At 39.2% G+C, this 61,035-nt stretch overlaps 1 protein-coding gene across 1 annotated transcript; it reads right to left on the minus strand.

The window, feature by feature from the left end:
* Window positions 1-6,769: 6,769 nt before the first annotated feature.
* On the minus strand, window positions 6,770-39,876 carry TSPAN13 (tetraspanin 13; the record flags this gene model as incomplete). The annotated part of the gene is made up of 6 exons (XM_079711296.1): window positions 6,770-6,844; window positions 14,050-14,163; window positions 15,476-15,589; window positions 16,452-16,532; window positions 17,506-17,673; window positions 39,814-39,876. The coding sequence occupies 6 exons, from the start codon at window positions 39,874-39,876 to the stop codon at window positions 6,770-6,772; spliced, it is 615 nt and encodes a 204-aa protein (XP_079567422.1).
* Window positions 39,877-61,035: the final 21,159 nt, after the last annotated feature.

Below are 61,035 nucleotides of genomic sequence, written 5' to 3' on the forward strand. Positions count from 1 at the left end.
CCGTCTTCTTCACCCAAATGTGACCTGCTGGGTAAAGAGCAAAGGGCACTGACATCATGTCCACGGGGTAGAGATCAGAGGTTACTACTTATCTTTGGAAGAGGTGAGAGAGGAGGTGCCATCAGATAGGGGAGCACTTTAACTACTTTTAACTCTTTATTCTGCTGACAAAAATTAGAACCATGTATTAATTACTTCACTACATATTTAATCTCACATTCATTGTTAGATAAAATTCCTTTATCACCCAAACCCCACTGCCTTCTTTGGCCCCTGAATGGCTGCGACGGTCTGTGCAATGCTTTGCCTATTGGTTATCTATTGCTTGTCTTAATTAACTTTTTTTGTTTGTTTGTTTGTTTGGATACAGCCTTTTCTGAATAGATTCTTTGGCATTATTAACTTTCCCAGTTAATACTTTTTAAAGTACTTTTCTCTCACACAGTACTGTCAAAGAGCTCTGCAACAGAAACCTATGTTGTTCATTTAATGACATATAAATCCTCAGCAAAAATATCATCAGAGGGATTGGGTGCCCTCCTTGTAAGTAGGTAAGCTACATGTATTTAAAAAGGTAAAATATCCCATTTAGAAAGCTCTCTGAGGGTTAACTGGAGGAAAAAAACAGTTTCCACGTGTATAAACAAATATTTTGAATGACAACTTCTAAGTTATTCAGGTTGCCTTTATTGTACAGCAAAATAGTTTTTTTTTTAATTGGGCTGATGTGAAATAAGATTAAGTCCTTAAAATTTATTGAATGCCAGGCTATTTGAGCCACCCATATACTTTTTAAAATATAAATACATCTCTGAGAAATCAAATGTCAAGGCTGCAAGGAAAATGAGTCTCCCTTAGAAAAGTGACAGAGCAATAGTCATTAAAAAAAAAAAATTGATCAACTTTGACCCAGTCTCCTCTACTTCTGAGAATTTGTCCTAAGAAAATCATTCAAGAGAAACTGTTCTGTGAAGATGCCAATGGCAACATTATTTAAATATACCCAGAGAAAGGGGCCACCTCCAAATCTAATGATTACATAATTAACACAAAGTGCACTATGTTGTCATCTATAAGTTATAAACATCACAGAGAAACAAAAAGGGTAAGTGAAAAAGAATTTAAGAATTTCTATGCTATAATTGCAACTATAGAACATGTGTACTTAACAAAGGTTAGAAAGAGAAGTTGCAAACATAAAAATGGTTGTTTTAAGCTCATGGAAATGTTAACAATGCCTGCTCTTTCTACCAAACCCTTTACTGCAATCTCACAAAATTTCCTTTGTGTTTAAATAAATTTAAGTGAGAGCATATCTTGAGAGAGAAATGGAAGAATGCCTTAAGACTAGAGTATTATTTTGAACAGCTGAATTAAAATGTTGGTAACCTAGGGGGGATGTAAAACGGTACAGCCACTATGAAAAAAATATAATCGTTCCTCAAACAATAAATACAGAATTACCATACAATCTGATAATTCCACTTCTGAGTAGGTACCCAAAAAGATATCTGTATACTCACATTCACAGCACCATTGTTCACAATAGCTGGGAGGTAGAAGCAAACCAAATAGCCACTGATGGATGAATGTGTAAACAAAATGTGCTTTACATAGAATGGGATATTCCGTAGCCTTTAAAAGAAGGAAATTCTGACATATGGATGAACATGGAGGACATTATGCTAAGTGAAATAAACCAGTCACAAAAGGACAAATACTGTCTGATTTCACTAAGATGAGGTATCTAGAGCAGTCAAGTTCATACAGATAAAGTGGAATGGTAGTTGCCAGCAGCTGAGGGGAGGGAGGAATGAGGGGGTTACTGTTTAACAGATACAAAGTTTCAGTTTGGGAAGATGAAAAAGTTCTAGAAATGGATGGTGGCGACAGTTGTGCAACAATGTGAATGTACTTAATAACACTGAACTACGCACTTAAGACGGTTAAAATGATAAATTTTACGTTATGTATATGTTACCACCTTAAATTTTTTTTTATCAGTTTTATCTGAGGGTAGGAGGGAGAGGACTAACTTTGAAAAAAAAGTTAGTAACAAAAATTATCTGTAAAAGTCATTTACGTAGATGATCAACATACCTGACTAAACCTTCATTACCTGTTTTAGAACTGTGGTCTTCTTCAAACGATCACCTACAACCAGCTATCTCTGCTCTGGTTTTTTGCTTGTTCGATGCCTTCAGTAATCCTAAGTAGGTACTGAGGTCCTCATATTTAGTAATCACTGTTGAGAATGGGAGCTGGAGGGAGAAGAGAAAGAGCTCGAAAGCAAGCACGGAACTTTCCAGCACCCCACCAATGAGGCAGACTTCAAAGTCCAGATGAAGTCAGCCTAACTTATTAAGAGGCCACCTGTCAAGTTGTGACCGCATCGACCTGTCAAAAGCAAGATCCCAAAAGTAAGCAGAAATGGTTTCACCCTCCAAGTGATGTCAAAGTCCGTTCTTCGACATATATTTTCACTCACAGGGAACTCCCCCAAGCCCTTCTTTGAAAATGAATTCCAAAAGCTGAGTTTCCTCAGCAGAGGAGAGGACCAGAGAAGCAGCCTGGCACATGGTATAGGGGGGCTGCTCTTCCCCTTTCCCATTGTTTCAAGAGTCATTTCAGGGCTTCCCTGGTGGCGCAGTGGTTGGGAGTCCGTCTGCCAATGCAGGGGACACGGGTTCGTGCCCCGGTCCGGGAAGATCCCACATCCCACATCCCACATGCCGCAGAGCGGCTGGGCACGTGAGCCATGGCCGCTGAGCCTGCGTGTCCGGAGCCTGTGCTCCGCAACGGGAGAGGCCACAACAGTGAGAGGCCTGCGTACCGCAAAAAAAAAAAAAAAAAAAAAAAAAAAAGAGTCATTTCAACGACTACAATTGTGATCATGACATTCCAGATAAACTTCAACATGAAAAGCTGTGGTCTCTTTTCTCTTTCCCTTTCTCCCTCCCTCTCCCTCTGGAGTCAGGTGGGGGTGTGGGGTGAAGGGCACTGCCCCTTTAAAATTGTTTAGAAAACATTCATTGAAAACCCACCTTGTAATTGCATCTGACATAGAGAGCCTGGTGTAAAAGTTAACTGCTAGATCCAAACATACCAAGTGCAGAACAACTTTACACAAATCCCTTCACTTATCCAGAAACCTGGACAACTTGGTGTTTAACCTTACTGTCATCTGCAATAAAACAACTGACATGTGAATGATCCTATTTGTATAATCATGATGCCCAAAAGTGGTTTTCCCTTAGAAAATACTATGTAAAAACATGATTCTAACTTCCTCAGTACCAGCTAAATGGTGAAACAGTTTCATATATTTAGTCAGTGCATTTTCAAAAGGATGAAAAAACTTAAACAGGGTTAAACAAATATTTAGAAAAGCTGTGGGAGGAGGGTTTTGGCTGAAGAAACTAAGAACTAAAAGCCACTCTTCTGGTTTCTTTTTCTTCTGAAAGGTTCCATTCAGCAGCATATTACTTAAGTTGAACATGCATAACTGGTTTTCACAAACTCACTGTCGCTTAGATAACACAGTAGCTGAAATGAATTTAAGCTATATGAGCTTGGATTTCTAGAATTTATAACCTAACTTTTTTTCCCCCTTTGTATTAGCCTTATATTTTCTAAAATTTCAACATTAACATCAAGGCTGACTGGGTGAATGTTCTGAGAAACATTTCTCTAAATGAAATAAGTCCACAGAGAATGAAAGAATTTTTTTAAATAGGTTTTTTGTTTGTCTGCTTTTTAATAAATGCTAGGTTTAGAAGAAAGAAGCTCTGGAGTCTTGAGTTGGCCTTACGGACATTTGTTACCACTCCAGGACAGACCCTGATTTGAAACATACCCTCCTCTGAGGTCACAAAATGTGTTTGTGGCAACATTTTGTGCACAAGAGGCAGTGGCCCTCCTGTCATCCTGGGATCAGCCTGACCTCGGCAGGCTCAACAGCAGCCATTCGGAACTCGGGACAGTATTCAGACTTTAGTAGTCCTAAAGATTCTTGCTTCTCAGTCCCTGGTCTGTAACTAGGGTGACCTAAATAAGGCCATTGCAATTAGAGCACAAACCAAGGCTATGGGTTGGTTCTCTCTGGAACAGCCCTTCCCACATAAAGTCATTCACACCAAGAAAAGTATTCTAGGGCTTCCCTGGTGGCACAGTGGTTGAGAATCTGCCAGCCAATGCAGGGGACACGGGTTCGGGGCCTGGTCTAGGAAGATCCCACATGCCACATGCCACGGAGCAGCTAGGCCCTTGAGCCACAACTACTGAGCCTGAGCGTCCGGAGCCTGTGCTCCACAACAAGAGAGGCCGCGATAGTGAGAGGTCCGCGCACCGTGATGAAGAGTGGTCCCCGCTTGCTGCAACTAGAGAAAGCCCTCGCACAGAAACGAAGACCCAACACAGCCAAAAAATAAATAAATTAATTAATTTAAAAAAAAAAAAGAGAGAGAGAGAGAAAGAAATCCAGGACACTAGTGGCTAGAGACAGAGCAGGTGCTTTACTTAAAAAAAAAAAAGAAAAAGAAAGAAAAGTATTCTAGTAGGAGATTCCAGAACTTCATGGAAACTTCAAAATGCAACAAAGCAAACAGGGAAAATACAAAATGCCTTAAAGGAAGACGGAATCCAAAAATCTCACTTCTTTCATGTGTCACTTACAATCTCATCTTACGGTACAAGTGGCAACCCTTTTACGGTCGCCCAGAGCTCAATATGAAATTGAAGGAGAGCAGAATACACCACCCCACAATATGCCTCTTCAGCATTAAGATTATTTTGAGTTGATTATTTTTGAGAAATAACAGACAGGAGAAGCTCTGAAAACAGAGTAGAAATTTACTCTTCTGTAAGGTAAATTTACACTTAAATCTCCATTTGTAAAGGTGTCTCCTTCTCTGTACCAGGAAGAAAAGGATGATTCCAAATCACAAGAAACTCTTTTATCAATGGCACTGGCTTAAAACTGCTAACAAATCTTATCCTTATTTACTGTGTCTTTCCTAGTAACCTCCCATAAGTGGCTTCCTGATAGCCCCCCTCCCATACACACACACCTTTCTTTTGCCTTTAGCTGAAGATGGTATTTAAGATGATGGCTTGAGCCATCTCGAGGAGTTAATCAGTTTTTCTGGATATTTCCTATGTATACATGAGGTATACATGTTAATAAATTTCTGTTGTTTCTCTTGTTATCTGTCATTTACTACACGGGGTCTCAGCCAAGAACTCAGAAGAACAGAGAAAGAATTATTTTTCTTCCCCTACAACAGCATGGGAATTGTACCAAGGGAATTTAGTTTTCTTGAAAGATGAGCCAGTCTTCCAGAGGCATGTAAGTGACCCACCCTCAAAATGCTCTAAAATTCTATAGATTAACTATTTATCCTCTTCCTTGGTCTAAAAGCCATCAAAACAATTACTAATGAAATACCATATACTTCATAAAATATAAGACAGGAAATTAGTAATTTTCAGTAACAGGAAAGAACTTACATATTTTCCCCCCCAAAATGAGCGACTTCTCTTTTAAAAAACAATTTTTGCTATGGAGAAATTATTAGACACTGAAACATTTCAAGAAAAGATTCTGGGATGACTACTGGTGCTGGAAGTTAATTCCACGGCTGGATTATACACTGAAATAGCAACACTCAGCTCTAGGTCAGTCAAAGGGAACCCAAAGCAAAAAAGAGAAGCATTCCACTTCACTTAATTCATTTATCAAACCTTCCATTACTTTCTTTTAATTCAAACATTCATAGATGAGGAAAGGTTTCCATACTTAATTTTTTAACATAATATACAGAACCACAATACTATTTAAATTCCAAATTATGGGAGATCACATTCAAATACACTTGGATTTGATGAGTTGCTGTGACAATACAGAGAAATTTCACAGAAAAGGTATTTAGAATTTGTAAGATAGTGAAATATCTTTTTGCTATGTGGGCCAATGCATTAATAGTAACTTGATTAAAAAGGCTGTCTTTTGGACTTCAAATTATTATAAAAGAATATCAAGATTATATAGATATACTTTCTGAATTTCTCAAACTCACTTCATTTTGAAGGCTGAAGGCAAATGTTACACATTAGAACATTCATGAAACCATTTCTCCTTTGCACTTACCTGTAAAAATCAAAAACTAAACCACACTTTCCTAAAGACCTAGCTATTTCTAGAGTACATGAGTATAATCAGAAAGACTACTAGAACTAAATTATCACTTTTATGTTAACAATTTTCAGCACAACATCTTTCCTAAAAGGACAAAATAACTGGGGAATTTAGATTTCCCTTACTGAACTTAACAGAATAGAATCTCATACGTTCTGGCTTTAATAAACTTCAACTCTTTTTTCCAGTGGGAACTATCTACACAGCACAGTGCCACATACAATTAATTATTCCAGTGAGATGTACATTTAGATTCACAATATGATCAACAGAATAGTGCCATACAAAGTTTTTCTGCAGGTAAAAATGCTAAGAAAGGCCACAGTGGACAGTGCCAGACACTGTGAAAAACAGTAGCTTACAAGGTACCACTGAGGTTCAGAGGAGACCACAAGTTTCAGATTTTTTCAGCAATGGAAAAAGAAGAACATTTAGAGAAACATAAAAATATATAATTCACTGTCAATTATGCAATTTTTCATATACTGTTTCCTTAAACAGGCAAATTAGCATAACTTAAAGTTAGAGGAAATGTACAAGATCAGAATATGAAAGATTTTTCTTGTTTTCTCATCAAAGGAACGCACTAGGATTAGCACGAGGATCTTTCTGGTTCCTGTATCTGTAGGTCAGCCAAACACCCAGGATCTGGAACGGGAAAAAGAAAAGAAGAAAGAGAAAGTAACAGTTGTGTGTATTTATTCAGTTTATCAGCAAAATAATCTGGAACCTCTGACGCACTTTGTATTATTTGTTCAAAGAGGAAGAGATTTCTTTTTAAAATGTAGTATGGGGCTTCCCTGGTGGCCCAGTGGTTGAAAGTCCGTCTGCTGATGCAGGGGACGCGGGTTCGTGCCCTGGTCCGGGAAGATCCCACATGCCGCGGAGCGGCTGGGCCCGTGAGCCATGGCCGCTGATCCTGCATGTCCAGAGCCTGTGCTCCACAATGGGGGAGGCCACAACAGTGAGAGGCCAGCGTACCGCAAAAAAAAAAAAAAAAAAAATGTAGTATGTAACCCAAATTAGAGGTCCTAAGAAAAAGTAATAGGAACATTGTGGTAGGCTGAATAATGGCCTTCCAAGGTTGTCCACACCATTATCCCCAGAATCTGCAAATATGCAACCTTACGTGGTTACAGGGACATTGCAGACATGACTGAGTTAAAGCTCATGAGACAGGGAGATTATCTGGGTGGGCTCTGTGACGTAATCACAGGAGTCCTTAAAAGAGGGAAGCAGGAAGGACAAAAATCAGAGATACAGCCAAAAGGTGATGTCATGACAGAAGCACTGGGAAGCAGATTCAGAGAGAGAAGATGCAACACTGCTGGCTTTGAAGATGAAGAAAAGTCAAGCCAAAATCGAGCCAAGGGGTGCAGGCAGCCTCTAGAAGCTAGAAAAGGCAAGAAAACAGGTTTCCTCTAGAGCCTCCAGAATGAGTCTCCATTTTAAGCTTCTGACCTCCAGAAGTATAAGACGATAAATTTGTGTTGCTTTAAGCTACTACATTTGTGATTACTTGTTAGAGTGGCAATAGGAAAGTGATACAAGTTAGGTATTAAGACTGAATTGTCTTAATAGCTAAAATATCATAGATTTTGCTAATTCAGAAACAGAGTTTGGCAAAAATTAAGCAATAACAAAAATCCTACAATAAATACATTTTCCAACACAGATCATAAAAAATGTCATAATTCCTACCTCTTCAAGGGAGGGGGACGTATAATTTTAGAAAAGTAATAAGTAGTTATCATGCCATTTCTCACACCACTTTCACTAACGAGTTAACCAATATAACCTGCCATTTTTTTAAATTGAGAAATGTGTTCATTCTGGTTCTGCTACCTCACAGTTGATTTATTTAAAATAATCAAAAATTCTTAGACTGAATAAGATGCAAAATTTTAATGGAACAAAATGAATTTCAAATTATATTTCCCATTTCAGATCTGTGCCAACTTTTAATCTAAATTTTGTTCACTTCACTTCATAATTACTCATTAGCTCTTGAAACTACGTGTAAAGAGTTGTGGTAAATCTAAAATTTTCTCCATTTACCACAATACTAATTTCTGAGTTACTATAAAACTCATGACTGGCAATGTTTATTATAACATGTAAGGGCTGATGGAACTATGCTTTGTGTTGAATCAAGGAAACATAAGTCTAATTTAAGGAAGTGGAAAGTCTGGTTTGGTGTCTGTATGACGGGGGTTAGGGGGAAGGAATTTACTTAAACCTATGAAGAGTACTTTGTGACTGGCTCTATTCTTCACTTTTCACAAATTCATATAATTTGACCAAAAACCCTATATGATAGGAACTGTCATTATCCTCATTTTACCAGTGAGGGAACTGAGGCATCAAGAGGTTAAATAACTGGATAATAGCTACACAGGTCATGAGTGCCAGAACCAGGATTCAAATCTTGGATCCAAGCTCTTAATTACGTATGTTGTCTTATATGAGAATCTGATGTGTTACAGGCCATTCTCAAGCTAACAACATTCCACCTACTGTTTCAGCCATGCTTGTTATTACAGTACTGAAATACTTACACACCTGTTATCGAGCAGCTACTTCTCTGACACCTCTCAGCCTGCCTGAGCATCATTTCCCTGACCCTGCCTCAGAAATACCAGCACACAGGGAACTTCTGGTTAGAATTTTTGAGTTTGTTAAATATTTTTATAATCACCCCAGAATACATGCCGATGGTGTAAGTTACAGTTCTTAGGGGAAACAAAGCTATCGGGTAAATAAAATACTCATAATCTAGAGTCACGTTTTACCAGAATTCCTCCAATTAAGCTGTGATGAAACGAAACAACCTCTTCTTGTGCCCCATTGCTGGACCACTATCTCCTCACACCCAGAGAGAGCATGAAAAGGTCATGCCCAAAATGCAAAAAGATTAAAGTTAGATAATTACTGGATTTTTAGCTTACAAAGGTGCTCATGATTTAAAGATTTTCAAGGATAACTTTGACCCGATCATAAACTCTGCTGACTCTAGAACCTACACCCAGGATGCAAGAGATCACCAGAGTACAGTTCTATGAAATGTCTACACAGCGTGCAAAAAGCATGTCCTTTGTTATTTATATTTACTAAATATAGAAAGGCAGAAGGTAATATGACAAAATATTAATGATGATTTCTGAGGAGGTAATTTTAGTTAGTAGATACATTTACTCTTTCAGCTTCATAATTGTCTGTATTTTCTAAGTTTTCTACAAAGCACATGTACTAAGTGTTATAACTTTTTGGGGGGATTCTAAATCAATGTTTCTTTGATGGTTTAAATTTACTTTCATGTATTACAAATAGTTCAAATGAAATCTTTCTATTTCATCTATGACAGGAAATCATCAGCTAGTTAGTCTCATCCCTTCAAACTCTGAGAATCGCTGATTCTGTGAAATATTGAATAAAATAAAAATTTAAAAAGTGAGAGAGCCTATAAAATAGTCATTATCCAAAAAATATCAGGTTGGACAAATTACTGTTAAAATCTCTAGCTAGTGGCTTCCCTGGTGGTGCAGTGACTGAGCGTCCGCCTGCTGATGCAGGGGACACGGGTTTGTGCCCCGGTCCGGGAGGATCCCACATGCCGCGGAGCGGCTAGGCCCGTGAGCCATGGCCGCTGAGCCTGCGCATCCGGAGCCTGTGCTCCACAACGAGAAAGGCCACAACAGTGAGAGGCCCGCGTACCACACACACACACAAAAAAATCTCTAGCTAGGTTTCAAAAGGACATGGTGTATAAATTCAGAGCAGGACTCCATGAAAGAACACCTTAGAAATCTAAGACCCATGAGTTTATATTCTTCAATAATTAATATTTTAGAAGACAGCGGGGGCTGGGAGGGATGAATAGGTAGAGCAGAGAGAGCATTTTTAGGGTAGTGAACATACTCTGTATGATACCATAATGATGGAGATATTTGTCCAAACTCATAGACTGTACAACACCAAAAGTGAACCCTAATGTAGGTTATGGACTTTGTGTGTTATTATGTGCCAATGTAGTTTCATCAGCTGTGACAAATGCACCATCCGGTGAGTCATGGTGACAGCAGGGAGGCTATGCTTGTGTGGGTGCAGGGAGATACTGGAAATCTCTGGACCTTCCTCTCAATTTGGCTGTGAACTTAAAACTGCTCTAAAAATAAATAAATAACCTCCTTTTAAAATAATATATGCATAGCTGAAGGCAGTGTGATCTGATGAGAAGAAAATGGAGCTGCTCAAAAGAACTGAATTCTCAAAATAAATCCCAGATATAAAAAAAAAAACCATGTGGCGAAATTCTGATCATTACTGACTCTGGCTAATGGAGTGCATGGAGATTGCTCATTCTGGTTTTTTCCCACCTATATTTTTAAATTTTTATGACAAATTTTTTTTACTTTTAAATCCATGTTTTATTTTAAAAGAAAGAAAGGAAAAATGCACAGGATTGTTTTCAAATGGTATATGAATTTTCTTGAATCAATGCCATGACCAACCCAGAAGTAAGATGGCTCCTTCCTGAGAAAAAGTGAAGTGAAAATATGCTTAGAGTAGGAAGGGATGTCAGTGAAAACTTCTTTTGAAAAGTGAATACTAATGAGAATTTCTGGGAGGAATTCCAGTGGTTAGGACTCTGCGCTTCCACTGCAGGGGGCCCAGGTTCAATCCCTGGTCGGGGAACTAAGATCCCGCAAATGTGGTGAGGCCAAAAAAAAAAAAAAAGTGAACACTAAGCTTGGTCTTTATCTCCAGTTTGATAATAACAGCCAAGTATGGATTTTTCATTCTCAAAGGGAGAAAAAGAAATTGAATTAGAATATACAATATACACAAACATCTATGTATATATGTATATATAATATGCTGTCTTAATCATACATTTTATACATATATATGTAATGTACACATTATATACACAAATTCAATACATGTCACACACACACAATCAAAATGAGAAGATCTAATGTGTAACGTGGTGACTACAGTTGATAAGTGTATTGTACAATTGTACTGTACAATACAATATTGTACAAAATACTGTATTGTACTGTACAATCTACTCTCTTGCTAAGAGAATAGAACTTAAATATTTTCACCAAAAAAAAAAAGGTAAATATTTGAGGTGATGGATGTGTTAATTAACTTGATAGGGGGAATCCTTTCACAATGTATATGTATATCAAATCATCATGATATACACTTTAAATATCTTACAATTTTATTTGTCAATTATACCTCAATAAACAAAAAATATATTTTTTTGTATTTTTATATTTAATTATACAGAGAGAAATAAATTTCTAGGCCCAAGATGAAGCTGCTCTTATCTAGGGTGCCACATCAGCAAACCAAAACTTGGGTAACCTTTGTGTCCCTGTAAATGCTCCTCTTGACCGGAAGTGCAATATATTCAGTCAGCCAATCCTCAAAGGCCAAGCCAACTCTGGGCCTTCTCACCCCAAACAAGATTGACTATGTGGCCCCAGCCAATCAGATATTTTCTATTATTCCCTTCCTTATTCTTTATCCTATAAAAGCTCCTTGCCTTCGGCCTTATTTTGCAGTTCTCTGAAAGAAGACTGTCCATGAAGTGTTAAAATTTGTTTGTATCACCTAAACTGCTTTCTTTAATCATTTTTAACATATATAATCAAAATGAGAAAGGGCCTCCTAAACATAAAAATCAACTGGATAAACCATATAGGCAAAAAGCAATAAACTGAACCACATAAAAAGTAAAACCTATAAATTTTATTCAAAAATCATGAAAAACTTAACTAAATGCAAAAGAAATTGAAAGCAGGACAAAGAAGCCAAGTAGAGTGAGTGATGAGAGGAGGAGGGAGCCAGGAAGGGAACGGAGGAAAAAAAAGGTGAGTGGGCAACTTTCTGGGGTGCCTGGGTTTCTAAAAGCACCCAGTGAGCCCCAGCCTTGAGGTTTCTTTTCTAAACACCTTCTAGGCCCTGAGGCCCATCTCCTATTCTTTTACAAAATTCCCCTTTTTTGCATAGACTGAGTTACAGGCTATCCAAACGTCCTTGATCAGGACAGAAAGTAGGTGGGCAATTCACAAAAGATGTAATACCAGTGGTCCAAAAACACATGAATACATGAATATTTTCAAATTCACTAGTCACATTTCCAAAAGAGCAAACAGAACTGTAATACTATTTTTACCTATCAAATTGGCAAATATTTTGTAAGATAAAAATATCGAGAATTAGTGCTTGAACCAAAAGTTGGTAGAATCTCCCCCAAAAGGCAATTTGGCAATATTTATCAAACTCTTTTAAAATGCCCATATACTGAATGTGTCATATTTTACTTCCAGAGGTATACTCTAAAGAAAAACTAGGGAATATAGATTAAAAATATATATACAAGGAAGTTGACCATGAAATTACTTATTATAGGGACATACTGATGGGGAAATCAAATGTGCAAGAAATTAAATGACACGGTAAACTTCAAATATATAAAACACTTAAGATTTTTCTGATTTCCTTTTAAAGATAAATGCTCATTCTTACAATAGCCTACCATATACTTCCACAGTTATATGTACAATCTTACTTAATAGCATTATTCTACACATGCTGTTCTTTGTTTAAAACAGGTGTGACATGGGCAATTAACACAGCCATCACAGGGGTCCCATCAACTTTTTTTAAGGGGGTATAATATGGGGACTTGTACATCAATAATTTACTCATGTCTACAAAATGACAGCTAACACACACAGCACTTGCCATATGTCAGGCATTTTTCTAAATATTACAAGTTTTTACATATACTAACTCCTTTAAGCATCAAAACAACTCTATGAAATAGGAGCTTTCCATTATTATCCCTGTTTGCAAAGCCGAAGAAACAGCAGCACAGAAAGATTAAGGAACTTGCCCAAGGTCACACAGTTAATAAAGCAGGAGAACTAGGTTTCCAACCCAGACAGTGCATTTTCTAACTATTTGCTCTTGTCTAATAAACTCTAATTTCACCAGCTCATTATTGACAAACATGAGCTGGCCCAAAGGTTTGCTGTTATAAACAATAAACATTCTCGTGTATTCATTTTACATAGTTATACAATTATCTCCATGAAATAAAGCACTGCAGGTAGAATTGATGAGTTAAAGAAAAAAGTTTTAATTTAAATACATATTGCCAATTCAGATGCATCAAAAATGTCCAGAGTTATTGAGTGTTTAATAAAGACAATGAGGAATTAGCATTCCTCAAAAATTATCAAAATAATATGTGTGTGGTTTTGCTTAGACATTTATATAAATGTATTAATATAGTAAATATATTAATATAACATAAATATATGTTATATAGGTAAGAAATTAATAACAATGATTACCTACAGGTTTTAGAAGGCTAGGAACAAAGGGGAGTGGGGATAGGGTTGGAAGGCAACTTTTCAAAGCATACCTATATATAAATGTGTGTATATTACACATTACTATATATATTAATATATATATTAAACAATGTGAATGTCTTACCTATTCCAAAATTATATATAAAATTATAATTTATCATACAACTCTAGAAACAGAAGAGACCCAAGAGATAACCCAGTCTAATATCTTCATTCAATTTTACATAATTTAATGATCAAGCACTTCACCATGTATAAACTTAGTGCTAGATCTGTGAGGTCTGATTTCAAGCCACAGCTCCTCCTATTACAGTACTAGCTCCCAGTGAAAACATCCATTGATATATTCCAAAAGTTAAGTGCCATGCTAAGGTAAAATGCCATGCCCTCTTGCCCTATAAAATAGGAATCTCTATGACAAAGAACGGAAGATATTGAGTTATTTGTACATACCTCTGTAAAACTGAAGAAGAGGCCAATGCCGCCAACAAATCTCAAAACTTCTCCTGCATATTTTCCTATTATTGGAGCACAGGGTGAGCACTGGTGGCTGCTCTTCGCACAGCTCTGTATCAATTTTCAAAAAAGAACTTTTATTTCAAAGTACATTTATAATGAGCAGATTAAAAAAAATACCCACATAAAAATTACTGTCTGGAATATCATATCCAACTTGGAGCCATGGTTCTTTAGTAGTGTCCAAAATCGTAAGATGGCTCCGAAGATTCCCACCCCCAGGGTACCTGCCCTGAATAACCACCCCTTGAGAGTGGATGGGATTTGTGAATATGATGGATTGTCACTCCCATGTTTATGTTGCATTACATAAGACACTGTCTTAATAAAATGAAGAGATTTTCACACTGACTTTGATACCACGTTGTGAGATGGCTGTATAGTTAAGACCTGACCAGCATCTAGGAACTTAGAGACACCAGAAAGAAAATGGGACTTCAGTCCTACAACTACCAGAAGCTGAATTCGACCAACAATAGCTTGGTAGAAGACCCCAAACCTGAGATGAGATTGTAGCCCTGGCCAATACCTTGACTTCATTCTGGTGAGATCCTGATGAGCAGAGGACCTAGCTAAGCTATACGCAGGCTCCTGACTTAGGGAAACTAAGACAATGAACGGGTGTTGTTTTAACCACTAAAATTGTGATAATGTATTATATAGCAATAGAAAACTAATAACCCACAAAAGAGGACACAACGAGGGGATGTCCAGCTCAGGGCTCAGCGAGGGGCTAATAGGAGTTTCCCCAAAATATAAACACATGTAAACTTCCCAAGAGAGCCAAGCTCCAAGCTCCAAGTCCATCCCCATACAGGACTGGGTTGGACTTGGGAGGTCAGTGGTCTGGCCTGGGGCAACAGGATGGCTCTAATTAATCTATCGCTAGCTCAGCTCCCAGAGAGAAAGGTCATGAAGTTGTGATGGGGAAGAAGGGAGAGAGGAAAGAGGGTGGTTCCTTGTGTCCTCCACCCTGGGGATGTTTAGCTGGTTGAGAAGCCCAATTTAGTACAGACCACTCCCCTCCTACCACCCTGATAGGCTTCCAAACCAAGATATTTACTTGCTGGTCTGCTGTTATTTCTCTTTCACAACTTGCTCTAGGAGGATTTGACTGGGAAGGAATTAGGGGCAAAGAACCAAAAGCATCCGTGTCTGGCTGGGCCCTGGAATATTCAGTATCCTCAGGATGGATATTTGAGAACAGACAATTGATACAATAGTATACACGGAATGTAATGCTGGTATATAAGAAACACTTTAAAAGTACAATTCAGCATCAGAAAGTCCACTTCTTCCATGTTAACCATTATTCATCTGTATGCAATACATCTCCAAAAAACATTTTATACTTTGTACTTACAGCCAGACAGGTGTCATTTGGGTTAAAACTTCGGAACCCACAGCAGTTTAAATTTCTCTGGATGTCATTTCGAGCACTTGCTGTATTGTTCCAACCAACTTCCAAAAGTTGACCCTAGAAAACGCATTTAAACATACATTAAAATGTGTCATCCCTGGGACTTCCCTGGAGGTCCAGTGGTTAAGACTTTGCCTTCCAAGGCAGGGGGTGCAGGTTCAATCCCTGGTCGGGGAGCTAAGATCCCACATGCCTCGTGGCCAAAAAAACAAAACATAAAACAGAAGCAATATTTTAACAAATTCAATAAAGACTTTAAAAATGGTCCACATCAAAAAAAATCTTTTAAAAAAAAAGTGTCATCCCTGCATAAAATGTATAAAGCTGGAGCCTGCAACTCTTAAAACTGAGTGCATCTAATATAATACTCTTTATAAGAGCATAAAACTTTTCAAAGGGTTACACTTCAACCTGTAACAAAAAGAAGGCATGATTTCTATCCCAAAAATAAAAAGTCTTCACGTTCACATGTGATTTAAAAGAAGCACTTAGATCAAAGGCCTAGTTTTCAGAGTGTAGCAAGACAAATTTTCCATTGCCCCAAAAGAGAGACCCATATTCTTCAAACAAATTAGAGTTTGAAGAGAATAATTGCCAGAATGAAACCACAAACATTCCGGAGCAAATGTTTCATTGCATAATAATAGGGAAAGACTGGGTGAATATCCATTAGCAGGAGCACTTTTTACCCAGTGAGGGCAAAATCCTACTTCAAGGATGCAGAAAATAGCAACACGTGGTGTTTTAGGGCTCTAAGCAGCCCCACTAAAGCCATGAGGAACAAAAGACTTCAGCTATGTAGAGTGAAATGGCATTCTGAACAAGAAGAAATTATTTTATATTCCAATCATTCCTCCCCCTTTCTTCCTACATGTACTATGTGGTATAATAAAGTAGAAAGAAAAAAATCTTTGCTTACCTGTTGCTCCTGGTTCAGGGCTAAGCAAGCACATGATACGGAAAACTGGACAATAAATACAAGTAAGAGAATAATCATGTACTGAGAATCAAAGTTAAGGATATTTCTGGAAATTCTTAAAGTAACATAAAACAGAGTTACTGACAACTTCACAACTCCCTAGAAGGAAGTCACCCAGAAAACAGAACAAATGGCACTTAGAGAAAGTGCAAGAAGAATACATGTAATTTTTATTTTGATAATACACTGTAGATATAATTATATAGAAAAATACTAACGACAATAATTATTTAAATGCTGATCTATTATAGAGAAAAGACTTGAGGTTGCCAAGGGGGAGGGGAGTGGGGAGGGATGGATTGGGAGTTTGGGATTAGCAGATGCAAACCGTTATACAAAGGATGGATAAACAACAAGGGCCTACTGTATAGCACGGGGAACTATATTCAATATCCTGTGATAAACCATAATGGAAAAGAATATGAAAAGAATATATATGTATAACTGAGTCACTTTGCTATACAGCAGAAATTAAACACAACATTGTAAATCAACTATACTTCAATAAACTATTAAAAATAAATAAAAGCTGATCTATTATAATTTCATTTAGATTAAAATAAAAATTCTTACATAGATAAAAGAGGAAATAAGTAGAGATAAATGTATGTAAGCTTTCTTAATATCAACTCTTAAAAAAAATCATTGTGAAATTCTCAACCAAATATTAATGACTTGGAAAGAACATAGAAGTCACTGAATCAGTTCAATGTAACTCTGAATTTGCAACACATAAATAGGATGATACTGAACTTGCAGAATACATTCGTCATGATGTGAAAAGGAGAGAGAATATGTAAACATACAATAACTTAACCCTAAGAAATATTCCTAATGTTGGTTGGACAAATACACATAATGCTTGCCAGGAGTTGCTCTCTGGCAATTAATTTCCTAATGGTTATTTTAAACTAGTTGTAGTTATCACAGGAGTAATCAGTAAGATAAGAGCAAACCCAAGTGGGGTATAAATCCCACCTGTAAAAAAGGATACAAAAAAAAGCAACACCTGATGGTGCTTCACGGCTCCGATCAGCCCCACTAATGCAATCAGGAACAAGAAGATGCCCACTGCGATGACCACACCGACCACCCGGAGACTGGAAATCAGCCCGAAGCCGATGCCCCACGCTGCAATTCCAATTAGCAGGAGACTAACCAACTGCAAATACAACCACAAAGGGCAGTGATGGGGGGAGGGAGGGGGAGGGAGAAGAAAGAGGGGAAAAGCGTCAATTTATGTGTTAATATCAAGAACATTTTTCAGGCACCTACTTAGTATCTTACAAATGATTGCTAACACTCAAAACTAGAATACACACATGATCTCACAGATAGTATTGTCTTAACAAGTTATATTAATCCTTGGCCATGTTTTTAAAACACAAACAATAATCTATAAAATTATTATGGAGCCTCAGAGGCCATCTGTCTTACTAAACCTAAACGATTTCTACTTAAGCTTTTGAAATAATAGCGTATGTAAAACTTTTAGACACCAACACATCTCAGTCCGACATACAGGTTTCTTCACGTGGAAATCACATATCTTTCCTTCAAAGGCCCGGACTGGGGCTTCCCTGGTGGCTCAGTGATTGAGAGTCCGCCTGCCAATGCAGGGGACACGGGTTTGTGCCCCGGACAGGGAGGATCCCACATGCCGCGGAGCGGCTGGGCCCGTGAGCCATGGCTGCTGAGCCTGCGCATCCGGAGCCTGTGCTCCACAATGGGAGAGGCCGCAGCAGTGAGAGGCCTGCGTACCGCTAAAAAAAAAAAAAAAAAAAAAAGCCCCGGACTGTAACCTTCTCTGTGCTGCCTTCCTAGTCCCCAGCAAACTAAATGCATCTCTCCACTCTCTGAGCAATCTCTGTTCTTCAAATATGGTTCCACTGTTCCCTTCAACACATTAACATTCTGTTTCCAAGCCTGTCTCTCCTAGGAGTCTCGGAGCAACTTAGAGACCCCATCTTTTCACTTCTCTTTATCCCCAGAACCTATCACCTATCCCCAGAACCTCACCTTTGGAACAGTCAAAATATCTCACAGTATTGTTGATGAAATGAATTGCTTTAGATATCATTGGCTATTCTGTGAGAATTCAAACACAGAGAGAGACTATTAAAACTTTTAGGATGAAAAGAGTACAAGAGATTTTAGGTACTCAGAGTAAAAATGGCATTCTGAGCAAGAAGAAATTATTTTACATCCCAATCATTTAATTTATGTTCTTTTCAAACAAAATCAAGTGTAAGAGGTAAAACACATGCTTCAATCAGTCATTACCTGTAAAACTCAAAGTTACAGTTACTTCTTTAAAATAACACTTAAATAGCATGCCAAATAAAGATTATAATCAACTGATAGAAGATACAGCTTAAATAGGTATGGGGGTGGTGGCCGGGGTGGAGGGTGGAACAGGAAAGAGACAGTATCTTCAAGTCAATTGAGAGTCAGCCATTTCCTGGAGCACGTTGACAGCTTAATACCTTGTTGGGAGGAATCAAAGTATGTAAAATAAACTTTCTAGCACCACTTCAAGGCCTAATAAACTTTGTTTTGAGATACAAAATAAATCATCACTCACTCAAATGGTTCTTTACTCAAATGTGTAATTTTTTATAAGTGTAATCATTGTTTATCAGACACAATTTTTAAATGCCTTGGTATGTAAAACTTCTTATATGTATAGACGTACAAGTAAAATGGCTAAATATGGACAAATACAGCAGCTATTTGTATTTTTATCCATTTATCATAAAGTAGCAAAACTTAAGAATGAAAGCAACTATCTGTAGTGCGATAGGAACAAGTTATGGAGTTATATGGACTTGATGTTCTCCATTGAATTAGTACACAGAGGAAGTTTTTCTTTTTAGAGGGAGAAGAAGAGGAAAAACTTCTCACAAATACTGCTACCCAGAAATTAGTCCTCCTCATTTTCTCAACTGCTTCTTCTCAGCAGACCCATTTGCTTCTGTCTGATTTTTATCAACTCACAGTCTTCTCACAACTTCAAACAATCTTGGATTGAGAAAAAGTCCTTGGGCCCATCACAAATGAGATTATTTCTGACTTTGTTATACCCGAATATAACACATTTCCTTTCACGAGGTGTAAAAGGCAGAAGCCTGAAGGAGGTGTCAAGGAAGGCGAGGAAGATAATGCCGGAGGGGCCTCACCTCAGTGAGGAGAGAGAGAGATGCTTAGCATACTCAACAAACACTGAAGATGGTCCACAGCCTCAACACATCAGAGGAACTTGCTGTATCGGTCAGGGTTCTCCAGAGAAACAGAACCAGTAGGATATATATTGAGAGACAGTGAGAGAGAGAGAGGAGATTTGTTTTTGTTTTCAGTGTTTTGGTTTTTTTTTTGGTTTTTTTGTGATACGCGGGACTCTCACTGTTGTCGCCTCCCCCGTTGCGGAGCACAGGCTCCGGACGCGCAGGCTCAGCGGCCACGGCTCACGGGCCCCGCCGCTCCGCGGCATGTGGGATCTTCCCGGACCAGGGCACGAACCCGCGTCCCCTGCATCGGCAGGCGGACTCTCAACCACTGCACCACCAGGGAAGCCCGAGAGAGGAGATTTATTTGAAGGAACTGGCTGATGTAATTGTGGGGTCCACCAAGTCCAGAATGTGTAGGACGGATGACAGGTTGTAAATTCTGACACGATTTCAGTGATGCAGTCTTGAGGCAGAATTCCTTCTCCTTTAGGAAACGTAGTCTTTGTCCTTAATGCTTTCATATTTCATATCATACACGAGGCCCATAATTACTTAAACTCAACTGAGTGTAAATGTTAATCACAACTAAAAAATACCTTCAGAGCAACATCTAGACTGATGCTTGAAAAAGCATCTTGGCATCACAGCCCAGCCAAGGTGACATATAAAATTAACTAACACTTGCCAGCTTCAAGTCCTGGGTGTGATGACTATTTATAACTTAATTAAATTCAGGGGCAGGACATTTACTCTGTATTTCTTTGAGTCTTAGGGCCAAAAAGATCAGAAGCGTGAATAATATGACACATAAAATTCTTCTAACCCATAGTTTTAAAGAATCCTTTGGAAACTGTACCAAATCCTTAACAACATTAATGAAATTCTTACCACGAGTTAAATATTCATCAACAAATGGTTGGTGCCCACTACACATGGAAGCCAGAGACAAGCTACCCCTAAATACTGAAATTTAATTCATATAATTTTCATGTGGAACAAAATATGTTCCTTTGATTTTTTTTTCAACCATTTAAAAATGTAAAACCACTCTTAGTTGGCAGGCTGTACAATAATAGGCAATGGAATGGATGTGGCCCATGGGCTGCAGCTTGCTGACTTTCATTCTAGAATTCAATGTAGGAGAGAATGAAAAACTACACTGGGACAAATCATTTCTATGTCAGAGATTTTTACAAAGTGGGTCAGAGTAGAGAACAATAATCAAAAATATCCAGATAAACAGAACACGTCAAAGACTGCAAAGGAACCATAACAGAACACATAGTAAGCTGAAAAATGACCCCAACTGAATATTACCATATACAGCAAAAGAATGAATGCTGTATCACATGGCAAAAGATGTGACTCAATTAAGGGTCTAAAAGGGACAAGCTTATCCTGGATTATCACGCAGCCTCTAAGTGTCATCAAAAGTATCCTTACGATGGGCTTCCCTGGTGGCGCAGTGGTTGAGAGTCCACCTGCCGATTCAGGGGACACGGGTTCGTGCCCCGGTCCGGGAAGATCCCACATGCCACGGAGCGGCTGGGCCCGTGAGCCATGACCGCTGGGCCTGCGCGTCCGGAGCCTGTGCTCCACAACGGGAGAGGCCACAGCAGTGAGAGGCCCGCGTACTGCAAAAAAAAAAAAAAAAAAAAAAAAGTATCTTTACGAGAGAGGCAGAGGGAGAGTAGAGACAAAGAGAGGAGACAGCAATGTAAAGACAGAGGCAGAGGGTGATGTGACCTCAAGGCAAGGAACGCTGGCAGCCACCAGAAGACAGAAGAGGCAAAGTGGCAAGGAGGCAAGGAACAGATTCTCCCCTAGGGCCTTCAGAGGGAGCGCAACCCTGTCAGCAACTTGATGGTGAACTTCTGGCCTCGTGAACTGTTAGAATAGCTTTCTGCTGTTTTTAAGCCACCATGTTTGTGGTAATCTGTCACAGCAGCCCACACAAAACAATTCTCGCATTTGGAGATGAACAAGTCAGGAATGCATGTTACAGAAAGCTGCCTGATATTTTACCATCAACGTAATCCCTACCATAGAGCTGGAGTGAATTATTCAGGTAGCCCTTGTCAGTACCCTCCCAGCAAACCAAATCCTTTATTTACAACAGCAGCATTTCAACAAAAGGAGAAAACTGCTCCCTGCTCTCTCAGCTACCCAACTTACAGGCTTATTAACAATGAGAATCTTTTCCCCTTTGAAAAATAATGTCTATAACTAAAAGGGGGGTAGGGCACTTTGTCACTTCTATAAGAAGTTCTAGCTTCCAGACTAGGCTTTATGCTGTTATTGGAAACATTATCTAGAACATTCACAAGTATCTTTGCTCTGATTTTTTTTTTCTAGGTAGGAGAAGAAAAAGGTTAACCCTTCTATGTACCTCTCACTCAACAGTATTCCTTACCAAGTTCGCTCTGCTGTGTCTCTAATATACTTTTAGTCTATCCCCATCACTGTTACTAGGCACCTCTCCTTCAAAAACGTTTGAGAGGATGTATCACTTTCTTATTGTCGTTTTAACAAATTAGCACAAGCTTAGTGGCTTAAAACACCACAAACGTATTCTCTTGTAATTCTGGAGGTCAGAAGTCCAACATGGGTCTTACTAAGCTAAATAACAGTGTCAGTAAGGCTTCATTCCTTCTGGAAGCTCTAGGGGAGAATCCGTTTCTTTGCCTTTTCTAGCTTCTAGGAGCCACTTGCACTCCTTGGCTGGTATATCCCCTTTCTCCATCTTCAAAGCCAGCTGTGTTGTATCTTCAAATTTCTCAGACTGCAACCTGCTTCTCTAAGCACATCACTTTCTCTGAGTATAAGCCACTTACATCCCCTCTTATGATTTGTGATTATATAGGGCCCCCATGTAACCCAGAATAATCGCCCATCTCAAGATGCTTAATTTAATCACATCTTCAAAGTCCCTTTTTCTATATAAGGTCACATATTCACAGGTTCTAAGGATGAGGATGTGAACCTTTGGTGGGAGAGGAGTATTACTCATCCTACCATAGAACTTGGGCAACTGAGTTACCCACGTAATTGAGTCCTTCCTGCTACTCATACTTTAAAATATTGAAAAAGACTTAACATTTTATTTAAATATTTAGCTGAGGGACTTCCCTGGTGGTGCAGTGGTTAAAAACCCACCTGCCAATGCAGGGGACATGGGTTTCAACCCTGGTCTGGAAAGATCCCTCATGCTGTGGAACAACTAAGCCCATGCGCCACAACTACTGAGGCTGTGCTCTAGAGCTCTCGAGCCACGACTACTGAAGCCCGTGCACCTAGAGCCCGCTCACTGCAACCGAGAGTAGCCCTCGCTCGCCGCAACTAGAGAAAGCCTGCACGCAGCTAGAGAAAGCCCGCACGCAGCAACAAAGACCCAATGCAGCCAAAAATAAATTAATCAATAAAAAAAGATAAATAAATTTTTTAATAATATATATTTATTTATATGTATATTTATATATATAGCTGAATGCAGAGAAACTATGGGAAATTCCCACAGGCCAGAAAGGAAAGGAGAACTGAAAGTCAGACGGCAAGCATACAACTGGCACTGTGCGGCCATGAGAGGGCGCGAAGGAATTCCCAGATCAGAACAGTCCCTAAAGGGGAAGGACCTGGGTGTTAAACCAGGCACAAAAAGGGAAGTTGAACTAAGACCCTTGCATGTCTAGACCACCAGAAAGCTGAATTTCCAGTGTAAAAGGTCACAGAAAGGTCACTATACAAAATCAACAGCATGCTGATGCACCTCCAAATCTTTTCATGCATTTCCTTAAAAGCAATTTGTAATAGGTCCCCAAAATATGACGTACATATAAATAAATCTAAAAGAAGTATTACAAGACATCCATGGAGAAAATTATGAAATGAATTGAAGAACATGAAAAAGACCTAAGTTAAATGAAGAGATTTATCATGTTCATGGTGGGAACACTCGTTATAATAGAGCATCAATTCACCTCCAATTTAGCCTACAAATTTCATGTATTTCTAGTCAAAGTCTCATGGTTTTGGGTAAAAATTTATACAATGATCCATTAAGTTACATGGAAGAATAAATGTATCAAAGAGCTAGGAACATTTTTAAGAAGATTAAAGAGAAAGGCCTGTGTCTGCTGCACTTTTTCTCAGCCCGGATACACTGTCATTAGCACCCTGCATAAGAAATGCTCCTAGTGGCAAATCAACCTTTGTCAGTGGTCACAATTAACTGTCCCAAATTCTGTCTTTGTTATTGCTTTCACCATGCTCTTCAAAACCTGAGCCTGACTCTATAGCTTTTGAATGTGTTTTATTTTTTTATTTAGTAAAATTAAATATATAAACAAAACTAAAAGAACTAAAGAAGTTAAAAATAACCCAAACAAATATCAGAATTTATTATAATGGTTTGGTAATTAAAATAAAGTATCTAAACAAACCAACAGTGTGGGCTAGATGAGATATGGAATTCTACATCAGTAGGGAAAGAGCAGTCTTTAATTAATAGCTCTTCCACAACTACCTTCCCATTTTGAAAAATAATAGTAGTAATCTCTAACTCATGCCATAGACTTAAAGCCTAAATATAAAAAGGAAAATTTTAACTTTTGGGGAAAAAAATACAGAAAGATATTTTGCCTTTGTGGTTAAAGAAACACTCTTAAACAAGACCCCCCAAAAGCACATATAATACAAATACGTCATTTACTACATACAAGAAGTATTCAAAATGTTTTACATTTATTAACTAATTCAGTCTTCTCAACAACCCTAAGAGGTAGGTAGTACTATTGTCTCCATTTTCCAGATGGGGGAAGTTGTGCACAGAGATGTTAAGAAATTAGCTCAAGGTTACACAGCAAGGAAGGGATAGAACTGGGATATGAATCCATGTTCTAACCAACCAAACTATACCTCACATTAAAATTTTAAATTCTATATGATTAAAAAAAAAAGGGAAAATGTCGGATATGCCTAGGACTAGAAGATATTTCCAGCACAGATGTATATATTAAACAACACTTACAAATCAACTTAAAAGGACAAAAAGCACACTGAAAAGTGGTCAAAGGTAATGAGAGGCAGTTCACTGAAGAAGAATCCAAAAGGCCAATAAACAAAAGAAAGATGTTAAATCTCATTATATATCAGGAAAGCAAAAATTAGAACAATGAGGTACTCACTAGTGAACATCAGAGTGGATCTCACATTCACTAGACTGGCAAACATTAAGCCTGATGACATGAGAATGCAGAGAACCTAGAACTCACATTCCAGGAGAAATGTCAACTGTTGCAGGTACTTTACAGAACAATTTGGCAGCACCTCAAAAAGTTACAGATATGTGTCTCTTACTAACCCAGCAATTCTGCTTCTAGGTTAATATCCAAGAAAAATGCCCATGTCCCCAGCCAGACATACATGTATCAGGATTTTACTGCAGCCTTGATTGTAACAGTAAAAAATGTAAAACAACCTCAAACACCATGACTAGGGAATTCACAAACTCTGGTGTGATCACACAGTAGAATACAAGTGTTAATCTATTTCTATTAAATCTATAAATTCCAAACATAAAAATGAAACAAATTGTATAAATATTGATAAAACAGACAATTTACATTAAGTTTTCAAACGCAAAAACAACACTTTAGGACTTCCCTGGTGGCGCAGTGGTTGAGAGTCCCGCTGCCAATGCAGGGGACACGGGTTCGTGCCCCGGTCTGGGAAGATCCCACATGCCGCGGAGCGGCTGGGCCCGTGAGCCATGGCCGCTGAGCCTGCGCGTCCGGAGCCTGTGCTCCTCAACGGGAGAGGCCACATCAGTGGGAGGCCCTCATACCGCAAAAAAAAAATCCACCTGCCAATGAAGGGGACATGGGTTCAAGCCCTGGTCCGGGAAGATCCCACATGCCACGGAGCAACTAAGCCCGCGAGCCACAACTACTGAGCCCACACGCTGCAACTACTGAAGCCCACGTGCCTAGAGCCCGTGCTGCACAACAAGAGAAGCTACCGCAATGAGAAGCCCGAGCACAGCAAGGAAGAGTAGCCCCCGCTCTCGGCAACCAGAGAAAGCCCACATGCAGCAACGAAGACCCAACGCGGCCAAAAATAAATAAATTAATTATTAAAAAAAAAAAACACTATATATTCTCTGTGGTTGATTACCAGATCAAATTGTCATATATAAACATGCATAGAAATGACGTATGTTGATTTTAGGATAGTGAGTATGATACTTTTGGTGGGGATTGGGAAAGGGAACAGAGAGGGGCCCTGTAGCTGTACTATAACTTTGAACCTCTTAAAAAGAGACATAGCAAAACACTGGCATTTGTGAAATCAGGCTGTTGGGATCACATGAGTACACCATATTACTTTCTGTGCATATAAAGCATTTCCAAGTTACAAGTAGCCTGAAAATGTAACAACCCTTTTCTTACTGGAACCCCAATACTAAATTCTTCCCTTTGCTTTCCTCTATAAATCTGTCCAACTTGCCTCATCCAGCCTTTTTTCCCACAATTCCCCAAACATGGCTACTCGCATCAAGATATTCTCATTTGTCTCTCAAATATTTCACATTAATTCCCAACTGTACATCTCCAGGCACTGCCCACATTCTCCCCTACAATTTGCACCCACTTAAGAAAAAGGAAGGCTTTCAAATGAAGGTGGTAGAGACCTGAAGACAGTAAGCAGTAATTCACTGACTCTCCACTTGTTTATAACAGAAAGTGAAGCTCTAGGTCTGTCGTACGTGGGTAGACTCACGTGTGCATCTTGACACCACCCTATCACCTCCTTCTGGTACCCGACTCCTAAATACACATTCTCATTTGTAACGTGGAAGAGAACATGATTTAACTGTCCAATCAAAAACAAATTTTGCATTTATTACCACAACAGAGAAACTGTCCAAACATAAACTTACTTAAGTGACTCAATTTTCTGATAAACCCCCAAAATATGTTTGGTTTTTTTAATTTTTTTTTAAACATTTATTTATTTATGGCTGAGTTGGATCTTCGTTACTTCGTGCGGGCTTTCTCTAGTTGCGGTGAGCGAGGGCTACTCTTCCTTGCTGTGCGCGGGCTGCTCGTTGCAGTGGCTTCTCTTGTTGCAGAGCATGGGCTCTAGGCGCGCGGGCTTCAGTAGTTGTGCACGTGGGCTCAGTAGTTGTGGTTCGCGGGCTCTAGAGCGCAGGCTCAGTAGTCGTGGCGCACGGACTTAGTTGCTCCGCGGCGTGTGGGATCTTCCCGGACCAGGGCTCGAACCCGTGTCCCCTGCATTTGCAGGCAGATTCTTAACCACTGCGCCACCAGGGAAGCCCTGTTTGGTTTTTTTAATAAAGCAAAATTGAAAACAACATAAATGTTTTTGGGTATGACTGCTGTCTCTAACACACTGTAACAAAAATCCCCAAGTACTCATAATTAACTTTTTAAATTAGAAACACCACCTAAAGTTTTATGATATGCCTCTAATTAGATCTGATTATCAGTGTTTCTTTAACTTTTACTAAGAAGGAGCCTTTTAAAGATAATAATGAAGCAATTTATTTCTGAATAGTGGTAATTGTATGTTATGGTTAGTTTGTAATTTTGAAGAGAATGGGATTATGTGAAGTCTTCCAAATGAGTGATATAAAAATTATGGATTCCAAAAAAATTCTAACTGTATAATTTAAAAGCCTGCTTGTAACTAGAACCTGGTAGACAAAGGAACTGCATGAATTTTTTGTTTAATAATAACAACAGTTTCCTTATGAGACCAATGGTAATAGAAAGTAAATTTAGACCTATGACAAATAGTTTCCTTCCTTTGGGAGACAGAAGGCTGATAAAAACAAATTATGGATCTGTTAACTTGTTGATAGCAATGTTTTTTATGAACAGGAAGTGCCAACCTTTCCTGTTCTCTCCTTAAAACAAAGAAAAGTGAATCATACAAAAAAGCTTTTAAAAGAGACAGTACAAAAGCTAAAATTTATGAAAAGCCACGCCAAGGCAAGATTATAAAAGTGTCTACAACTGGTATTGCTTCCCCAAGCAAATCCGTAAAAAAGGAGGTGGCGGCAAAACTACTAGTGCGCACATGGATAGATTCTTTTTTTTAAAAAATTATTTATTTTTATTTTTGGCTGCATCGGGTCTCAGTTGTGCGGGATCTTTTATTGTGGCGCCCTGGCTTCTCACTAGTTGAGGCTCGTGGGCTCAGTAGTTGCGGCGCGTGGACTTAGTTGCCCCGTGGCATGAGGGATCTTAGTTCCCCGACCAGGGATCGAATCCGCATCCCCTGCATTGGAAGGCGAATTCTTAACCACTGGACTGCCAGGGAAATCTCATAGATTCTGATGAAGGAGGGCACTAGCGGCACAAAGCTATCTGGCCAGTGACCTTAACCGAGTCCCCTCATTTTATAGGTGATAAATCAGAGTAGCAAAATGACATGCCCAATGACAGAGGCAGAACTGTGGCAATCTCTGTTTGGTGCATTTTTTTCTTCCTGTAGGACCGTATCACTGTGCCTAGCAACACAGTTAAGTAATTTTTAACATCGAGATATAATAGTAAAGACAATATTATAATGCATAAGAAACCGTAGTTCTTGCTTTGTAGCCACATTGATATAGGTTTGATTAGCATCTCCCTGACTTACTCCCTATGAGACCTGGTTGCACAGTCATGTATAAACGAACAATAAGGTCCTCACTCATACAACTTTGCTATTAGTTAACTACCAAATCCTTGCTTAGTCATTTTGTACTTATTTTTCTTTTACCCGACCTAGAAAATTTGTCACATATGCCGACATTCATATACAAGCACACAGTGCATTGCCTGGAGTAGGGGAGCAAGAAATCCTAGTCGGGGCTTCCCTGGCGGCGCAGTGGTTGAGAGTCCGCCTGCCGATTCAGGGGACACAGGATCGTGCCCCGGTCCGGGAGGATCCCACATGCCGCAGAGCGGCTGGGCCCGTGAGCCATGGCCGCTGAGCCTGTGCGTCCGGAGCCTGTGCTCCGCAACGGGAGAGGTCACAACAGTGAGAGGCCCGTGTACCTCAAAAAAAAAAAAAAGAAAGAAATCCTAGTCGGGATGCACAGTCTTTATCTTTGAGATCACTCTAGCAAATAAAATTATTTAAAACTAATAAACATGTATTTATGCACTTTTTGGATCAATAACACACAATGCCACTCCAGAAGAAAGAAAAAACATATTGTGCATAATGTTCTTTACAATCTAGCTTAAGTAGGTGTTGAAGCATTAAACCACTACAGGTCTTTCAAATGATGGAGTTGCTAGAACATTCTAGAATTAGGAATAGAAGATTCAAATTCCTACTCAGAGGACAAATGATCTCTGTAGGGGACATATGGTGTTTTTACAACCCAGCACATACATTTCTTATAAAACCCATAATCATAGTGTCTCACTGGCCCCCTCCAACCACTGCCAGCAGCAATCATGGTTGCTCATCCTCCTACACACAGTGATTGGTTCATGGGTTGGGTCCATAAACCAACAGGGTTAATTAGTATGTCCCATATGATCATACAGGAATATTGAAAGAGAAAAAAAGGGTTCCTCTGGTATAGCAAGCCATAAGGACAATTAAAATTGATTCTGCCAGTGGCCATCTTGCACATGAAAAGTTCTGGCCTCAAAAAGAATCTACGCAGAGGCAAGCTGGGCTGAGAAGTGGATAGAAGGAACAAGAGAGTTCTGAGCTTTTCTGAGCCCCTTGATCCAGCCATACTTGATGATCCAACTACTGAATCTCCGAATTATATGCTTCTAAGAGTTTGTGCTATCTCACCAACATATTCTTTTAAGTTCATTTATAACTTATAAAGAATTCTGGTCAATGCAAGCTTCATCTTGCAAGTGTTTATCGTAACATTTTTAATACTTGCATACTTGCAGTGACCCTGTCTACCTTCCCCACTATGACCACCTTCCCCACCTAGACTAACTCTAAATCCCTCACTTTGTCAATGGGCTTTTACAAAACATGAGCACTCCCTTTTAGCCTAAAAGACCTCCCTGAAACTTTTTACTCTAAGGACCAAACGAGAAGGGACTCAGTGAGGCAGAGAAATGTCCTAGGCCATCTCCCTTCTGCAAACACCCTCCCCGGGCTTACCAAATTGAACTCCAGCCTCAATTTTACTGCTAATCAGGTCAGTGGTTGCCTGCAAATTGGGAGCAAAGGTTATGTGGCAGGAGAGAGGGATTACAAAGGAGGATAAGGAAACTTTGGGGGGTTGATATGTTCAAGGTCATGAATGCAATGATGGGTTCACAGGTGTATATATGTGTCACAACTTTATCAAATTTATACTTTAAATATGTGCAGCTTATTGTATGTCATTAATACCTCAATAGAACTATTCTAACACACACACACACACACACACACACACACATACACAGAGCTTTATGAGGAAAAGCATTTTACAGCGTTATCCTTCTTCCAGCAGGGAACAAATCCTAATGCCTAGAGTTGCAGACGTAATTGGGTGACAAAGAAGAAAGTCACATACCAAGGATGGTAGGACAGGATAATTGGGACCTTGATAACATGCTTGCATTGTGCACCTTCTCTAGATTACCTACTTCTAGACATCTTGCTACATGAAAATAATAGAGCTTACTATTTGAAGCAGCAGTAGCTGGGTTTCTCTTACCTGCAGCTGGACTCTATTCCTAATATGGTAGTCTTTGATGGTCTTTAATTTAAAGCCAATAGATCAGGTCATTCCCATGTCAGCTATCTTTTGTTTCTAATCTCAGAATAAAGTCCAAATACCAGGCTGACAAATCCAAGAATGTGAAGGGCCTGGCTTACCTCTCGAGGTAACTCATTAGCCACTATTCCCCACCTCCAGTCATACTTTGAATTCTTCTAATGAGCCCTGTACACTTTGAGTGCCATACAGTCAAAGCACATGTTGACCTGATATTCCTAGCATGTGGCTAAGTGCCTGGTACAGAAGAGGTACTCAAAATACACTGCAGACTGAAAGAGCTCATGATCTTGCTCATGATGCTTTAGGGATAGGAAAATGCTTATTCCCTAACCTAATCAATATTTGGGGTGAAGAAATCCAGCCTCAGGTGTTCCAGATTATTCTTTCTCTATATAACCTATAAAAGAGAGTTTCATTCTTTCACCAAATATCCACCACATTGCAGAAACAACATGCACAGAGAGACTTGAGTCATTTCTAGAGCAGCTACATTTTTTGAGCACCCAAATTCTACCAGGGTAACTGAATTGCTTTGAGGACGAAAGAGGAACGTAGAACCTTTGAAAAAACTGGGTGCGATTCTGCAGTTAAATCATTCAAAACTGTTTTGTCAGCACTAAAGCAAGAGAGAAGACGTGATGACAGTGGAGGGTAAGAAACTTAAAACAGTAATAAGACTTAAAAGGACTAGACCACCAAAATGTAACGCAGCATCCACCGATACATTAAAAACTAAGGTCTCAGACCTCTCCATGCTTCAACAGTCCTAAGAGTAATTACACTTGACACTGAACTCTCCCTCTAAATTCTGCCTAATGTGAAAAATTGAAGAACAAGTCAGTGATTATGAAGCATGTGTTTCTCTGATACCAAACATCTGGATGGAAATTTGAAAATTCTGTAAATAATCTGGATGCTGCTAAACATCCAGACATTTAGTGTTGAAGCCAAGACCGCAGTTCTTCGTCTCATTTTCATTCCTCAAATGATATAAGGAAGGCTGATGTGCTGTTGTCACATATTTTTCTTCTCTATGTTCTCCTTGGTGCCAAGCAGATTGCTTCATACTTGCAAGGCACAGAATACATAATATATAATATCTGCTGGGAAGAAATTATATAAAGAGAATCAAAAGTAAGGCATCCAGACTTGCCATTTTCCAAGGATAACTAGTTTGAGGTAGCACTCACAGCTGCCAACAAAGTTTCAACCCCATCCTACGTCTTCCTTCTTCGGAGCAGTTTTGGGAGACAAGAAGTGGAATTATGGGCGAAACAGCCCTGCACTGCCTCCTTCATTCAATCAACTAAATGTCAACCATATGGCAAGGCTGTGCTGGGCATTCAGGAAAGCCGGAGTGATTGGGACACGGTCCTTACTGCTGAGGGACATACAGTCTATCATATGACAAAATAAAAGGGTTAATGCTTTTTTCAGTGACTTCTTCATTGATCAACTTAAGAATCATGTCTTAGTCCTCATCTTACTTAGCAGCATTTGACACAGATGTTCAACTCTGCCTCCTTATAATGATGTGCATTTGGCTTCTAAGACACCCGCCTCTACCAGGTTTTCCTCCTACCTGACAGGCCATTGCTTCTCAGGCTCCTTGGCTGGTTCCTCCTTGTCTCCGAAAACTGTTATTATAAGAGTGTGCTTGGTTCAGTTCACAGATCACTGCTGTTCTCTACCTATCCTCACTAACTGGTCAATTTCATCTAGTAGCAATTCTAAATACCACTCTCTACATTGACGGCTCCCTGAATTTCAAACTCCAGCTATTCCTCTCCCCTGAACTCCACTGTTATTAGACTACCTGCCATCTGACATCTCCACTGGGGTATCTGATTGGCATCGCATCTAATACTGAACCTCTTATGTTCCTTCCAAAGCCTGTTCCACCCACAGTCTCCCCATTCCCGTTAATAGCAGATTCAGCAAGCCAGTTGTTTAGGCCATAAATCACAAGTAATCTGTGACTGGTCTCTCTCACACCCCATTCTCATCCATCAGGAAATTATGTTGGCACCACCTTCAAAATATACCCAAAATCTGACCATTTCTCTTACTTCCATTGCTATAACATTGGTCCAAACCTCCATCGTCTTTGCTTAAATTACTGCAGTAGCCTTACAGGTGATCTCACTGTTTCTACTTTTGCCATCTATAGTCTATTCTCAATTCAGGAGCCAGACAAACTTTTAAATGAAAATCAGGCCCAAAGCCACCAATGGCTCCCCATTTCCCTTGGTGTAAAAATTCAATTCCTTCAAACTGGGTCCCAGAAACTCTCTGACTCATTTCCAACCACTCCACCCACCGCTTGCTCACTGTGTCCCAGCCACAGGAGTCCTCTCTGTCCCTTGCATAAATCAGAAATACCCCTTCAGGATCTTTTCAAAGGCCGTTCCCTCCACTGACTTTTTCCAGATGTCTGTCCTTCATCTCCTTCAAGTTTTTGTTCCACTGCTGTCTTACCGAGAAGGCTAATCCTGACCACCACACATAAAAATATGTCCTTATCCTCCCCTACCCCGCTGCCACTGCCCCACTGTGCTTCAGCCTTCTTACTCCATTTTTCTCCACAGCATTTTACCTTCTAACATGATGTATAACTTATTTGCTTATTTGCTTATCATCTACCTTCCCCACCAAATGTAAGATCCATGAACGCAGGACCTTTTGGTTTGTTTCGCTCACTGCTGTTGTTCCTTAATTAATATTATTGGAATGAATAAAAGAAAAATTATTTGGGTTCGTCTTAACAATACATTTATGTTAGACTAATAATAATAAATTAGACTAATAATATAAAGAACCCTAGCCAACTATGATTCTAGTACAATTTTATGGAAAGCTGATTTGTTCACGGGAAAGGTTACAGGAAAACCTCAGATGCATAGGAGAGCTTGGCCAACAATGGGAGAGAAAAGAGAAAAGAGTATTTCAAGAAACATACTAGATTCTACAGTAGATAGATAAAAGCAATTCCTATTTATTATTTTTAACCCAATGCTAATTTTCATGTCTTAAAATATTTGGCTGTCTTCTAGATTTAATTTTGATCAAATTATCCTGTTTATGCAAGCTTTCATTAGGTATGTTTTACCTCTGGTGAAAAGGGAGCAGCCAATTCTGCAAATTCCATTCAAGAAGTATTTAGAGAGTATAAGCTCTGTGCTAAAAAAAAATAAAATAAAGATAAAAAAAATGCTACAAACCAAAGGATGCAACAAAGAGAAAGCTATGATCTCTGCCAATAAACGGTGGGTAGTCTAGCTGGGGAAAAAGCAAACACAAAGCAATCTATAGTATGGAGCATTGGTATGGTTAATGGCAAAGACAGAGTAAAATAAAATCTTACAACACTGACTCTCAGCCCTCACTGTAATTTAGAATTAGCTAGGAAGATTTTAAAAAGGGTTTTTTTAACCAAAAAATCTCCCTCTCTCTGAATCTGACTGAATTAGTCTGGGGTGGCACTCAAGTAGTAAGATTGATTCCCAAGTGAAAATTTAAGGAAACAATTCTTTCTAACTTAAGAAACGGGAGGCTTTATTTGAGTAGTTTTACAAAGACAGAGCAAGGTATGACAGGTCAAGAGCAGAAGATCAGCAAAGACAGGCAACAAAGGGCAAAATGTCTGGGGAACCCTCTGTGGCTGAATATATGAACAGATGCACACGGGAAGAGCGGATGGTGAAACATCTTGAATGGCATGCTAAGGAATTCGGGGTTATTCTCTGAGAGTTTTCATCCACTATTACAGGTGCATTATTCATTTTATAGTGATAAGATAATATGGAGGAACAATTCAGGTGAAATGTGATACGAAGGAAGACGAACTAAACCTAGCCTGTCTTCACCAGTAATTCATATGTGTTTGAGGTGATGATGGCCCACTATTAAACTACCTAAAACTGTATGCAAATTAAACCACTGAGATGTTCAAATCTCACTTTTCAAACGTAGACTGAAATACAATTATTCCCCTAATAAATTTTCTTTCTTTGTAAAAGCCTCTTAATTATGTTGTTAAACTTTGTGAAAGAAAATAACCTCATTTCAAGTAAGAAATGACATAAATAGCACATTTCGGTAACTGTTTTAAAATCAAAAGTTGGGAAATTTCACAAACATATTTGCAACAAAGGCTGACTATAAACACCAGCTCAACAGCATCACGTGGAAATTCCAGGTTCTGTAAACAGTGAATCATTTTTAAATTCAAAATCCAAGTAAATATTCAGCAACCACTTAAATATTTTAAATTCATTCAGTAGTTTGAACAAGGGCCGAGTAATAACATAAGCCTAACCACACATTAAAATAGTAAATAAGAATAATTTGAAAAATAATGATCAGAATTTTGCAAAATGTCATACAATAATTTGAAGGCAATTACAAAAGTAGATTTTTTTCTTTGGCTGAAGTATGAGTGTTTTTCATTTATTTTGGAGTAGAAACTGAACAAAATTATACTTTTCCAGCCCTCTAATGACCAGAATAGGACTTTAAAAAATGTACAGGAAAATCGTTCCAAATTTATACTCACCATACCTCAGTCATTTTTTTCTTACAACTGAAAGATTAATATTACTGCTTTGAGGGTATGACCTCTTGCCCCCGTAGGGCCTGCTTGAGTTAACACCAGCCTGTAAGTGTTAGAAATCCCAGTAGCTTGAAAACCTTTCCATTGTAACTTACAGGTTTGTAATTCAGAAATTTAAAATAATTCAACTTTTTCCACGAAATTGTAACAACTTGCTCTTTTTTCTATAGCACATCCAAAGCATTTATCCACTTTCTCTCCTTTTATCCTAACAACTCCACAAGGGAAGAATGAAAAATATCATCACCAGTTTATAAATGAAAAAAGTGAAACTCAGATGGAGACGTTTGCCCAAGGTTAAATTCCAAGCAAGTTGTAAAGTTGGTATTACAATTTAGGTTTTCTTCCGAAACCCAGCTGTTTTTCTCTCTATAGACTGTACAGATACATATTTATCTGCTATGTTTTACCTATTTTAAGACAACCTCAATTTCAGAGATACCTAAAACACAAATAAACATATGCCTTAGAATGAATGTAAATTGGTATAATTTTTGACTGCATGGAGATTTTTTCCCCAAAGCAACCCAAGATATAGAAAAAATATTGCAAAAAACCAACAGAAGCCAACTTAGATTTTAGAATAAATATAGAATAACAAAACTGAAACTTCTGAAATGACCCTTATTTAAAGACCATGAGTTATTTTCTGTCCCTTACGTTCTAGATTAAAACTATTCATACACACACACACACACACACACACATACATATAAACAGCAGTCGATTCCTAGAAGTCTTTTCTTCTCTGCTTAAGAAGCACAAGGAGACATATTCAAAATGTTACATATTTTAATATAACACTTATTTCATACCTCCTAAAATTCCCCACAAATCACTAGGAATAATTAGTTATTTTTCACTTTTTGTCAAAATACTTTCAGTCAAAATTATTTTTAAATAAACGATTAAAAATAAAATAGACCGTTTTCCCAAAGCAGTTTTCACTTGTGTTTATACCCTGAACAGTATCAAAAAGACCAAGCTATTTCCACACTTCCCCAATTCAATCATACCTTCTTCTCCAACCCACAAAGACCTACCTTAGTCCTAAATTTTGTGGCACCTAAAGTCGGTCCTTCCCTTATATAGCACTAATTTTTCCACTCCATAAATCCCAACTAGATCCTGTCTTCACAGAGGAGGTACTTGCCTTTGTATGTGTTTATTATTTCCCACAGTTCTCAGCAGAATGCACACAGTAAGCAAATGTTTATTGACTGAAGAAAGCTCTTGAGATCATATGTAGAGAAGATAGTGAATGAAAAAGAGGCTTCATAATGCATGTTGATTTCAAAGCCCAGTTTGGTTCACTGCTGTATTCCAGACTGAGAACAGTGCCTTGCACACAGTAGACACGCAATAAATATTTGTTGAGTGAAGAAACATTCAGTTTCTATAAATGTAGGAAGTTCTAAAGCAAGTCACTCTTTTTTTTTTTTTTTTTTGCAATACGCGCGCCTCTCACTGTTGCGGCCTCTCCCGTTGCAGAGCACAGGCTCTGGACGCGCAGGCTCAGCAGCCATGGCTCACGGGCCCAGCCGCTCCGCGGCATGTGGGATCTTCTGAGACCGGGGCACGAACGGGACTCTCAACCACTGCGCCACCAGGGAAGCCCAGTCACTCTCTTTTGTATAACATCATGAAAGTGCATAAAGAAAACGTAGCTTCTCCCTTTCCTCCCGTATCTATAAACTGTTGATATTCACTACACTAACGTAAAGTTGTTCATTACTAGAGATTCTATTAATTAAAACAACCAAACCATAAACAACAACAAAAATCAGCCACGCCTTTGGCTAGTGATCAAAACTCCGTGACAAGTTTGGGGGATGTTCCATCCAACCTATTTTAATGACATGCTTTCTGGACTGGTCAGGAATTCTGCCCTAATCTCAAGGTCATAAGCAGGCCACCTGAGCACGTGGACAGTTAGGCTGCCCTAAGTTCCTCAAGAAAATGGTTCAAGGCAAGGGTGATGACTCAAAGCAGACCATGGCATTTACACCTGCCACGCCCATATGCAAGCCTGGCTTTACTAACACTTTTAGAAATAATCTCAGATCCAATCCCACAACTTTGAGCTTATTTCAGAGGCAGTGACCCAGGTGGGATTGGAACCTATAAAGGGTCCTCCTATTCATGCCTTAAAAAGAAATGTCTCCCAAGTCTTCAGCCTTAACCCTGCCCCCAACCACTTGACATTTCCCATCTTAAAATGTTGAAGTGAAACCAGGGAAGATACAGAATCTAAATAATAGCAATGGCACATTTTCCGCATCTATTTAAGACCTGGTTCAACGTTTACCTTTCATTCATTTCCAGTTTAAACTGCTGAACTCATCTAAACTTGTTCACAATGTATATGCAGTAGACACTAATTCATTTTAAGAAATATCCTTTTTCTAAAAAGCCTTAGGGTTTCCCTGGTGGTGCAGTGGTTAAGAATCCGCCTGCCAATGCAGGGGACATTTGTTTGAGCCCTGGTCCCGAGCAACTAAGTCCGTGTGCCACAACGACTGAGCCTGCACTCTGGAGCCCGCGAGCCACAACTACTGAAGCCCGCACGCATAGAGCCCGTGCTCCGCAACAAGAGAAGCCACCGCAATGAGAAGCCCGCGCACCGCACAAAGAGTAGCCCCCGCTCGCTGCAACTAGAGAAAGCCCGCATGCAGCAACGAAGACCAAATGCAGCCAAAAATAAATAAATAAATTTTTAAAAATAAATAAAAAGGTTTAGATTTAAAAGGGCCAACCATCTTTGTAGTCCTGTGAATTTCCAATTAACTTTTACTACAGTGCTATTAAAATCAATAGAATACACTCTGAAGGTCAATAATTTAGAACAGATATAAAAGTCTTATATAATATGCTCCTTCAGAGTTACCTTTCTCTTTGCTTTCCTAATACACAAGAGATACAAGTAGAAATGACATATCTCAAAAGCAACAGAACCAGATTTAAAAATAACTTGCCTTTAGAAAAAAATATAGATGGCATATTAATCTATATAGACCTCCTCAGTGACGTAAGTATGCAACGCAGACATTCTACTGTGTGTAAGCAGATACTATAAGGTTAAATGTCTGGCAAACAGGTAACTAAATCATGAGGGGGAGGGGCAGAAGTCAGCATAAAATGGGGAAGTGAAGTTCTAAACAGGCCGTTCATGCTAATAAAAGAAAATACCTGGAGAATTGGTCAGCTTTTACTTAATAAATAATCAATGTGATAGGCATGTTCAGGTGAGACAAAGGTGGATTCTCATCTGAAACTTGACATGGATCTCGGATTACAAGGACCTGAACCACCAGGTGGTCTAGAATTTTTCCCAAATCTAGGATTAGTGACATGTTGATTAGATTGCTACTAACTAGTCAGAAAGACATACTCTTTACAGGCTTATGTCTTGCTTTCAAAGCTTTGCAACCATGTTCACATACAAGGGAACAGTAATGCTAAAAGGACCCAGCCTCTCCCTCCTGCTGGGGACCACAGGCAGACTCCGCACTCCAAGGATGTAACCTAAGCTTGCACAGATGGCCTAGCTCTCTGCTAATGCACAGGAGCTGGGTTTGTTTGCAGGGTGGGTGCTGCAAAACAAACCCAGGTGTATTTATAGAAGGGAGCAAGACTATGATGGAGGGATGATGACAGAAGACGAAGTGTCTTCCGCATGGTAAAGAAGCCTGTGGAAAGATTTGGATCCCACAGCCTGGGTTCCACTTCTTGACTCGCCAACTATCAACTATGTAAAGTTATTAAAGCCCTTTTCGGTCTATTATCTTACGTATAAAATTTAGACAATGCCCCTTGCCTCGGATGATTGTCAGGAAAAGGAAAGTGTATGTAAAATCTGGGATGTAGTAGGCAATCGGTAAATGGCAATCTACTCTCCCATCCTCCGGTTCACCCCGAATTGCCCCTCAAAAATTACAAACATACACTGCAGGGTTAAAACTAAAAAGCACAAGCTGGTTGGCAGGGAAAGAAACAACCTGGGTGGAGGCTCGCTTATTTACTGGAGAATTTTGCTTAAAATGGATTTAGGATATTGATAAGAGGGGAGATACATGGAAAAAGCATCAGGTATAAGCAAAACTCCCCCCCCAACTCCCGCTCCCCGCAAAAAGACATTCCTTTATGTAAGCACGAAACAAACTTCGGAAGCTGCGGATATCCTGTGAACCTACACGGTGGCCTCAATTAAAATCACAGGCGCACGCAGAGCTAAACACGACGCACACCATCCATATGCCGCCTTGTCAGTTTCAGATCACGCTATTTTTGCAAAACTGTCCTCAAACCCGAGGTGGCTCCCGCCTCCAAATCCGCCCCGGATGGGTTTGGGAGCCAAGAGTGAGTTGCAGAAGGTATAAGGATGGCAAAGTGGAGAGGTCTGGTCAAATAACTGAAAAACAAGGCGTTGGGTGAGGGGGCGGGGTAGAGCAGTGGGGAAGAGACGCGGCCAGTGAGCCAGAAAGACGGCGGCTTCACAATGAAAGGAAGAGACTGCGACAGTCGCCGGCTCCTGGTCCCCGGCGGGAACGGATGGCGAGGCCGGGCGGGGGAGGCCAGAGCGTGGGAAGACAGAAAGGGGGTGCGGGATGAAGTGAGAGAGTCATTGGCCAGACAGGGAAGTCATGGAGCACCCGAGCAGGTGCAAAGCCCCCAGGCGGGGAGGAACGGGCTCAGGATACTCACGGTGTAGAGTAGGTTGAGCGCGCACAGGCAGTTCTTGGAACACGCGAAGCCCCCACAAACCATCTTGGAGCCTGAGGTTCCCGGCAACTTCAGGTAAAGTCTGGCTCCGGCGGAGCCTCCAGGCAGCCTCTTTGTCCTTGCCTTCGGGGCCTGGCCGAGGCGACGCAGCAGCGGAGCCGCGGTGGGGAGCCCGGGGCTTGTGGAGGGGATGCAGCGCGCGGCGCGCCCGCACCGGTTCCAACCCGCTCTGGAACCTGCGGCCGCAGCAGCTGAAGACAGAGCCCGAGCCCGAGCCCCGCCCAGCACCCCCGCCTCGCCCCGCGCGCTGATTGGCCGCCGGCGGGGAACAAAGGTAGAAATATGCAAATAAATGCGCTCAGCTAGCTGGGATCCGGGAGAGGAGGGGAGGGGAGGGGAGGGGAGGGGAGGGGAGGGGCGGCCCCTGGGAGAGGGGGAAGGGGCGAAGGCCTTGAGGGAGAGTGCCTGAGGCCAGAGTGTATGGCAGCGACCTCGCCGCGGGCTCCTGGGGAGCAGGTGAGGAGAAGAGGGCGGGACTCCACGGAGATCCACGCTGGCAGGGAGAAGGATGACAGCACCTCGCGGTTCTTGGCCCCAGCGGGTGACGTGGCACCATTTTGAATGAGGTTTTAAAATTAAACCCCTGGCCTTGTTTGAATGAAGGAAAAAAGGAAGGAGTGAAGCAATAAATGAATGAACGTGAACGATTTAAAAGAATGAAGTGGTGGAAAATGAAAGGAAGGAAATAAGTGAAAGAATAAACGGAGAGATGAAATCTCTGCTTTTCTCAGAAAATAGGTAAGGTATATGACCCATAATTGTGACTCCTGTCAGGTCAGATGTATCCTACAGGGATTTGCAAAAATGCTGATAAACTTTATCATGCATGCAAAAGAAAATCAAGAAGTTTTTTTGTCTTCCAATCTTGCATTTCAATAAGCTGAGGGTTTTTTCCCCACAAACTGTGAAAAATTTTAAATGACACAGTCTCCACCTCTGTCAATTCATTATCACTTTGAGTGTCTATTATAGAAATGCTTCATGTATCCTCAGATTCCTCACCTATAAATTGGGATATTAACAGTATGTCAAGCGCTCTTTGCAGAGCGCCTGGCACAGTGTAAGGACTCAGCTAGTCCTTAATATATGTCAGCTAGTATTAATATATCTAACAGTTTTTGAAAACCTGCTGTGTTCCAAGCACTAAGCTAAGCCAATAAAGGTTTGGTTATTTCATGGTGCCTTCTACCAAAAAAGGTTCTTAGAGAGAAATATTCAGGTACTTATATGAAACCTAAGGGCTCATGCTGAGTAAGTTATGTGATAGCAAATGATACTGTATATGTTAAATAAAATATTGCAGCTGATAAAAATAATTTGTCTTCTTGGAATTGTCTGCTTCCTCTTCTAATCTCTCTTTACCTTCCCAGACCCGACTTCACCAAGAAAGCCACATTAATTCATTAGCCTTGGTATTCCACATTAACCTTTTGTATACACCCAAATGAGTTCCTTTTTTTTTTTTTTTAATTTTAATCTGGAAAATGACCCTCAAACCCAAATAAAACTTTTTGGCTCAGCTTTCCATTTGAGAAGCCAGAGGCTTATTAAAGAAGAAGAATTAGGGGGGAAATCTATTCTTTCTCTTCTCATTCCTGGATGTCACCAACGTTACTACTACTTCAACATAACTCAACCAACTGTGACAATTCTCTATTTGCTTTCTTCATAATACACTCTACTATCTGCCTGTGAGTTGAATCTCTTACTTTTTCTCATAGAAATGTCCCCTATCAGTCAGGGGCCCAGCAGGAAGGAGATGGCTCATTTAAATGACTGAGAAGAGTTTAATAAAGGGACTGTTTTGAAAAATATGGACAAGGTTAAAGGAAGCCAACAAAGGATAGTGAAGCAGCTCAGAGCTAGCAAGAGCAGGTAGTTATTATAATTCCCCTTAAGTCTGGGGGGCAATTTAAGGGAGCAGTTACAGAAATCAGGCAAGAGCTAAAGTTGTAGGAGGGTTGCATTAGGAGTTGCGGCCTTTAAGAGAGAAAACAAAGAAAGTACTGCAAATTGGAAAACAAAACAAGTGAACATAGTGGGATTCTGCCTTAGAATTTGGATGTAGAAATTTGCAAAAGACCATTTGCTCCCACCTTAACAAGATGAGGTAGAAAAGCTACAAAATCATGGTTTTTTAAAACAAACAAAAAAAACCTATCAGAAAACAAAACAAATGAACAAACAAAAAACAAATTCACAGATACAGAGAACAGATTGGTGGTTACCAGGGAGGAAAGGGGTGGGGAGGTAGGCAAAGTGAGTGAAGGGGATCAACTGTATGATGATGGATGATAATGAGACTTTTGGTGATGATCACTTTGTGGTGGATGTGGATGTAGAATTATAATGTTGTACACCAGAAATGTATGAAATGTTATATATCAATTTCACCTCAATTAAAAAAAAACCTCTCATGGAACTGAGGAACCAAAGACATCTAAAGGAACTAAAATCCAAGAAGTAATAAGACATTCTTAGGAAGAAAAAGCCCACAGTGCTTTTATCTCTTATGGATTAGCTATAGAAAGAAGACTGCCATAGAGGGGGATAAAGAGAAACTAGCTGATCATTTAACCTTTTTTTTTTTTTTTTTTTCTTTTGCAGTACACGGGCCTCTCACTGTTATGGCTTCTACCGTTGCGGAGCATAGGCTCCGGACGCGCAGGCTCAGTGGCCATGGCTCACGGGCCCAGCCACTCCGCGGCACGTGGGATCTTCCCGGACCGGTGCACGAACCCGTGTCCCCTGCATCGGCAGGCGGACTCTCAACCACCGCACCACCAGGGAAGCCCTAACCATCTTTTAATGTGGGTGTATGGTCTAGTGTGGCAGTTTATAATCCAAGGATCAAAAGCTGCAGCAAGTGTACAACTACTTGCCAACTCTAACCCATGGGCCTTCACATAGTACAAGGATTTGAAGCTCTGTAGGCTGTGGTCAGGCAAGAGAGCTCCCTCCCCAGCTATCTCAATGGGCACAAACATCCTCAAGTATGACAGTGGCTAAAAACAGATTAGGACAGGAAAGATGAAGCAATCTGGGTCTTTACCTAACCCAAAGCAGTGGCTGCCAAAGGCTAAGGAATTAGCAGAAGAGAAAAATCTCTTTACAGTATACTGCAAGAGCCCTCCAAAGCTGAGTTAAAACAGCAAGAAAGGGAGAGGACTCATAAGGACATGAGTGAAAGCCAAGGACATGACAGAAGAGCAAAGAACACTCCCCAGCAAAAAAAAAAAAAGTAACAGCCAAGTTGTAAAGCACACCTGAGGCTGAGAATGCTGGTGGTTGAGCTGTAAAGTACAAAGAGATCTGTATGAGGTCTCCTTCCTATAAAAGGAAAATCCTGATTGTGCCCTCAAAAACATTTGAAGCCAATGCTGAATTGAACCTAACTAAACCTGTAACAAATCCTGACCCAGCTCAACTATAGTGCAGACTGACTTAGGTACCCATAGTAGCAGCCTGGCAGAATAAAGGATGTACCCATTTCTGCTGGTAAATATTATTTACTTTACTCTCAGTGTTCTTTTATACACACTACCTGACACACAATCAAAAATTATGAAAGACTTGGATGATCAAAAAAATTTGACCTCTGGTCAAAAGAAAAAATGGTCAGTAGAAGCAGAACCAGAGATGATCCAGATATTAGAATTATCAGACAGGTCCTGAAAACTCAACATGATAAATGTGTTAAAGGATTTAGTGGAAAACATACAGGAGCACACGGAGAACTTCAGCAGAAAGATAAAGATTACTGATGGGAAAAAGAAAATAAAATGAAAAATATAATCAGAGATTTTTGAAAATGTGATTTCAGCAGACTGGACACAACAGAAGAAAAAAGTAAACTTGAAGATAAGTCAAAAGAAATTATGCAAACTAAAACACAAAGATGAAAAGTGGAAAAATGGATCAGAGCATTTGATACCTGTGAGACAAAAATCCAGTAGCGTGTGTGTGACTATAGTTCCAGAAGGAAAAGAGAAAGAAAATGGGGCAGAAGAAATATGTAAAGAGAAAATAATGTCAGGAGTTTTCCAAAGTTAGTAAGAGATATCAACACACAGATCCAAGGAAGATCACCTCCACCATTCTCTACTAGTTAGGAGAACCCAAGCCTGACAAGTTTCAAAGTGAGGGGAAAGCAGACCCACCTCTTGATGGGAGGATTACAAGTCACACTGCAGAAGAGCACAGAGGATGCTAGGTACTGTAGTGTATCTTTGGAAAATAAAATCTGCCACAGGTAATGTCCTTTTTCCAAATTATGCTTTGATGTTGCACCTTTGTTGACAAATTGCTGTTTCTGAGTGAGAAAAAAATATAGGACATTCGACTGTAGTTCTTCTCAGAGAATTATATTGGAGACTAAGGTAAGAGACTGTTTATTTTGTTAAGTGGAAGAGGAAGTTTTATTTTTATAAAAGAAATTTGTCTTTGTCCAAAATCCATAGACTGGATCATTGAAATTTATTTTTAAAAAATTGAGTCTCCTACAAACTGCTTTTTTAACTGTTTTTAAATAGGAATTACAAAGACAAACTAAATCTAATCAGTTTTACATATAATTTCTTAATCCTTAAATAAATCTTTAATATGAGATGAGTTTCTAACAATTTAGGAGATTGCTATACTCCTTTCTCCTTCTCCTTTGTTTTAAATGTGTTTTGTTTTGTTTTGTTTTTGATCTAATTCAAACAGAATTCTTATGCATTAGTCCAGATTCTCTGAGAAGCAAACACCAAGACTGGATTAGATGTGCAAGAGATTTATTGGGAGAAACATCTGTGAGGGAAAATAGGGAAGGAGCTATAGGAGGCTAGGAGACCTAAAAGAACACAATTCAGGTCTGACCTCTATAAAGGAGAAAGGGAAGGAAGGATAGAAGAGAGGGAGGGATAGAGGGAAGGAGGAGGGGAGGAGGAAAGGAAGGAAGGAGAAAAGGGAGGGAGGAAGGAAGGAAAGTCTTAGACTGCAGTGCACTTTTTAAAAGCTTTGGCAAGGAAAGCAGGGAGTCTTCAAGCCAAAGCCAAACGTCAGAGGCATCCAGCACACCCCCTTGTAATGAGCCTGCCTTGGTATCCCTGCCACAGTAATTGGCTAGAAACATCAGCACAAATGCTGTGATGAATTTCAGAGTGTAGCGTTGGGCCTGGCTTCAATTATGCTCCCACGAGAGATCTGACAGGTGTGTTTTCTTGAAAAATAATTGTGACTACATATTCCCCTTCTGTCCTAAAAACATTTCTCTAGTCACATTTCAAACCATCTTTCAATTTTTCAGTCTTCATCATTTTACCATGGAAGGAAATTCTCTCACTTCATCTGGGTAATCTATTGCAGGTTTTAACGATCCTTATTTAAAAACTCTTTCTTTGTGGCTTAGGTTTAGCTTAACATGATCTCAATTTTTTTAATTCTGTTTTTCTTTTTCTATCAGTTCAGTTTAAGGTCAACATTTCTTTTTTAATAATTCAACACCAAGACTTGATTGTGTTCAACAAATCCTAAGCAAAATTACTCCTAAGCTATTGTACAGAACTTTTAACTATGTTACCAGAAGACTTTCTAGACTTCTCAGAAATATAAACATAAAATTGATAAACATAAAATTGCTCATGCACAATTTATAGTAAAATAAAATATCAGTAATACTGCAAATTTTAAATTGCTTCAACTATAGTACACTTTGCTACATCTAAACCCCACTGTATTTTCCTTAGTCAATAAAATATCCTTAAATAAATTAAGCACCAATTTTTTAAATGTCTCTCAGTGATTTTACTAGAATTGATCCAGTTAAATTATTTATAATGATTTTTTTTATTACAAATTTCTTTGTCATCTATTCCTTGGATACTCTTGTGTCTCCAGGGAAATAAAGAAAGAACTGTAGAAACTTTCCTTTGTAATGATTTGCAGCTTTTTGGATTGAATGAAGCTTGAGAAGGGAGTTTCTTGGCCAAGAATGAGACGAAGGAGCTGATCAATAGCTGTCTGTCTCCTTCCGAGTCTATCTCTTGCTCTATTTTCTGTTATCCTTTTTGATGTTTTGCCAAACTTTAGCAATTAAGTGCAACACATTCATCCCTCCTACAATAATATTCAGACTCCCTTTTGCTATGCAGGATGTTTCACAATTCATGCTAAAAGACCTCAAATCATAATTCATTTTCAGAAAATGTTTTTCTTGTAACCACAAATTAAACTTGAAATTTTTTATTGCTTTTACTTGCTTTATTTTCCCCTCCATATGATGCCAGGAAGACTAAAACATATAGATATATATGACTATCTTCTCATATATGACACTAAAATCTCAATTCTAAATGTCTGTAAGTGACTATTTTTGGTGGCATATTCAGCTATTACAAAATTACATACAATTCCAGAGCCTAATGGGCAAATTCAGCTTGATGGCCAGACAAATCCAACCTGATCAGCTGACTTTAAAGAGGTGGGACAATCAGCTTTAGTGATGGGATAATCCTCTTGGCCCTTTGCCTCTTTTGTCTCCACATTCTCCCTTCCAATTTTTCTTTATTCACTATATTAACAACGTACCAGTGAGATTACAATTTAGAGGGAATTGCTGCAATTTATTAATGTTCCATCACACCTAAAAAAAACTTTCTGGAAATCTACCCTATTTCAATTTTGAGGCCTGAATGTGTTTCATTTTAAGTGCTGTAGATCAATATGTGTTGTACTTATTTAGTCCAGTGGCTACTTCAGTAAATACATTATTTTTATTTGAAAGCGAATAATACTGCCTTAATACAAATATATTAGAATGAACAGAAAAAGGTGCAATTAAAGTGGTCAACAGCTTTATAGCTTATTTAAATAAGCTATCATTATGTTTGAGAAACATGGAAGGAAACCTAGCATTTATAAGGGTGACTAAATGTTCTTAATTTGTATAAAAATGTATCTTTCTGCCTCACCTATAAACAGTTTATGAGTTCTAAAAGTGAGATTGATATAGTCTAATGCAACTTCTGTTGCACTGGAAATCATCCAAGCTGGGAACAACCCAGATATCCATCAATACTAGAAATGGATAACTAAATCATGGTACACTCACATAGTGGAAACCTATCCCAAGCCAAAAATGAACAAAATCCAGCTACCTCAACAATATGGGTGTGTCTTACCAACGTGGAGTTGAGTGAAAGAAACCCAAATGCAAGAATGTAGATTTTATAATTCCATTTATATAAAACTCAAAAACATAAATTTAATGACAGTATTTAGAGATGACTTAAAAACTATAAATAAAATCGAAGGATCGATAACCGTAAATATCAGGTAGTCGTGCATTTGGGGGAGTGTGTGTGGAAATAGTGATTGGGAAAGGGTGAGCGGGGACTCCCCAGGCGCTGACAGTGTTCCTGGATGATCACTTTGGGATTAGACTGTGAAAGAGATGAGAGAGGGGAGAGAAATACTTATAGCCTAAAGTAGCAGTAATCTGATATTTTATATTATATAAACAATGGTATTCTAGAAAAAAATAGTAAAACCACCTGTGTATTTTTCAAACGGTTTCTTGCACAAATTTTTCTTTAAAACAATAACTGTTTATTAAGGAGCTCAGTTCCTAAGGTGACTTTTGTCATTTCAACTCAGGGGGTTTTGTACAGTAGCTGTTACTGCCATAAAATGCCACTGTGTGTCTTCATGATATTTTTGGCAATCTACCAGGTACAATTTAGGGCAAAGACACATAATTTTTGGAAATAAAAGTGTGTCTGAGTTAAGTCATATCCTGTTTACAAGTTCAAATATACTGGAACACATTGTTTAGCACTTTCCTAAAATAAAGGAGCATGGTAAATTTTTTGAGACTTTATACAACTGGTCAGAAAATATTTCTATTCTTCTCTCTCATTTTATTGAAATTGCCCAGTGTATTGATCTAGGTTGGAAATTATTTCTCCTTAGAAGTTTGAAGGTCTTTATTAAATTCTGTCTTGCAGTGTTGTTAAAAAGTCCAAAGCCATTATGATTCCTGATACTTCACTTATGACATTTTGTATTTTTTTGATCTTCTCTTTGAAGATTCTATTCTATTCTATTCTCTTTGAAGATTCTATTCTCTTTATACAATCTTCTCTTTGACCTCAGTGTTCTGAAACTTTGGAGGAACACTTTAAGCAAAAGAATACCAAAGTGCAAAAAATAAAATTTGGTACAAAATTAAGTAATTGTCTAGAATAAACACAACAAATTATAAATTTTTAAAATGATCAGTCCTAAAACCTCACAAAATCCTGAAAAAAAAACATAGCTTTTATTAACTTACTGCCTTATATAACTGTATAATACATTTTTTCTTTTTGGCTGCTTACTTTTGATCTCTTTTTTATGTGGTAAACGTTTTGTAATATTTTCCACAGAGAAAATAGAAAAGTCATTATCTTCTCTCTAGTATGATTAATTGAAATTTATTTATTATCAATAATTTAACTTTTTTTTGCTCTACAACTTACAGTCACAATTCATTATTGGTAATGTTACATAAATTTGGAGAAACCCCTGATCTCCATTGTCTATTTCTGCATAATATATTACATTACCCCTAAATTTAGTAGCTTAAAAATAATCTCTTTATTCTATCTTATAATTTCATAGGTCAAGAATTTGAGCAGGGCTGGGCTGGCCAATTCTTCTGCTCCCTATAACGTTGATAGGACTCTTGGGTGATACTGAGGTGGCAACCAGGTTGCTCTGGAGAGTCTGTTTTCACATCCTCACCTGCTGGGGTTCAGCTGAGATGTTCTCTCTCTCCACTTAGTCTTGGGGACTATCCACGTGGTCTCTGTGTGAATTTACCACATAACGTCTTTGTGCTCTAAGGAACAGAGTGGAAGCTTACAATCCTCTCAAAGACAGGCCTCAGAACTGGCACAGTATCACTTCTTGTACTCTGGGCAGAGAATTAACTGGTCAGGCCAGATTCAAAGGGAGAGGAAATTAGACCCAATCTCTTGATAGGAGTGTGGAGAAGATTTTTTGGGGGTGTCTTTACTATACCACAGTGATTCTATTTTAGTTACCTATTGCTATCTAGCAACACCCCCCGCAACAAGAGAGGCTTAAAACAATAATTTGGTATTATCGCCCATGGTTCTGTGGGTTTTCTGGACATAGTCTGGCATTTCTCACTTGAGGTTTCTCAATCTGTTGCAGTCACATGGAGGCTTGAATTGGCAGGACATAAAAGATGGCTTCTCACCAAATGCCTGGAGCCTCAGCTGGCATGGCTGAAATAGGTGGAGGATGCAGGCCCTCTCACATGACTAGCTTGAGCTTCCTCACAGAATGGCAATCTTAGGGTAATTGGACATTTTATACAATGTATTGCTTCCCTTACAGTACATGTTTCAAGAGATCCAGGCAGAAGCTGCAAGACTTCTTAGGACTTAGCCTCAGAATTCACCTACTAAGGTGAATCTACTACTTGGTAGGTGAATTCACCTACTAAGAATTCATCACTTCTACCACATTGGTCAAAACCAAGCAATATGGCCAACCCAGACTTAAGGGAGGAGATTGTACAAGGGCATGAATACCAGAGGCATTGGGGGTATCTTTGATGTTAGTGGCCACACCCTAACAAATTTCTTTCATATATATTCTCTTCCTTTCAAGGCATTTCATAATCTTAAATACTCTTGAATCAACAACTCAGTAAGTTTGCATTGATGCCCATATGTAGTGACATATTATAGGTTTTATGCAATTGTACCTGATATGAGAAAACTTCCATTTTGATGAGATACATACAGTTGAGACAGAATCTTCCATTTACAATTTTACATATCTAATGATTGAAAGAATTTTCCACAGACTTCTTTTTGGCTCTGCAAATCATAACCTTTCTCCTCCATTTTCTTTTTGTACTGGGTTCCATAGGATAAATTCATAACACGTTCTGATTCTGGCACTGCACCTTTGTGTTTCATGGAGATTAACACGGTAGCAATATGAGTTTTCCTGGAAGACATTCCTACATGAAACTAGCTAAACTATATATGGAATATATATATGGAATATCTATATATGGAAGTGACTTCAGGCTATATAACTATATCACACTAAACCCAAATTAAATATATCCCTAGCTTAATTCAAATATGTGGACAGCCTCTACAAAGCCACCTGACAGGAGGGAGAAGTGTGACAGAGGAGAAGTTGGAGCAGAGAATATCAGCTGATTAGGGTTAAAATATCTTATGTTTGCATGTTTTACAGAAACATTGGACTATTTGAACACACTGCTAGAACGCCTTCCCAAAGCCTTTGTAAAGGCTTATTTACACTCTTTTCCTTCACCTCCAGTCTCCCCAACACTTGAGGATAGCTCTCCTCTGGCTTGCTGCTACAGGCTCTATTAACATGCCTCCTTTCCTCAGATTTTGTCCTGCTTCAATCTACTCCCTATCCTGCAACAACAGTAATCACCCTAAAACATAAATTTGACCTGTTTCTCATTCTAAATTAAAATTCTCAATGGCTCTTTGCCATTTGTCAAATTCCTTAACATGGTTTACAAGGCTGTTCAAAGCCTGGACCTTGCATGCTAATTCTTCTCATTGGCCTTTCAAGCATTCTTTAATCCAAGCACACTGAACTATTTTAATTCCCTGGTATTCTTTTCACTCTGGGCCTTCCTAATTCCTGGGTCTGGGTTAGGTACTCTATTAGATATGGTAGATTATGCTGCAATGAAAATGTGACCCTGAACTTTCATAATTTTAACAAAAGTTTATTCCTCACACAGGCAAAACTGAAAGTCAAAACAGCTGTCTTTATGCATTGACCCAGGAACCCAAGCAGCTTCTATCTTATCACGTCAGTGTGAGGGCCTGCAGAGTGCACACTTGCTTATAAAGCTTTCAGTCATAAGGGGTCCAAACACCTTCTGGTCACAGTGCCTGGGTGAGAATAAATTGAATTGCTGGAATAATTGGTGAGCAACACTAACCAGGTGACATTACCCATCTAAGCTACTCCCATCACAACTTCTACCAACCCCATCATCATTTTTATCACTCCTTTTGCCCAGGTCTTTTCACTTATCTCTCCACCCATTCTTTTTCTCTTTTTTTTTTTTTGAATTTTTGAATTTTATTTATTTTTACAGCAGGTTCTCATTAGTTATCTATTTTATACATATTGGTGTATATATGTCAATCCTAATCTCCCAGTTCATCCCACCACCACCACCACCCCCATGACTTCCCCCACTTTGTGTCCATATGTTTGTTTTCTACATCTGTGTCTCTATTTCTGCCCTGCAAACCGGTTCATCTGTACCATTTTTTTAGGTTCCACATATATGTATTAATATACAATATTTGTTTTCCTCTTTCTGACTTACTTCAACTCTGTATGACAGTCTCTACATCCATCCACATCTCTACAAATGACCCAATTTCGTTCCTTTTTATGGCTGAGTAATATTGCATTGTATATATGTACCACATCTTCTTTATCCATTCGTCTGTCGATGGGCATTTAGCTTGCTTCCATGACCTGACTATTGTAAACAGTTCTACAATGAACAGTGGGGTGCATGTGTCTTTTTCAATTATGGTTTTCTCTGGGTATATGTCCAGAAGTGGGATTGCTGGGTCATATGGTAAGTCTATTTTTAGTTTTTTAAGGAACCTCCATACTGTTCTCCATAGTGGCTGTATCAATTTACATTCCCACCAACAGTACAAGAGGGTTCCCTTTTCTCCACACTCTCTCCAACATTTGTTGTTTGTAGATTTACTGATGATGCGCATTCTAACTGGTGTGAGGTGATACCTCATTATAGTTTTGATTTGCATTTCTCTAATAATTAGTGATGTTGAGCAGCTTTTCATGTGCTTCTTGGCCATCTGTATGTCTTCTTTGGAGAAATGTCTATTTAGGCCTTCTGCCCATTTTTGGACTGTTTTTTTGATATTGAGCTGCATGACCTGCTTGTAAATTTTGGAGATTAATCATTTGTCAGTTGTTTCATTTGCAAATATTTTCTCCCATTGTGAGGGTTGTCTTTTCGTCTTTTTTATGGTTTCCTTTTCTGTGCAAAAGCTTTTTAAGTTTCATTAGGTCCCATTTGTTTATTTTTGTTTTTATTTCCATTTCTCTAGGAGGTGGGTCAAAAAGGATCTTGCTGTGATGTATGTCATAGAGTGTTCTGCCTGTGTTTTCCTCTAAGAGTTTGATAGTGTCTGGCCTTACATTTAGGTCTTTAATCCATTTTGAGTTTATTTTGTGTATGGTGTTAGGAAGTGTTCTAATTTCATTCTTTTACATGTAGCTTTCCAGTTTTCCCAGCACCATTTATTGAAGAGGCTGTCTTTTCTTGTATATTCTTGTCTCCTTTATCAAAAATAAGGTGACCATATGTGTGTGGGTTTATCTCCAGGTTTTCTATCCTGTTCCATTGACCTATATTTCTGTTTCTGTGCCAGTACCATATTGTCTTGATTACTGTAGCTTTGTAGTATAGTCTGAAGTCAGGGAGTCTGATTCCTCCCTCTCCATTTTATTCCCTCAAACTGCTTTGGCTATTCGGGGTCTTTTATGTCTCCATACAAATTTAAGCTTTGCTGTTCTGGTTCTGTAAAAAATGCCTTTGGTAGTTTGATAGGGATTGCATTGAATCTGTAGATTGCTTTGGGTAGTAGAGTCATTTTCACAATATTGATTCTTCCAATCCAAGAACATGGTATACCTCTCCATCTGTTTGTGTCATCTTTGATTTCTTTCATCAGTGTCTTATAGTTTTCTCAAAACAGGTCTTTAACCTCCTTAGATAGGTTTATTCCTAGGTAATTTATTCTTTTTGTTGCAGTGGTGAATGGGATTGTTTCCATAATTTCTCTTTCTGATCTTTTGTTGTTAGTGTATAGGAACGCAAGAGATTTCTGTGAATTAATTTTGTATCCTGCAACTTTATCAAATTCATTGATTGGCTCTAATAGTTTTCTGGTGGCATCTTTAGGATTCTCTATGTATAGTATCAGGTCATCTGAAAACAGTGACAGTTTTACTTCTTCTCCAATTTGGATTCCTTTTACTTCCTTTTCTTCTCTGATTGCCATGGCTAGGACTTCCAAAACTATGTTGAATAATAGTGGCGAGAGTGGACATCCTTGTCTTGTTCCTGATCTTAGAGGAAATGCTTTCAATTTTTCACCATTGAGAATGATGTTGCCTGTGGGTTTGTCATATATGGCCTTCATTATGTTGAGGTAGGTTCCCTCTGTGCCCACTTTCTGGAGAGTTTTTATCATAAATGGGTGTTGAATTTTGTCAAAAACTTTTTCTCCATCTACTGAGATGATCATATGGTTTTTATTCTTCAATTTGTTCACATGGCTGATCACATTGATTGATTTGCCTATATTGAAGAATCCTTGCATCCCTGGGATAAATCCCGCTGGATCATGGTGTACGATCCTTTTACTGTGTTGTTGGATTCTGTTTGCTAGTATTTTGTTGAGGATTTTTGCATCTATATTCATCAGTGATATTGGTCTGTAATTTTCTTTTTTGTAGTATCTTTGTCTGGTTTTTGTATCAGGGTGATGATGGCCTCGTAGAATGAGTTTGTGAGTGTTCCTTCCTCTGCAGCTTTTTGGAAGAGCTTCAGAAGGATGGGTGTTACCTCTTTCTAAATGTTTGATAGAATTCACCTGTGAAGCCATCTGGTCCTGGACTTTTGTTTGTTGGAAGATTGTTTATCACAGTTTCAATTTCATTAATTGTGATTGGTCTGTTTATATTTTCTATTTCTTCCTGGTTCAGTTTTGGGAGCTTATACCTTTCTAAGAATTTGTCCATTTCTTCCAGGTTGTCCATTTTATTGGCATAGAGTTGCTTGTAGTAGTCTCTTATGATGTTTTCTATTTCTGTGGTGTCCATTGTAACTTCTTTTTCACTTCTAATTTTATTGATTTGAGTGTTCTCCCTCTTTTTCTTGATGAGTCTAGCTAAAGGTTTATCAATTCTGTTTATCTTCTCAATGAACCAGCTTTTAGTTTTATTGATCTTTGCTACTGTTTTGTTTCTATTTCATTTATTTCTGCTCTGATCTGATTTTATTATTTCTTTCCTTCTACGAACTTTGGGTTTTGTTTGTTCTTCTTTCTCTAGTTCTTTTAGGTGTCAAGTTAAATTGTTTGAGATTTTTCTTGTTTCTTGAGGTAGGCTTGTATTGCTATAAACTTCCCTCTTAGAACTGCTTTTGCTGCATCCCATAGGTTTTGGGTCATCATGTTTTCACTGTCATTTGTCTCTAGGTATTTTTTGATTTCCTATTTGATTTCTTCAGTGATCTCTTGGTTATTTAGTAATGTATTGTTTAGTCTCTGTGTGTTTGTATTTTTACGGTTTTTTCCCTGTAATTGATTTCTAATCTCATAGCATTGTGGTCAGAAAAGATGGTTGATATGATTTCAATTTTCTTAAATTTACCAAGGCTTGATTTGTGACCCAAGATGTGATCTATACTAGAGAGTGTTCCATGTGCACTTGAGAAGGAAGTGTAATCTGCTGTTTTTGGATGGAATGTGCTATATGTATCAATTAAATCCATCTGGTCTATTGTGTCATTGAAAGCTTCTGTTTCCTTATTAATTTTCTGTCTGGATGATCTGTCCATTGGTGTGAGTGAGGTGTTAAAGTCCCCCACTATTATTGTGTTACTGTTGATTTCCTCTTTTATAGCTGTTAGCAGTTGCCTTATGTATTGAGGTGCTCCTATGTTGGGTGCATATATATTTATAATTGTTATATCTTCTTCTTGGATTGATCCCTTGATCATTATGTAGTGTCCTTCCTTGTCTCTTGTAACATTCTTTATTTTAAAGTCTATTTTATCTGATATGAGTTTTGCTACTCCAGCTTTCTTTTTTTTTTTTTTTTTTTTTTTTTTTTTTTTTTTTTTTTTTTTTTTTTTTTTTGCGGTATGCGGGCCTCTCACTGCTGTGGCCTCTGCCATTGCGGAGCACAGGCTCTGGACGTGCAGGCTCAGCAGCCATGGCTCACGGGCCCAGCCACTCTGCGGCATGTGGGATCTTCCCGGACCGGGGCACGAACCCGTGTCCCCTGCATCGGCAGGCGGACTCTCAACCACTGCGCCACCAGGGAAGCCCTCCAGCTTTCTTTTGATTTCCATTTGCATGTAATATCTTTTTCCATCCCCTCACTTTCTTTCTGTATGTGTCCCTAGGTCTGAAGTGGGTCTCTCGTAGACAGCATATATATGGGTCTTGTTTTTTTATCTATTCAGCGAGCCTGTGTCTTTTGGTTGTAGCATTTAATCCATTCACGTTTAAGGTAATTATCGATATGTATGTTCCTATGACCATTTTCTGAATTGTTATGGGTTTGTTTTTGTAGGTCCTTTTGTTCACTTGTGTTTCCCACTTAGAGAAGTTCCTTTAGCATTTGTTGTAGAGCTGGTTTGGTGGTGCTGAATTCTTTTAGCTTTTGCTTGTCTGTAAAGCTTTTGATTTCTCCATCAAATCTGAATGAGATCCTTGCCAGGTAGAGCACTCTTGGTTGTAGGTTCTTCCCTTTCAACACTTTAAATGTATCATGCCACTCCCTTCTGGCTTGTAGAGTTTCTGCTGAGAAATCAGCTGTTAACCTTATGGGAGTTCCCTTGTATGTTATTTGTCATTTTTCCCTTGTTGCTTTCAATAATTTTTCTTTGTCTTTAATTTTTGTCAGTTTTATTACTATGTGTCTCAGTGTGTTTCTCCTTGGCTTTATCCTACCTGGGACTCTCTGCACTTCCTGGACTTGGGTGACTATTTCCATTCCCATGTTAGGGAAGTTTTTGACTATAATCTCTTCAAATATTTTCTCGGGCCTTTTCTCTCTCTCTTCTCCTTCTGGGACCCCTATAATGCGAATGTTGTTGTGTTTAATGTTGTCCCAGAGGTCTCTTAGGCTGTCTTCATTTCTTTTCATTCTTTTTTCTTTATTCTGTTCTGCAGCAGTGAATTCCACCATTCTGTCTTCCAGGTCACTTATCCGTTCTTCTGCCTCAGTTATTCTGCTATTGATTCCTTCTAGTGTATTTTTCATTTCAGTTATTGTATTGTTTATCTCTGCTTGTTTGTTCTTTAATTCTTCTAGGTGTTTGTTCTTTAATTCTTCTAGGTCTTTGTTAAACATTCCTTGCATCTTTCTCGATCTTTGCCTCCATTCTTTTTTCTGAGGTCCTGGATCATCTTCACTATCATTATTCTGAATTCTTTTTCTGGAAGGTTGCCTATCTCCACTTCATTTAGTTGTTTTTCCTGGGTTTTATCTTGTTTCTTCATCTGGTACAAAGTCCTCTGCCTTTTCATTTTGTCTCTCTTTCTGTGAATGTGGTTTTCCTTCCACAGGCTGCAGAATTGTAGCTCTTCTTGCTTCTGCTGTCTGCCCTCTGGTGGATGAGGCTATCTAAGAGGCTTGTACAAGCTTCCTGATGGGAGGGACTGGTGGTGGGTAGAGTTGTGTGTTGCTCTGGTGGGCAGAGCTCAGTAAAACTTTAATACACTTGTCTGCTGATGGGTGGGGCTGGGTTCCCTCCCTGTTGGTTGTTTGGCCTGACACAACCCAGCACTGGAGCCTACCTGGGCTCTTTGGTGGGGCTAATGGCAGACTCTGGGAGGACTCACACCAAGGTGTATTTCCCAGAACTTCTGCTGCCAGTGTCCTTGTCCCCACAGTGAACCACAACCACCACCTGCCTCTGCAGGAGACCCTCCAACACTAGCAGATAGGTCTGGTTCAGTCTCCTGTGGGGTCAGTGCTCCTTCCTCTGGATTCCAATGCACACACTACTTTGTGTGTGCCCTCCAAGCGTGGAGTCTGTCGAAGTCCTGCAATCAAATCCCACTAGCCTTTGAAGTCTGATTCTCTAGGAATTCCTCTCCCATTGCCAGACCCCCAGGTTGGGAACCCTGACGTGGGGCTCAGAACCTTCACTCTAGTGGGTGGACTTCTGTGGTGTAAGTGTTCTCCAGTTTGTGAGTCACCCACCCAGTGGTTATGGGATTTGATTTTTTTGTGATTGCTCCCCTTCTACCGTCTCATTGCAGCTTCTCCTTTGTCTTTGGATGTGGGGTATCTTTTTTGGTCAGTTCCAGTGTCTTCCTGTCAATGATTTTTCAGCAGTATGTTGTGATTCTGGTGCTCTCCCAAGAGGGAGTGCTCTCTACCCATTCTTAATATATAATAACTTCTGTGAGAGCAAGACGCATGTTAGTAAGCTTTAACATTTTGTTCTCTCCTAGTACCTAGCAAATTCTAGGCATTCAATGAATGTTTATCGAATGAATAAATAAATGCATTTACACTATCAAATGTTTATTATGAGGCTCCTATCCCCAACTTTCCATAATCACTTGAATAAATTACAAACTATAAGACTCCGTTATATATATTCCTTCATTTTTTTTATTATACTCCAATGAGATCATTATGGTTTCCTATGTTATTAACATCATTTTAAAGATCACAAAGTTGAGGCTTAGGGATCACAAGGGATTTGCTATTGGTCACACAGCAGAATTGCTTCAACCTAATTCCAGGTCCCATTCTATATCTAGGCACAAAAGAGTTCATTTTTTTGAGCAGGCCTGAGTTACTCAAACCCTGCACACTGCAAAGAGAGGCCAGTCTTTAGGACTGCCCTTGGCCAGTTCCTGGGAGATGAGCCGAGCCCTGGCATATTCTACCTGATAAGTGCTTTGTATGCCTGTGGCCTTAGGCCATGCTGTTCTTGTGGTGAATGCCTGTTTTGCTCTGGCAGGGGTTGGGGGGACTGGAGTCTGAGTTGTGGTCACTCACACAGGGCTGCACGCCTACCTGACTGATCCCAAGAAAAACCATCAAGGCTAATGGGAGCTTCCACGGTTTGCAACATTTTGCATGTGTTGTTACACATCACTGCTGGGAGAATTAAGCATGTCCCTATGTGACTCTACTGGGAGGGAACACCTGGAAGCTTATACCTGATTACTCCTGGACCTCTCCCCATGCACCTTTTCACTCTGCTGATCTTAATCTGTGTCCTTTCACTGTAATAACCTGTAACCATGCATTTAACAGCTTTTCGGAGTCCTTCTAGTGACTCACTGAGACAGGGTGGACTTGGGGACCCCTGGCACAATATCTAATACGCCATGCTACCTGCCTTGCCAGGTTCTAAAGTATGTTCATTGTAAACCTAGATTTTCAGTTGGAAAATAAATGCTTTGTATAATTAATTTCTTTATAATAAAATATTTCCATGCTATTTTCCAGAGATACATAGTTTGAGATTTGAAGTTTGTTATAAGAACTCACCAGATAGCACACAAGAGAGTTTTAAATCATTTCTTGTGTTTCTTGGCAAGCATCAAGTATTAAGACAAAAATGCAGTAAATTACTTTATGCTGTAAAAAGTAAGACTGATTATTGCCTCATCTTTTTAGAAAATCATATGAAATATAACTATTATGTTCATAGAAGTGGTTTTGACATGTGGCATGATATAAATACCACTTATTTGGGAGTCTATAAATCTTGTTTAGCCATGGATTAGGCCTTGGGTAAGTCTGACTGTACAGTTTACTCGTCTATAGCCTGCAGTGATACCACTTTTCCAATATCTAATTTAATCAGAGTGAGGAGGAAAAGAGATAAAACATATGAAACAAATCTGGAATAATTAAAGTGGTATGTGAATGTAAAACATTATTTTATGTTCTCAACTTAGCGGCAACAAAGCAATATTTTCAAGGTAGCTCATTTGTGCTCTTAAGAAATTGCTTTTAAGTGGACTCTTTTATAGTAATTACTTGAATTCTTAACCATAAGACTCATACTTAAAACTTTAACCATTTTACCCATAAAAGTAATGTATACTTATGTTGTTAGCCTATAAGCCAAGTGGCAGGGCTGGGTAAGGAAAGGCATGTTTTATATATTAATTTATAGCTCCGAAAGATAATAACGTTAGACCATAAAGAGAAAATGTTGCAATAAAGCAGTGGCCAACCCCCACAAATATAAATATTACTTTATAAATATGAGAAAAAAGCACTTAAACTTATAATAGGGCTTGAATAATGCCAGATGTGATCCAATAATGTGACATAATAAGTCAATCAGGATAAGCTAGGTTATGATGTTGTCATGTTAACCCTGAAACCTCATGCATTAACACAGCTGAAGTTTATTCCTTGCTTATGCTGTTTCATCAGAGATAGCAGAGCCTTCTGTTTTGTGTTGCTACTGGATTCGGGATGACGGAAGCTCCCCTATCTAGTGATGTGACTATTCTCAATACAAGGCTTCTAGGCTTGTCATATCCTGGGAAGAGGGAGGGAGCACGGCAAACTTGCACCTGTTCTTAAATGTCCCAGTCGCTCCATATAGCTCATTTTCTGAGGTAATTGGTGCAAGAGACTGTGAAGCCTTCCAGAGAATGAACTGCAGTCAGCACCATTCATCTCTACCACAGTAGAGATGTGTCACAGGGTGATGAATCATTCTTATAAGATAATAACAGTGTGAGAAACTATGCAAAGCAGGCGAACCCTAAGTCTTCTCTAGCACCTAGTAACACTAACTCACGGGTGCCTTGGCAGATTATACCTTGAAAATTTTATGTAACAGACATGTCTTGGCCTATTCAACACACTGTGCCTTGGTACCTACCCAGTACCCATTTACTCCAGCTATCTTCTCCCGTGCTGAAAGTATACACTGTTTCCCAGTAACACGTGTAATGCAGAGGAAGGGGAATCTCACTCTATCTACAAGGCTGGTTCTTAGCTAGTTTAGTGGCCTTCCTTGACCACAGGCTTCGCTTCAGGTGTATATATGCGAACAAAGTGGTCTGATAAAGGAGAATCTCAGGAGTCTTACTTGAAATACCGGGGCAAAAGTTGCTTCTTATAGTAGGCAGTTTTAAAGCATGGCACATGCCATGATAAGAGAAACCAGTTTAAGGAGGATGATAACACAAAGAAGGCACAACCAACAGAATAAAATAGAAATGAAATGAGAGCCACTGGGCTTAGCCAATCATGAAGCCCTGTCCTTCCTCTAAACTTGCACAGGAACTAATGTATGTCTTCATAAGGCCATTGAGTCAGGTATTTATTATGTGCAGTCACAGATATTTTAACAGATTAAATATGTAAATTCCAAAAATACCTGCAGATCTACAATGTACACAATTATTTCAAAAATATGCAGAGGTGGGGCTTCCCTCGTGGCACAGTGGTTGAGAGTCCGCCTGCCGATGCAGGGGACACGGGTTCGTGTCCTGGTCCGGGAGGATCCCACATGCCGCGGAGCGGCTGGGCCCGTGAGCCATGGCCACTGAGCCTGCACGTCTGGAGCCTGTGCTCTGCAACAGGAGAGGCCACAACGGTGAGAGGCCCGCGTATCACCAACAAAAAAAAAAAAATGCAGAGGTGACCAAAGAAACATCACTCAAAAGTCTGGATAAAACTAAGTTTACATGAGAACACACATGTCTGTGATCCTAAATGAGTTAAAATGAATAACTCTACAGTAACACTGTAGTGAGCCCCATTGTGTTAGGGTTCTCCAGAGAAACAGAAGCAACTGGACAAAAAGAGAGAGAGAGGCATTGGGAATTTATTTATAGGAATTGGCTTACAAAATTATGGAGGCTGAGAAGCTTCATCATTTGACGTCTGAAAGCTGGAGAACCAGGGAAAACGGTTGTGTAATTTAATTCAAGTCTGATGGCCTGAGAACCAGGGGAACCACTAGTGTAAGTCTGAGTCCAAAGACCCGAAAATCAGAGGGGGGCCAGTGATTTAAGTCCAGGTCTCAATCTGAAAGCCAGAGAACCAGGAGCACTGATGTCCAAGGGCAGGAGAAGGATGTCTGAGCTCAGGCAAAGAGAGCAAACTCGACCTTCCTCTGCCTTTTTGCTCTACACAGTCCCTCAAGCAATTGGATGGCACCCACCCACATTGGTGACATGCCCAGAAATGGTGTTTTACCAGCTATCTGGGCATCCCTTAGAGTAGTCAATTTGACACATAAAATTAACCATCACACCACTGAGTAAAATAATCTCTCAAACTTGCTCAGCTCAGACA

This window comes from Hyperoodon ampullatus, assembly GCF_949752795.1.
Source record: "Hyperoodon ampullatus genome assembly, chromosome: 9".
NCBI lineage: Eukaryota > Metazoa > Chordata > Mammalia > Artiodactyla > Ziphiidae > Hyperoodon > Hyperoodon ampullatus.